Raw genomic sequence first — 72089 nt, forward strand, 5'->3', positions numbered from 1 at the left:
AATGAATGATATATGACCATTGATTCTTAAAGAACATCATTTATAAATACCCCATGAGCTTAGTTCAACTGTCAGAACACAAAATAGAAGCTTGTTTTACTCCAATGTTTGTAAACAATGTAAATGTAAACAAACAGTGTATCGCCTCAAAACACGGTTCAAACTATAGTGTTGATATCATGGATGGTCAGTCCTTGTATCCATAGCTATGTCTATGCGTTTGAGAGTGGTTACATTTCTCCAGCCCCGTCCCTTAGCTTTTTAGCGAAACAAGGGCGGGGAGTTCACTTTGTTATTGTTTCAATTAAGGATTCTAGCTTTAAGCTAAACTTAACAATATTATATACACCAAGTAGAATGTACAACAAGAATAAACAACTGGACAAGGAGCGAGGGAGCATGACGTTTCAGTCCATAGAACTCAGCATGACATTTCAGTCCATAGAACTCAGCATGACGTTTCAGTCCATAGAACTCAGCATGACGTTTCAGTCCATAGAACTCAGCATGACATTTCAGTCCATAGAACTCAGCATGACATTTCAGTCCATAGAACTCTCATACCTCACAACCAAAACGCACATGCCAATATTTGTATACAATGAGCCACAATTAGGGCAGTGTGCCTTTGCCATTTCGTGTAAAAGCTGAATTATCAATAGTCAACCAGAGGTTGGTCCTCCTGTGTATCACACTGTGTTGGGAAGTAACTGATTACATGTAATCTGATTTTAAAAAATAATTGTAACTGTAATCAGATTACAGATACTTTTGAAAAACTAGATTACTTCTTGGATTACTTTTCAGAATGGATGTTTACAAAAACTAGAATCCTCAATGACATTCAATTCAGAATTTAACAAAGGCGCAAATTTAAGTTTGTTCCACCTGAGTGAGTCTGACCACCAATCAGAGACCACTATGATGACCACCAATCAGAGACCACTATGATGACCACCAATCAGAGACCACTATGATGACCACCAGTCAGAGACCACTATGATGACACACCAAATGATGACCACCAATCAGAGACCACTATGATGACACACAAAATGATGACCACCAATCAGAGACCACTATGATGACACACCAAATGATGACCACCAATCAGAGACCACTATGATGACACACCAAATGATGACCACCAATCAGAGACCACTATGATGACCACCAATCAGAGACCACTATGATGACACACCAAATGATGACCACCAATCAGAGACCACTATGATGACACACCAAATTATGACCACCAATCAGAGACCACTATGATGACACACCAATCAGAGACCACTATGATGACACACCAAATGCGTTTGATGGAACCTTTTTGTCTTCTTCTAATGCCTCTTAAGGGGAAAGTATTCCAAAAGTAATCAGATTACGTTACTTAGTTTGGGTAATCCAAAAGTTACGCTACTGATTACAGTTTTGGACAGGTGACTAGTAACGGATTACAATTAGAAAGTAACCTACCCAACCCCGCCTGTGACTGAGCAGCGGGGAGCAGTTGGCCCGGGGCGTTGGTTTCACAGAAGTTTCAATACCTCCTCTCAGTCGCAGTTAGTGACAGAGAGAGAGGGGTGTGTGTGTCAAGAGGATCTCCATTGAAATGGAGTGCTTCAGTGTTTTTGTTCAGTTGATGTTGGTAAGCGTTGCCTCTGCTGGGATAAATGGAATACATTGGACATATACAGGTACGTATTTATTCATTTGACTTTTAGTTATCTATAGTTTTTGTTTTTGTTTTTTGGACACCAAATCCCAGAAAGACCACAAAGTCTTAAACTCATTAAAACAAATTTTCTTAATTTCAATGAATTATTAATTTATTAAAGATGATTAACTTTACTTTAAATGATGAAGAGAAAGAGTTTGAGAACTGAAGTTTGCAATGTGTTATTGCTGTTTAAATCAGTGCTCATGATGACAAACAAGAACCAAACATGATGACCAGGCACTGTATGTGATTATAGCTGTGGAAAATAGTAGGTCATTATCATATTGTGTCATGTCTGAGCTCTTCTGCCTGTCATTTGGTTTGTGATGCAGAGTTTACTGTACTGCCTCTCTTACAAACCACCAGTCAGACATTTGTGTTTAGAGGTTTTGTGATTACACCAAGGTGCTGTGAAGGCATGCCTACAAGGTGAACAGAGGCACTTTATGCAGTAGCAGTCAGTGTACTTTTTGTCCCCCTCTTCCCGAACTGTCTGCTTGGACTATAGCCGGAGGCGTGGGCAGCCAGTGAAAACGTTGGGCCAAGTTTACGTTGTTGCACTGTTCATTATCTTCATTTATCATCCACCTGCGGCGTTCTGTTTCTCCCTGCGTCAGAAGGGGCCCTGGACCAGGTGCACTGGGCAGAGCAGTATCCTGCGTGCGGCGGCCGGAGACAGTCCCCGATTGACATCCAGAGGCAGAGCGTGCGACACAACCCCCGCATGCTGAAGCTCGAGCTCACCGGATATGATGCTCAGAGGGGCAACTTCCTCATGAAAAACAACGGACACTCAGGTAAAAAGTAGCGTGGGGTGATGTCTGAAATAACAAAACAAAAACAAAATTTTTTCCCACTTCATATTCCCAGTGTAACTTTATTTTTAATCACATTTTAGTCTATACTGTTTTATTATATTGAATGAACAGTCTATACGTTTTGAAACATTTTTGGCAACAGTAACATCTTAAAAAGTTTATCTAAATTAGTTAGGATTGTTACCTTTAGCATAATCTCAATGGGACTACTCAAAATGTCTTCCTGTGTGGTTCGGTTGGTAGAGCAGGGTCCTTGCAAAAGCAAGAAATGTGGGTTTGATTCCCGCTGGGGCCACCCGCATGTATGCACGCTCGACTTGCTTTTGGATAAAAGCTGTCCACTAAATGACTTACGTTATAATTATTAAAATGCCTTCTTGTGTGTTGGGCAGTTGAAATCGTCCTCCCTCCCAGCATGGTGATCACCAAGGGTCTCCCTGGGCGCTACACGGCCGTCCAGATGCACCTCCACTGGGGCGGCTGGGACCTGGAGGAGAGCGGGGCAGAACACACCCTGGATGGCATCAGATACATGGCAGAGGTGGGGGGGCTAGTGCTACACATACGCTACGCCATAAAACCTTCAGGTTTCTGAATGATTTAAAACAGCACAGCAAATAGAAGGTGGGCTTCACTATAGTGGGCCTTAACAGCAGCCTTTGTGCCATCATAATAATATAATAATAATATAATAATAATAATAATAATATTGCCATCATGACACAAGGAGTTGACCTGATAGCACAAACAGATCTGGGACCAGGCTACCGCGACCTCAACAGTGCATCTCAGTAATACTGATCTGGGACCAGGCTACCGCGACCTCAACAGTGTATCTCAGTAATACTGATCTGGGACCAGGCTACCGCGACCTCAACAGTGCATCTCAGTAATACTGATCTGGGACCAGGCTACCGCGACCTCAACAGTGCATCTCAGTAATACTGATCTGGGACCAGGCTACCGCGACCTCAACAGTGCATCTCAGTAATACTGATCTGGGACCAGGCTACCGCGACCTCAACAGTGCATCTCAGTAATACTGATCTGGGACCAGGCTACCGCGACCTCAACAGTGTATCTCAGTAATACTGATCTGGGACCAGGCTACCGCGACCTCAACAGTGCATCTCAGTAATACTGATCTGGGACCAGGCTACCGCGACCTCAACAGTGCATCTCAGTAATACTGATCTGGGACCAGGCTACCGCGACCTCAACAGTGTATCTCAGTACTACTGATCTGGGCATAGTTGTTTAAGGATTTTAATACTGTATTCGTTATATCCATACAACAGTCACAAGTCCAGCATAGCAAATATATTCAATTTATTTGGTTTTCATGTTCTTGGTGGAACATAGGGCCAGTACTTAAGTTATCCTCTTGGTTCCTGGAGGAACATAGGGCCTGTACTTAAGTTATCCTCTTGGTTCCTGGAGGAAAATAGGGACTGTATTTAAATTATCCTCTTGGTTCCTGGAGGAACATAGGGCCAGTACTAAAGTTATCCTCTTGGTTCCTGGAGGAACATAGGGACTGTACTAAAGTTATCCTCTTGGTTCCTGGAGGAACAAAGGGCCAGTACTAAAGTTATCCTCTTGGTTCCTGGAGGAACATAGGGCCAGTACTTAAGTTATCCTCTTGGTTCCTGGAGGAAAATAGGGACTGTATTTAAGTTATCCTCTTGGTTCCTGGAGGAATATAGGGACTGTACTAAAGTTTTCGAACGGTGACGGTCTTGGGCTGATTTCTCACCCTCTAGCCATGACAAGCGGATCTTCTTGAGTTGTTGTATGGATAAAGTATAGATCAGTTTGAATCAGATGTACACTCGGATTTTCACAAACTGAATTATTGCTGCATATATATTGTATATGGTGGTTTCCCTTCCAACAGGTTTGTCAACTGGAGCAACTTGCAGCTTACAATTATGATAAACAATGAGGGGTGGACTGGCCATAGGGCAGTTTGGGCAAACACCAGATTAGCTGGTCCATTTGTAGCCTATTGGGCCTGTCTAAACTGGGTTTTTTAGTGCAAAATGATCATTATTTAGCTAATAATGTGGGCCTCGAGGGAAAAAATGGGCCTGTGTGTTAGAAATGTCTGGGCAGATTTCTGGTCCCAGTTCGTCCCTGTGAACAATAACCTCCCGAGTGGCGCTGTGGTCTAAGGCACTGCATGGCAGTGCTAGCTGTGCCACTAGAGATCCTGGTTCGAATCCAAGCTCTGTTGTAGCTGGCCACGACCGGGAGACACATGGGGCAGCATGCAATTGGCCCAGGGTAGGGGAGGCAATGGCGCCAGGGTTGTGGGTTCGATTCCCACGGGGGGCCAGTATGAAAAATAAAAAAATAATGTATGCACTCACTAACTGTAAGTCGCTCTGGATAAGAGCGTCTACTAAAATGTAAATGTCCTCTGTGTTTCAGCTCCACGTTGTTCATTATAACTCTGATAAGTACAAGAGCTTTCAAGAGGCCAGCGACAAGCCTGATGGACTGGCAGTTCTAGCCTTCTTCTACGAGGTGAGATCTGGTTCTCCATCTTCTTCTGTTACTTATCATTATTATTTTGGTCCCACTTTAAATGGCATTCAGCTTTATAAAGGCTTCACAAAGCCTTCATAATACCTTCATAATGCCTTCATAAGCACTACATACATGTGTTACAAAGCATCTATAACCGTGTGTCATGCTTTATAAAGGGTTCATAAATGTGGCATAACTGTGTGACATAATCACCAATGTCAAATGTGTCATAACCCACTGTCGAATATGATATAAACCTGTGCTTTATAAAGGATAACATGTTGTGGCGCAGTGGTCTAAGGCACTGCATCGCAGTGCTAGCTGTGCCACTAGAGATCCTGGTTCGAATCCAGGCTGTCTGTCGTAGCCGGCCGCGACCGGGAGATGCATGGGGCGGCGCACAATTGGCCCAGCGTCGTCCAGGGTAGGGTAGGGAATGGCCAGCAGGCTCATTTGGTAGAGCATGGCGTTTGCAACGCCAGGGTTGAGGGTTTGATTCCCACGGGGGTATGAAAAAATTAATAATAATAATAATAATAATAATATTAATAATAAGTATGCACTCACTAACTGTAAGTCGCTCTGGATAAGAGCGTCTGCTAAATGACTAAAATGTAAAAATGTAAAAAATATAGTGAAATCATGTTAGTCACACCAAACCTAATGTCATTCCCAGACACTTCCACCCAAATGCGCTGAAGGTCTGGTGGACCAACTCATCAAACTTGGGCTTCATTGGTTAGGGTTTGGTTTAAAATCACATTTTAATAAGATAAATTGTGCAAATAGAATGGGCGGGGTTTAGCCATAATTACATTAATGACTTTGTGGCTGTGTTAACTACATGTACATTTTAGTCATTTAGCATACGCTCTTATCCAGAGCGACTTACAGTTAGTGAGTGCATACATTATTTTTTTAATGATTTATTTTTTCATACTGGCCCCCCCGTGGGAAACGAACCCACAACCCTGGCGTTGCAAACGCCATGCTCTACCAACTGAGCTACATCCGGGGGAATGACGACCAGGGGAATATTTTTGCTAGCAAAGAACATAGCCTGATGACAAATACTTTATTCAGTAAGGTCACAGTAAGGTCACTCTCATAGAATCAGGTTGGTCTACTCCAAATCATCTTGGTTCTGACACACATACAAAAACGCAAGCTTTGCAGGTCCATCAACCCATTTAAATACCTCTCACGCCCTACAGTAACCTGTGGACCATGAGAGAACCGTCATAAATCAGCAGAACGTTAATAACCTGTTTATTGACACTTCGTGTCGTGTCCTGTAACACTTAGTTTGAAGTGAGACACCTTTGGTCATTCATAACACAGACATAAAGGCTTAATGATGTAAACACAAATGTATTAACGTTTAGGGAATTTTCACTAACTGTTAAAACAAATAAACATTAAAGACATGTTTTAACCATACATTTCCTTTGATTTTGACATTTTTAAAACAATACAAATACATCCAGCAATGTAATTACATTGAACATCACACAGGGCTGTGAATAGTGGGGGGTCCTAGCTGGCTAGCTAGCAATTGCTGTGAAGTCCAAAAACTTATTTGAAATAACGATTGAGGTAGCTATGTAATCCAGCTATGTAATCCAGCTCAACACGTAACTAGATTAATTGAAATTACAATAAATAAAAGTTAATTTACTATTTTTTTTTGCTGTTCAGTGGCACCACAGTGGGCATTTGACACTTGTGGGGGTCGTAGAGCAAAACAGATAACACCATCATGTTTGTGAGGGTCTCCCCTTTCCATAGCGTGGTCATAATAGTTCAAACCGTTCGGATGCTACAGACATTACATGAGAAGACCAATTTTCGAGATGTCTCATGGTCTGTTTATCTCTCCTGTGGCCATGTTGCCAGTCTGTTTATCTCTCCTGTAGTCATGTTGACAGTCTGTTTATCTCTCCTGTAGTCATGTTGACAGTCTGTTTATCTCTCCTGTGGCCATGTTGACAGTCTGTTTATCTCTCCTGTGGCCATGTTGCCAGTCTGTTTATCTCTCCTGTGGCCATGTTGACAGTCTGTTTATCTCTCCTGTAGTCATGTTGACAGTCTGTTTATCTCTCCTGTAGTCATGTTGACAGTCTGTTTATCTCTCCTGTGGCCATGTTGACAGTCTGTTTATCTCTCCTGTGGCCATGTTGCCAGTCTGTTTATCTCTCCTGTGGCCATGTTGACAGTCTGTTTATCTCTCCTGTAGTCATGTAGCCAGTCTGTTTATCTCTCCTGTAGTCATGTAGCCAGTCTGTTTATCTCTCCTGTGGCCATGTTGCCAGTCTGTTTATCTCTCCTGTGGCCATGTTGCCAGTCTGTTTATCTCTCCTGTGGCCATGTTGCCAGTCTGTTTATCTCTCCTGTAGTCATGTTGCCAGTCTGTTTATCTCTCCTGTAGCCATGTTGCCAGTCTGTTTATCTCTCCTGTGGCCATGTTGCCAGTCTGTTTATCTCTCCTGTAGTCATGTAGCCCGTCTGTTTATCTCTCCTGTAGCCATGTAGCCAGTCTGTTTATCTCTCCTGTAGTCATGTAGCCCGTCTGTTTATCTCTCCTGTAGTCATGTAGCCAGTCTGTTTATCTCTCATGTAGCCATGTTGCCAGTCTGTTTATCTCTCATGTAGCCATGTTGCCAGTCTGTTTATCTCTCCTGTAGTCATGTTGCCAGTCTGTTTATCTCTCCTGTAGCCATGTTGACAGTATGTGTATCTCTCCTGTGGCCATGTAGCCAGTCTGTTTATCTCTCCTGTGGCCATGTTGCCAGTCTGTTTATCTTTCCTGTGGCCATGTTGCCAGTCTGTTTATCTCTCCTGTGGCCATGTTGACAGTCTGTTTATCTCTCCTGTAGTCATGTTGCCAGTCTGTTTATCTCTCCTGTGGCCATGTTGCCAGTCTGTTTATCTTTCCTGTGGCCATGTTGACAGTCTGTTTATCTCTCCTGTAGCCATGTAGCCAGTCTGTTTATCTCTCCTGTAGCCATGTTGCCAGTCTGTTTATCTCTCCTGTAGTCATGTAGCCAGTCTGTTTATCTCTCCTGTAGTCATGTAGCCAGTCTGTTTATCTCTCCTGTAGCCATGTTGCCAGTCTGTTTATCTCTCCTGTGGCCATGTTGCCAGTCTGTTTATCTCTCCTGTAGTCATGTTGCCAGTCTGTTTATCTCTCCTGTAGCCATGTAGCCAGTCTGTTTATCTCTCCTGTAGCCATGTAGCCAGTCTGTTTATCTCTCCTGTAGTCATTTAGCCAGTCTGTTTATCTCTCCTGTGGCCATGTTGCCAGTCTGTTTATCTCTCCTGTGGCCATGTTGCCAGTCTGTTTATCTCTCCTGTAGTCATGTAGCCAGTCTGTTTATCTCTCCTGTAGTCATGTAGCCAGTCTGTTTATCTCTCCTGTAGCCATGTTGCCAGTCTGTTTATCTCTCCTGTAGTCATGTAGCCAGTCTGTTTATCTCTCCTGTAGTCATGTAGCCAGTCTGTTTATCTCTCCTGTAGCCATGTTGCCAGTCTGTTTATCTCTCCTGTGGCCATGTTGCCAGTCTGTTTATCTCTCCTGTAGTCATGTTGCCAGTCTGTTTATCTCTCCTGTAGCCATGTAGCCAGTCTGTTTATCTCTCCTGTAGCCATGTAGCCAGTCTGTTTATCTCTCCTGTAGTCATTTAGCCAGTCTGTTTATCTCTCCTGTGGCCATGTTGCCAGTCTGTTTATCTCTCCTGTGGCCATGTTGCCAGTCTGTTTATCTCTCCTGTAGTCATGTAGCCAGTCTGTTTATCTCTCCTGTAGTCATGTAGCCAGTCTGTTTATCTCTCCTGTAGTCATATAGCCAGTCTGTTTATCTCCCCTGTAGTCATGTTGCCAGTCTGTTTATCTCTCCTGTGGCCATGTAGCCAGTCTGTTTATCTCTCCTGTAGCCATGTAGCCAGTCTGTTTATCTCTCCTGTAGCCATGTAGCCAGTCTGTTTATCTCTCCTGTAGTCAAGTAGCCAGTCTGTTTATCTCTCCTGTAGCCATGTTGCCAGTCTGTTTATCTCTCCTGTAGCCATGTAGCCAGTCTGTTTATCTCTCCTGTAGCCATGTAGCCAGTCTGTTTATCTCTCCTGTAGTCATTTAGCCAGTCTGTTTATCTCTCCTGTGGCCATGTTGCCAGTCTGTTTATCTCTCCTGTGGCCATGTTGCCAGTCTGTTTATCTCTCCTGTAGCCATGTAGCCAGTCTGTTTATCTCTCCTGTAGTCATGTAGCCAGTCTGTTTATCTCTCCTGTAGTCATGTAGCCATCCTTCCTCTGCTTTAGCCAATATGTGGTTGTTTTCTAGTTCTGTTCTGCCAACAAATTTTGGCGATTTCATCGACAACCTAACTAATTCCAGTCAGGCCTGTTTCTGCTTTTTTAGCCAATGTGTGGTTGTTTTGCCTCATTTTGGCAAGGAGACCATGATGTATCCTAGGAATGCAGAATCCATCACATACCTGTTTGTGTGTTTGTGTTTTTTCCGTTATAGGACGGACATTTTGAGAACACCTACTACAGCGATTTCATCAACAACCTGGAAAAAGTCAAGTACGCAGGTGATTTGGGTTTTCTTTAGAATATTACTGAATCTATCTACATTAATAACAGTATTACTGAATCTATCTACATTAATAACAGTATTACTGAATCTATCTATGTTAATAACATTATTACTGAATCTATCTACATTATTAACAGTATTACTGAATCTCACTGATCTATTATTTACTTAACACTTTTTAAAAAATTTCTTATAAACTGCATTGTTGGTTAAGGGCTTGTAAGTAAGCATTTCACTGTAAGGTCTACACCTGTTGTATTTCCGGTGCATGTGGCAAATAAAATGTGATCTGATTTATCTACATTAATAACAGTATTACTGAATCTATCTACATTAATAACAGTATTAATGAAACTATCTCACATTGATAACAGTATTACTGAATCAAAATATATATCTATATTAAACACAGTATTACTGAATCTATCTACATTAATAACAGTATTACTGAATCTATCTACATTAATAACAGTATTACTGAATCTATCTACATTAATAACAGTATTACTGAATCTATCTACTATTAATAACAGTATTACTGAATCTATCTACATTAATAACAGTATTACTGAATCTATCTACATTATTAACAGTATTACTGAATCTATCTACATTGATAACAGTATTACTGAATCTATCTACATTATTAACAGTATTACTGAATCTATCTACATTAATAACAGTATTACTGAATCTATCTACATTATTAACAGTATTACTGAATCTATCTACATTGATAACAGTATTCACAGCTCATTTTCTCTCTTCACCTGTTGGGTTGTTGTACAGGCCAGTCCATGAACATATCTACCCTCAACGTGCGTTCCATGCTGCCCGAGAACCTGAACCATTTCTTCAGATACCAGGGCTCTCTCACCACCCCTCCATGTTACGAGAGCATCCTGTGGACCGTGTTCGACACGCCCATCACTCTCTCTCACAACCAGGTACTATACCCATCACCCTCTCTCACAACCAGGTAACCCTGCTCTCTCTCTCTCACAAACCTGCTGATGTGTGAAATTAACTTTTCAATTCTCCAAAACTGTGAAGTGAACTCTTACACTCTGCAGCAAGCCTCCATGAAAAGCATATAAACAGCCCTGTGAAAGATTAAATCATTAATTCATCCATTTATTCATCCATTCATTCATTCGATTGATTGAAGACAGCGGAAGACAGCGCCGGAAGAAGATGGCTGCCGTTTTACAGCCCTCTAACCAATTGTACTATTATGTGTGTTTTTCCGCGTTATTTGTAATTTATTTTGTACATAATGTTTCTGCCATCGTCTCTTATAACCAAAGAGAGCTTCTAGATATCAGGACAGCGATTACTCACCTGGTATTGGACGAAGACTTTTTCTTCAACGAGGCGTTCGCGAAGGATATTCTACAGACTCCCGACAAGGCCCAGATCCCCGTCATTCGCGTGAGGAAGAGACGGAGATATCGTGGACGCAGATCCGGGTGCCTTGTAAGGATCCGACGGCGAACGAGTAAACTGCCTCTCCCATCAATCCTATTAGCCAACGTTCAAGCTTTTGAGAATAAAATGGACGATTTAAGATTACGGTTATCCTACCAACGGGACATTAAAAACTGTAATATCTTATGTTTCACGGAGTCGTGGCTGAACGACAACAATGACAACATTCAGCTAGCAGGCTATAAGCTACATCGGCAGGACAGAACGGCAGACTCCGGTAAGACGAGGGGCGGCGGTCTGTGTATATTTGTAAACAACAGCTGGTGCACAAAATCAAATACTAAGGAAGTCTCAAGGTTTTGCTCGCCTGAGGTAGAGTATCTTATGATAAGCTGTAGACCACACTATTTACCAAGAGAGTTTTCATCTATATTTTTCATAGCTGTCTATTTACCACCACAAACCAATGCTGGCATTAAGATTGCACTGAATGAGTTGTACAAGGCCATTAATCAACAGGAAAACGCTCATCCAGATGCAGCGCTCCTAGTAGCCGGGGACTTTAATGCAGGGAAACTTAAATCCGTTCTACCTCATTTCTACCAGCATGTTAAATGTGCAACCAGAGGGGAAAAAACTCTAGACCACCTTTACTCCACACACAGAGACGCATACAAAGCTCTCCCTCGCCCTCCATTTGGCAAATCTGACCATAACTCTATCCTCCTGATTCCTGCTTATAAGCAAAAACTGAAGCAGGAAGCACCAGTGATTCGGCTAATAAAAAAGTGGTCAGATGACGCAGATGCTAAGCTACAGGACTGTTTTGCTAGCACAGACTGGAACATGTTCCGGGATTCTTCAGACAGCATTGAGGAGTACACCACATCAGTCACTGGCTTCATCAATAAGTGCATCGATGATGTCGTCCCCCACAGTGACCGTACGTACATACCCCAACCAGAAGCCATGGATTACAGGAAACATCCGCACTGAGCTAAAGGGTAGAGCTGCCGCTTTCAAGGAACGGGACTCTAACCCGGACGCTTATAAGAAATCCCGCTATGACCTCCGACGAACCATCAAACAGGCAAAGAGTCAATACAGGTCTAAGATTGAATCATACTACACTGGCTCTGACGCTCGTCGGATGTGGCAGGGCTTGAAAACTATTACAGACTACAAAGGGGAAGCACAGCCGCGAGCTGCCCAGTGACACAAGCCTACCAGACGAGCTAAACCACTTCTATGCTCGCTTCGAGGCAAGCAACACTGAAGCATGCATGAGAGCACCAGCTGTTCCGGACGACTATGTGATCACGCTCTCCGTAGCCGATGTGAGTAAGACTTTTAAGCAGGTCAACATTCACAAGGCCGCAGGGCCAGACGGATTACCAGGACGTGTACTCCGAGCATGTGCTGACCAACTGGCAAGTGTCTTCACTGACATTTTCAACATGTCCCTGACTGAGTCTGTAATACCAACATGTTTCAAGCAGACCACCATAGTCCCCGTGCCCAAGAACTCTAAGATAACCTGCCTAAATGACTACCGACCCGTAGCACTGACGTCTGTAGCCATGAAGTGCTTTGAAAGACTGGTCATGGCTCACATCAACAGCATAATCCCAGAAACCCTAGACCCACTCCAATTTGCATACCGCCCCAACAGATCCACAGATGATGCAATCTCTATCGCACTCCACACTGCCCTTTCCCACCTGGACAAGAGGAACACCTACGTGAGAATGCTATTCATTGACTACAGCTCAGCATTCAACACCATAGTGCCCTCTAAGCTCATCACTAAGCTAAGGATCCTGGGACTAAACACCTCCCTCTGCAACTGGATCCTGGACTTCCTGACGGGCCGCCCCCAGGTGGTAAGGGTAGGTAACAACACTTCTGCCACACTGATCCTCAACACGGGGGCCCCCTCAGGGGTGCGTGCTCAGTCCCCTCCTGTACTCTCTGTTCACCCATGACTGCATGGCCAGGCACGACTCCAACACCATCATTAAGTTTGCCGACGACACAACAGTGGTAGGCCTGATCACCGACAACGATGAGACAGCCTATAGGGAGGAGGTCAGAGATCTGGCCGTGTGGTGCCAGGACAACAACCTCTCCCTCAACGTGACCAAGACAAAGGAGATGATTGTGGACTACAGGAAAAAAAAGAGGACTGAGCACGCCCCCATTCTCATCGACGGGGCTGTAGTGGAACAGGTTGAGAGCTTCAAGTTCCTTGGTGTCCACATCACCAACAAACTATCATGGTCCAAACACACCAAGACAGTCGTGAAGAGGGCACGACAAAGCCTATTCCCCCTCAGGAGACTAAAAAGATTTGGCATGGGTCCTCAGATCCTCAAAAAAATTCTACAGCTGCACCATCGAGAGCATCCTGACTGGTTGCATCACCGCCTGGTATGGCAACTGCTTGGCCTCTGACCGCAAGGCACTACAGAGGGTAGTGCGTACGGCCCAGTACATCACTGGGGCAAAGCTCCCTGCCATCCAGGACCTCTATACCAGGCGGTGTCAGAGGAAGGCCCTCAAAATTGTCAAAGACTCCAGTCACCCTAGTCATAGACTGTTCTCTCTGCTACCGCACGGCAAGCGGTACCGGAGTGCCAAGTCTAGGTCCAAAAGACTTCTCAACAGCTTCTACCCCCAAGCCATAAGACTCCTGAACAGCTAATCATGGCTACCCGGACTATTTGCACTGCCCCCCCACCCCATCCTTTTTACGCTGCTGCTACTCTGTTAAGTATTTATGCATAGTCACTTTAACTCTACCCACATGTACATATTACCTCAACTACCTCAACTAGCCGGTGCCCCCCGCACATTGACTATGCAACGGTACCCCCTGTATATATAGCCTCCCTACTGTCACTTTATTTTATTGTATATATAGCCTCCCTACTGTCACTTTATTTTACTTCTGCTCTTTTTTTCTCAACACTTTTTTGTTGTTGTTTTATTCTTACTTTTTTGTTTAAAATAAATGCACTGTTGGTTAAGGGCTGTAAGTAAGCATTTCACTGTAATGTCTGCACCTGTTGTATTCGGCGCATGTGACCAATAAAATTTGATTTGATTTGATTTGATTTGATTTGATTCATTGATTCATTCTCGTCTCCTCTTCCACTCCTTCTCCTCTGCTCTGCTCTCCTCTCCCCCCTGTCCAGATCAGGAAGTTGGAAAGCACTCTGATGGACATGGACAATATGACCCTGTGGAATGATTACCGCATGGCCCAACCTCTCAACGACCGCGTGGTCGAGTCCTCCTTCTTGCCTGGCCTGGGGAAAGGCAGTATGTATACAGAACCTGCTCTTAGGGATTCAATAGATGAACTAAAACAGAGCAAATATGATCATATATCTATGTAGATACAGGTCCTGCTGTATATGATAGGAAATGGATCAACTGGTTGTCCTAATAATGCTGTAGCCTCCATTTGAAAAGGCAGTATGTACAAACTCCAAGCATTGATTATGCAAGAATGGGCTGCCATCAGTCAGGATGTGGCCCAGAAGTTAATTGACAGCACGCCAGGGCGGATTGCAGAGGTCTTGAAAAAGAAGGGTCAACACTGCAAATGTTGACTCTTTGGATAAACTTAATGTAATTGTCAATAAAATCCTTTGACACTTATGGAATGCTTGTAATTATACTTCGGTATACCATAGTAACATCTGACAAAAAATATCTAAAAACACTGAAGCAGCAAACTTTGTGAAGACCAATACTTGTGTCGTTCTCAAAACTTTTGACCAACGACTGTATCTTCAGTTGCTCCGTGTTCGTGCGCCGTGCTTTGAAAGCGAGGTAAACAGCATATTGGTCTCTTAAATGCCACATCTACGTATACAGGACCTGCTGCGTGTGCTAGGGAAAGGAATGGATACATTCTACTCTTAAGCAGGAATGCTGAGAGCTAGATAGCTCTGTGCATTAAAGCCAATGGTTGTAGATATATCTCATACTGATGCTCAACCATTGTATTTAATTAAAGTGGATTTCTAAGAACTGATTTAGATGATGCTCAATATGGAACCCATCAGAGAGGAATCAGGGACTTTCTCAGACCATCTTCACTTTCTTTCTCTCTCTCTCTCTCTCTCTCTCTCTCTCTCTCTCTCTCTCTCTCTCTCTCTCTCTCTCTCTCTCTCTCTCTCTCTCTCTCTCTCTCTCCACTCAGTGTTCTGTCGCCAAGATGAAATAGAATCAAAGCTTTTGAAGATTGAGGGTCTGATTACTTCTCTTGGAAAACACATACATTCAAGTAAGAGTTTTTCTCTTTTTACCTTTAAAAGTCATGAGTTGAAGGTTTAAGTGAACTGACTCTTGGAACTGTTTTTGTTAAAGAAGGTGGAATTGGGGACGTAAGGCCTTCCAAACATGGTGAGTAGTTAGGTAGGGAGAACCCCATCCGCTACGAGTTGCTCCTATATATTATGTGTAATAACAACACTGTGTTATTACAATGTAGTTACAGTAGTAGTTACAATAGTAGTTACAATAGTAGTTACAATAATAGTTACAATAGTAGTTACAATAGTAGTTACAATAGTACTTGCAATAGTAGTTACAATAATAGTTACAATAGTAGTTACAATAGTAGTTACAATAGTAGTTACAATAATAGTTACAATAATAGTTACAATAATAGTTACAATAGTACTTACAATAGTAGTTACAATAGTAGTTACAATAATAGTTACAATAGTAGTTACAATAATAGTTACAATAGCAGTTACAATAGCAGTTACAATAATAGTTACAGTAGCAGTTACAATAGTAGTTACAATAGCAGTTACAATAGTAGTTACAATAGTAGTTACAATAGTAGTTACAATAGTAGTTACAATAGTAGTTACAATAGTAGTTACAATAATAGTTACAATAGTAGTTACAATAGTAGTTACAATAATAGTTACAATAGTAGTTACAATAATAGTTACAATAGCAGTTACAATAGCAGTTACAATAGTAGTTACAATAATAGTTACAATAGTAGTTACAATAATAGTTACAATAGTAGTTACAATAGCAGTTACAATAGCAGTTACAATAGCAGTTACAATAATAGTTACAATAGCAGTTACAATAGCAGTTACAATAGTAGTTACAATAAGAGTTACAATAGTAGTTACAATAATAGTTACAATAGCAGTTACAATAGCAGTTACAATAGTAGTTACAATAATAGTTACAATAGTAGTTACAGTAGCAGTTACAATAGTAGTTACAATAGTAGTTACAATAGTAGTTACAATAGCAGTTACAATAGTAGTTACAATAGTAGTTACAATAGCAGTTACAATAATAGTTACAATAGTAGTTACAATAGTAGTTACAGTAGCAGTTACAATAGTAGTTACAATAGTAGTTACAATAGTAGTTACAATAGTAGTTACAATAGCAGTTACAATAATAGTTACAATAGTAGTTACAATAATAGTTACAATAGCAGTTACAATAGTAGTTACAATAGTAGTTACAATAATAGTTACAATAGCAGTTACAATAATAGTTACAATAGTAGTTACAATAATAGTTACAATAATAGTTACAATAGCAGTTACAATAATAGTTACAATAGTAGTTACAATAATAGTTACAATAGTAGTTACAATAGTAGTTACAATAATAGTTACAATAGCAGTTACAATAGTAGTTACAATAGTAGTTACAATAATAGTTACAATAGCAGTTACAATAATAGTTACAATAGTAGTTACAATAATAGTTACAATAATAGTTTACAATAGCAGTTACAATAATAGTTACAATAATAGTTACAATAGTAGTTACAATAGTAGTTACAATAGTAGTTACAATAGTAGTTACAATAGCAGTTACAATAATAGTTACAATAGTAGTTACAATAATAGTTACAATAGCAGTTACAATAGTAGTTACAATAGTAGTTACAATAATAGTTACAATAGCAGTTACAATAATAGTTACAATAGTAGTTACAATAATAGTTACAATAATAGTTTACAATAGCAGTTACAATAATAGTTACAATAGTAGTTACAATAATAGTTACAATAGCAGTTACAATAATAGTTACAATAGTAGTTACAATAGTAGTTACAGTAGCAGTTACAATAGTAGTTACAATAGTAGTTACAATAGTAGTTACAATAATAGTTACAATAATAGTTACAATAGTACTTACAATAGTAGTTACAATAGTAGTTACAATAATAGTTACAATAGTAGTTACAATAATAGTTACAATAGCAGTTACAATAGCAGTTTCAATAGCAGTTACAATAATAGTTACAATAGTAGTAACAATAGCAGGTACAATAGTAGTTACAATAGTAGTTACAATAGCAGTTACAATAATAGTTACAATAGTAGTTACAATAGTAGTTACAGTAGCAGTTACAATAGTAGTTACAATAGTAGTTACAATAGTAGTTACAATAGTAGTTACAATAGCAGTTACAATAATAGTTACAATAGTAGTTACAATAATAGTTACAATAGCAGTTACAATAGTAGTTACAATAGTAGTTACAATAATAGTTACAATAGCAGTTACAATAATAGTTACAATAGTAGTTACAATAATAGTTACAATAATAGTTACAATAGCAGTTACAATAATAGTTACAATAGTAGTTACAATAATAGTTACAATAGTAGTTACAATAGTAGTTACAATAATAGTTACAATAGCAGTTACAATAGTAGTTACAATAGTAGTTACAATAATAGTTACAATAGCAGTTACAATAATAGTTACAATAGTAGTTACAATAATAGTTACAATAATAGTTTACAATAGCAGTTACAATAATAGTTACAATAATAGTTACAATAGTAGTTACAATAGTAGTTACAATAGTAGTTACAATAGCAGTTACAATAATAGTTACAATAGTAGTTACAATAATAGTTACAATAGCAGTTACAATAATAGTTACAATAGTAGTTACAATAGTAGTTACAGTAGCAGTTACAATAGTAGTTACAATAGTAGTTACAATAGTAGTTACAATAGTAGTTACAATAGTAGTTACAATAGTAGTTACAATAGTAGTTACAATAATAGTTACAATAATAGTTACAATAGTACTTACAATAGTAGTTACAATAGTAGTTACAATAATAGTTACAATAGTAGTTACAATAATAGTTACAATAGCAGTTACAATAGCAGTTACAATAGTAGTTACAATAATAGTTACAATAGCAGTTACAATAGTAGTTACAATAGTAGTTACAATAGTAGTTACAATAATAGTTACAATAGTACTTACAATAGTAGTTACAATAGTAGTTACAATAATAGTTACAATAGTAGTTACAATAATAGTTACAATAGCAGTTACAATAGCAGTTACAATAGTAGTTACAATAATAGTTACAATAGCATTTACAATAGTAGTTACAATAGTAGTTACAATAATAGTTACAATAGTAGTTACAATAGTAGTTACAATAATAGTTACAATAGCAGTTACAATAGCAGTTACAATAGTAGTTACAATAGTAGTTACAATAGCAGTTACAATAGTAGTTACAATAGTAGTTACAATAGCAGTTACAATAATAGTTACAATAGCAGTTACAATAATAGTTACAATAGCAGTTACAATAGTAGTTACAATAGTAGTTACAATAATAGTTACAATAGCAGTTACAATAATAGTTACAATAGTAGTTACAATAATAGTTACAATAGTAGTTACAATAGTAGTTACAATAATAGTTGCAATAGTAGTTACAATAGTAGTTACAGTAGCAGTTACAATAGTAGTTACAATAGTAGTTACAATAGTAGTTACAATAGTAGTTACAATAATAGTTACAATAATAGTTACAATAGTACTTACAATAGTAGTTACAATAGTAGTTACAATAATAGTTACAATAGTAGTTACAATAATAGTTACAATAGCAGTTACAATAGCAGTTACAATAGTAGTTACAATAGCAGTTACAATAGTAGTTACAATAATAGTTACAATAATAGTTACAATAGCAGTTACAATAGTAGTTACAATAGTAGTTACAATAATAGTTACAATAATAGTTACAATAGTAGTTACAATAGTAGTTACAATAATAGTTACAATAGCAGTTACAATAGCAGTTACAATAGTAGTTACAATAGTAGTTACAATAGCAGTTACAATAGTAGTTACAATAGTAGTTACAATAGCAGTCACAATAATAGTTACAATAGTAGTTACAATAATAGTTACAATAGCAGTTACAATAGTAGTTACAATAGTAGTTACAATAATAGTTACAATAGCAGTTACAATAATAGTTACAATAGTAGTTACAATAATAGTTACAATAGTAGTTACAATAATAGTTACAATAGCAGTTACAATAGCAGTTACAATAGTAGTTACAATAATAGTTACAATAGTAGTTACAGTAGCAGTTACAATAGTAGTTACAATAGTAGTTACAATAGTAGTTACAATAGCAGTTACAATAGTAGTTACAATAGTAGTTACAATAGCAGTTACAATAGCAGTTACAATAATAGTTACAATAGTAGTTACAATAGTAGTTACAGTAGCAGTTACAATAGTAGTTACAATAGTAGTTACAATAGTAGTTACAATAATAGTTACAATAATAGTTACAATAGTACTTACAATAGTAGTTACAATAGTAGTTACAATAATAGTTACAATAGTAGTTACAATAATAGTTACAATAGCAGTTACAATAGCAGTTACAATAGTAGTTACAATAATAGTTACAATAGCAGTTACAATAGTAGTTACAATAATAGTTACAATAATAGTTACAATAGCAGTTACAATAGTAGTTACAATAGTAGTTACAATAATAGTTACAATAGCAGTTACAATAATAGTTACAATAGTAGTTACAATAGTAGTTACAATAATAGTTACAATAGCAGTTACAATAGCAGTTACAATAGTAGTTACAATAGTAGTTACAATAGCAGTTACAATAGTAGTTACAATAGTAGTTACAATAGTAGTTACAATAGCAGTTACAATAATAGTTACAATAGTAGTTACAATAATAGTTACAATAGCAGTTACAATAGTAGTTACAATAGTAGTTACAATAATAGTTACAATAGCAGTTACAATAATAGTTACAATAGTAGTTACAATAATAGTTACAATAATAGTTACAATAGCAGTTACAATAATAGTTACAATAGTAGTTACAATAATAGTTACAATAGCAGTTACAATAGTAGTTACAATAGTAGTTACAATAGTAGTTACAATAGTAGTTACAATAGCAGTTACAATAGTAGTTACAATAGCAGTTACAATAGCAGTTACACTAGTAGTTACAATAGTACTTACAATAGTAGTTACAATAGTAGTTACAATAGTAGTTACAATAATAGTTACAATAGTAGTTACAATAGTAGTTACAATAATAGTTACAATAGCAGTTACAATAGTAGTTACAATAGCAGTTACAATAGCAGTTACAATAGTAGTTACAATAGGAGTTACAATAGTAGTTACAATAGTAGTTACAATAGCAGTTACAATAGTACTTACAATAGGAGTTACAATAGTAGTTACAATAGTAGTTACAATAGCAGTTACAATAGTAGTTACAATAATAGTTACAATAGTAGTTACAATAGTAGTTACAATAGCAGTTACAATAGCAGTTACAATAGTAGTTACAGTAGCAGTTACAATAGTAGTTACAATAGTAGTTACAATAGTAGTTACAATAGCAGTTACAATAGTAGTTACAATAGTACTTACAATAGGAGTTACAATAGTAGTTACAATAGTAGTTACAATAGCAGTTACAATAGCAGTTACAATAATAGTTACAATAATAGTTACAATAGTAGTTACAATAGTAGTTACAATAATAGTTACAATAGCAGTTACAATAGCAGTTACAATAATAGTTACAATAATAGTTACAATAGTAGTTACAATAGCAGTTACAATAGTAGTTACAGTAGCAGTTCGAACATTACTACACAGGTCTGTGTAATGTATAGGGTAACACTTTACATTAAGTTGTTATTTTATTATTTCTATTTAGATTACTTATATTTAGAGAATGATTGTTTATTAGTTGTGTAGCATTCTGTCTTCTGTGTCGGATGTTAACCCTATCCCTCCTGTCCCCCTATAGAGCCCAGAGCGATGTCTCCCCTGGTGCTCCACTTCCCAGAGAGGAACTCAGAGAGTTATGCCCTGGCCCACCTAACTCACCCCATGGACCTGCACTCCTTCACCGCCTGCATGCACCTGAGGACGCGCTCTGGAGGGGTACACACTGTCCTGTCATACTCCAGCCAGGGCAACGACAACGAACTGATGATCACCATGGGATATGAGGTGGGTGGGGAGGAGGGATGAGGGAGGAAGGATGAGGGAGGAGGGAGGAGGGAGGAGAGAGGAGGGAGGAGGGAGGAGGGAGGAGGGAGGAGGGAGGAGGGAGGAGAGGGAGGAGGGAGGAGGGAGGAGGGAGGAGGGAGGAAGGAGGAGGGAGGAGGGATGAGGGAGGAGGGAGGAGGGAGGAGGGGTGAAGGAGGAGGGAGGAGGGAGGAGGGAAGAGGGAGGAGGGAGGAAGGAGGAGGGAAGAGGGAGGAGGGAGGAAGGATGAGGGATGAGGGAGGAGGGAGGAGGGAGGAAGGAGGAAGGAGGAAGGATGAGGGAGGAGGGAGGAGGGATGGAAGGAGGAGGGAGGAGGGAGGAGGGATGGAAGGAGGAGGGAGGAGGGAGGAGGGAGCAGGGATAGAAGGAGGAGGGAGGAGGGAGGAGGGAGGAGGGAGGAGGGAGGAGGGAGGAGGGAGGAGGGATGGAAGGAGGAGGGAGGAGGGAGGAGGGATGGAAGGAGGAGGGAGGAGGGAGGAGGGATGAGGGATGAGGGATGGAAGGAGGTGGGAGGAGGGAGGAGGGAGGAGGGAGGAGGGAGGAGGGATGGAAGGATGAGGGAGGAGGGAGGAGGGATGAGGGAGGATGGAAAAGTCATAAAGTCTTATTTATATTTGTCATGTGATCCATCCAGGTGGGTCTGTGGATCGGCAACGAGTTTGTCAACCTGCCCCACAACTTCCACTCCCATGACTGGGCCAACTACTGTGTCACCTGGTCGTCCCACTCCGGGGGGGCTGAGCTGTGGATCAACGGGCTGGTGGGGGAGGAGCAGTACCTCCGGGGGGGCTACACGATCAGCCCAGCAGGGGTCTTCATCCTGGGCAAGGAACAGGACGGCTTCCTGGGGATCTCTGACACGGGCGCCTTCGTGGGTCAGATGACGGATGTCAACGTGTGGGACTATGTTTTGAGCTCGGCTGAGATCCAGGAACAGATGTCCTGTGACACCACCTCTCCGAAGGGGAGCGTGTTCAGCTGGGGGGTCACTCATCTGAGTCTCTATGGAGGGGTGCAGCTGGAGACAGACTACAGGTGTCACTGAGGGGAGCAGACAGCTGCAGCACAGGGGGGCCTGGGTGGTGTTCAGTAGGGCACAACATAGCAAAACACGTTGTAACGGAAATAAAATATAAATAATCTCCAGTCAATATATCAAATCTATCCTTTACTGCTGCTGACTATTGAGTATGAAGAGTAACTCATCTATTTGAGACAAGGCTATCAGGTTCAGTATGACAATGTTTATTGTATAAGGGAAGGGAATCACGGAAGATCTCTGAATGTCCGTGTGGGCTCAGAGCATCAGCCATCTATCGTATTCATATCTTTTTTTTCTCAATAAAGTTCTATATTAAGCATCTTGTGTTTCTTTTATTAAATCTAACAGCCGTGTATCATTAGACACACTGCAAAGCCAGTGAACTACAGATTGCATCAACTGGTTCCAGACCAGTCTGTCACCTTTCAAACAGAAGAGACCGTTAATTAATACAGATTACATCAACTGGTTCCAGACCAGTCTGTCACCTTTCAAACAGAAGAGACCGTTAATAAATACAGATTACATCAACTGGTTCCAGACCAGTCTGTCACCTTATTTTTTTGTGACCTTGAATGCGTCATCTTCCCTGCTGTCTCCTGGTTCTGATTTGAGTGGAACGTCTCCCACTTGTATCTCTACCTGGTTCCTGTGAGCGAACATCTGACTGATCTCCAAGAAGGTGTTGGTCTACGGGACGACCAGCCAGATTTAGACCAGTGTAGAAGATGATGAAACTGCTGGGATCCAGGCCTCTCTGGAGGGCAGAGATAGATATATAATTATATATAGCATGTACTCTACTGTACTGATGATGAAACTGCTGGGGCCTAGGCCTCTCTGGACGGCAGAGATAGATATATAATTATATATAGTATTGATAGATTAATTATTAATGACTAATTATTACACCCTGAAACTGTGTGAAATGTGTTAGAAATGTGTGAGTGTAGGACCAGTAAAGACTATGGCATTGAACTACTATTTAGCAATGGGAGTAAGAGTTAGACCAGACAACAAAGGACAAGGAGAGCTGAGAAACCAAGATAAAGAGGCCCCTCCCAATTTAGGGAGGAGAGAAACTGTTAGGTTTTTTAAGGAGTATGAAACATGGTGCAGGATATTGTGAGGACGGCGATAACTAAGGAATGTATGTGTGTGTGTATGTATGTACAGTGGGGGAAAAAAGTATTTAGTCAGCCACCAATTGTGCAAGTTCTCCCACTTAAAAAGATGAGAGAGGCCTCTAATTTTCATCATAGGTACACGTCAACTATGACAGACAAATTGAGATTTTTTTTCTCCAGAAAATCACATTGTAGGATTTTTAATTAATTTATTTGCAAATTATGGTGGAAAATAAGTATTTGGTCACCTACAAACAAGCAAGATTTCTGGCTCTCACAGACCTGTAACTTCTTCTTTAAGAGGCTCCTCTGTCCTCCACTCATTACCTGTATTAATGGCACCTGTTTGAACTTGTTATCAGTATAAAAGACACCTGTCCACAACCTCAAACAGTCACACTCCAAACTCCACTATGGCCAAGACCAAAGAGCTGTCAAAGGACACCAGAAACAAAATTGTAGACCTGCACCAGGCTGGGAAGACTGAATCTGCAATAGGTAAGCAGCTTGGTTTGAAGAAATCAACTGTGGGAGCAATTATTAGGAAATGGAAGACATACAAGACCACTGATAATCTCCCTCGATCTGGGGCTCCACGCAAGATCTCACCCCGTGGGGTCAAAATGATCACAAGAACGGTGAGCAAAAATCCCAGAACTACACGGGGGGACCTAGTGAATGACCTGCAGAGAGCTGGGACCAAAGTAACAAAGCCTACCATCAGTAACACACTACGCCGCCAGGGACTCAAATCCTGCAGTGCCAGACGTGTCCCCCTGCTTAAGCCAGTACATGTCCAGGCCCGTCTGAAGTTTGCTAGAGTGCATTTGGATGATCCAGAAGAGGATTGGGAGAATGTCATATGGTCAGATGAAACCAAAATATAACTTTTTGGTAAAAACTCAACTCGTCATGTTTGGAGGACAAAGAATGCTGAGTTGCATCCAAAGAACACCATACCTACTGTGAAGCATGGGGGTGGAAACATCATGCTTTGGGGCTGTTTTTTCTGCAAAAGGGACCAGGACGACTGATCCGTGTAAAGGAAAGAATGAATGGGGCCATGTATCGTGAGATTTTGAGTGAAAACCTCCTTCCATCAGCAAGGGCATTGAAGATGAAACGTGGCTGGGTCTTTCAGCATGACAATGATCCCAAACACACCGCCCGGGCAACGAAGGAGTGGCTTCGTAAGAAGCATTTCAAGGTCCTGGAGTGGCCTAGCCAGTCTCCAGATCTCAACCCCATAGAAAATCTTTTGAGGGAGTTGAAAGTCCGTGTTGCCCAGCGACAGCCCCAAAACATCATTGCTCTAGAGGAGATCTGCATGGAGGAATGGGCCAAAATACCAGCAAGTGTGTGAAAACCTTGTGAAGACTTACAGAAAACGTTTGACCTGTGTCATTGCCAACAAAGGGTATATAACAAAGTATTGAGAAACTTTTGTTATTGACCAAATACTTATTTTCCACCATAATTTGCAAATAAATTCATTAAAAATCCTACAATGTGATTTTCATTTTCCTGTGCGTTCTAGCTGCCAACTTTACGTTATTTTCCTTTTTTCCATCGCAACTTTTTTCCCTTATTCAACTTTTTCACTCCGGACGCTTTATCTGGACATGGTTCATCAACATCTTCAACAGCCGAAGCTAAGTAGTAACATTAACATGATGTCTTCTAATTGCAGTCGCTGTACTCATAATATACAGGAGAATTCTCGCCTTACGGCGAGAATAGCTGTGCTACAAGCCCAGCTTCAGACGCAATCGTTAGGCAAGGGTAATATCAGTGTAGGAAAGGAAGAAACAGCGTCTGTGCCACCAGTAAGTACAGACAGTAACGTTAGTATAAATCCCCCGCACAGTCCCCGCAGCCGGACAACTTTCTCATGGCTTCTGGAGGGAAATACTGTTGGAATGCTCAACCGGTGTCGCTCATTCAGCCGACAGAAACCTTCAACCGGTTTTCCCCATTATGTAGCGAGTCGGAGTCTGAGTCTGAGTCTTCTCTAGTCTCTACTCCTCCCGTTACGGGGTCTGAGACTCCGAAGGCTCCCACCATTAGCTCTGACAAATTGAAAACCCTAGTCATTGGCGACTCCATTACCCGCAGTATTAGACTTAAAACGAATCACCCAGCGATCATACACTGTTTACCAGGGGGCAGGGCTACCGACGTTAAGGCTAATCTAAAGATGGTGCTGGCTAAAGCTAAAACTGGCGAGTGTAGAGAGTATAGAGATATTGTTATCCACGTCGGCACCAACGATGTTAGGATGAAACAGTCAGAGGTCACCAAGTGCAACATAGCTTCAGCGTGTAAATCAGCTAGAAAGATGTGTCGGCATCGAGTAATTGTCTCTGGCCCCCCTCCCAGTTAGGGGAAGTGATGAGCTCTACAGCAGAGTCTCAGCACTCAATCGCTGGTTGAAAACTGTTTTCTGCCCCTCCCAAAAGATAACATTTGTGGATAATTGGCCCTCTTTCTGGGACTCACCCACAAACAGGACCAAGCCTGACCTGCTGAGGAGTGACGGACTCCATCCTAGCCGGAGGGGTGCTCTCCTCTTATCTACCAACATAGATAGGGCTCTAACTCCTCTAGCCCCACAGTGAAATAGGGTGCAGGCCAGGCAGCAGGCTGTTAGCCAACCTGCCAGCTTAGTGGAGTCTGCCAATAGCATAGTCAGTGTAGTCAGCTCAGCCATACCCATTGAGACTGTGTCTGTGCCTCGACCTAGGTTGGGCAAAACTAAACATGGTGGTGTTCACCCTAGCAATCTTATTAGGATAAAGACCTCCTCCATTCCTGCCATTATTGAAAGAGATCGTGATACCTCACATCTCAAAATAGGGTTACTTAATGTTAGATCCCTCACTTCAAAGGCAGTCATAGTCAATGAACTAATCACTGATCATAATCTTGATGTGATTGGCCTGACTGAAACATGGCTTAAGCCTGATGAATTTGCTGTGTTAAATGAGGCCTCCCCTCCTGGTTACACTAGTGACCATATTCCCCGTGCATCCCGCAAAGGCGGAGGTGTTGCTAACATTTACGATAGCAAATTTCAATTTACAAAAAAAAAATGGCGTTTTCATCTTTTGAGCTTCTAGTCATGAAATCTATGCAGCCTACTCAATCACTTTTTATAGCTACTGTTTACAGGCCTCCTGGGCCATATACAGCGTTCCTCTCTGAGTTTCCTGAATTCCTATCAGACCTTGTAGTCATAGCAGATCATATTCTAATTTTTGGTGATTTTAATATTCACATGGAGAAGTCCACAGACCCACTCCAAAAAGTCTTTCGGAGCCATTATCGACTCAGTGGGTTTTGTCCAACATGTCTCTGGACCTACTCACTGCCACAGTCATACTCTGGACCTAGTTTTGTCCCATGGAATAAATGTTGTAGATCTTAATGTTTTTCCACAAAATCCTGGACTATCGGACCACCATTTTATTACGCTTTGCAATCGCAACAAATAATCTGCTCAGACCCCAACCAAGGAGCATCAAAAGTCGTGCTATAAATTCTCAGACAACACAAAAATTCATTGATGCCCTTCCAGACTCCTTCTGCCTACCCAAGGACGTCAGAGGACAAAAATCAGTTAACCACTTAACTGAGGAACTCAATTTAACCTTGCACAATACCCTAGATGCAGTTGCACCCCTAAAAACGAAAGACATTTGTCATAAGAAACTAGCTCCCTGGTATACAGAAAATACCCGAGCTTTGAAGCAAGCTTCCAGGAAATTGGAACGGAAATGGCGCCACACCAAACTGGAAGTCTTCCGACTAGCTTGGAAAGACAGTACCGTGCAGTACCGAAGAGCCCTCACTGCTGCTCGATCATCCTACTTTTCCAAATTAATCGAGGAAAATAAGAACAATCCAAAATTTCTTTTTGATACTGTTGCAAAGCTAACTAAAAAGCAGCATTCCCCAAGAGAGGATGGTTTTCACTTCAGCAGTGATAAATTCATGAACTTCTTTGAGGAAAAGATCATGACCATTAGAAAGCAAATTACGGACTCCTCTTTGAATCTGCGTATTCCTCCAGGGCTTAGCTGTCCTGGATCTGCACAGCTCTGCGAGGGCCTGGGATCGGGAGAGACACTTAAGTGTTTTAGTACTATATCTCTTGACACAATGATGAAAATAATCATGGCCTCTAAACCTTCAAGCTGCATACTGGATCCTATTCCTACTAAACTGCTGAAGGAGCTGCTTCCTGTGCTTGGCCCTCCTATGTTGAACATAATAAACAGCTCTCTATCCACCGGATGTGTACCAAACTCACTAAAAGTGGCAGTGATAAAGCCTCTCTTGAAAAAGCCAAACCTTGACCCGGAAAATATAAAAAACTATCGGCCTATATCGAATCTTCCATTCCTCTCAAAAATTTTAGAAAAAGCTGTTGCGCAGCAACTCACTGCCTTTCTGAAGACAAACAATGTATACGAAATGCTTCAGTCTGGTTTTAGACCCCATCATAGCACTGAGACTGCACTTGTGAAGGTGGTAAATGACCTTTTAATGGCGTCAGACCGAGGCTCTGCATCTGTCCTCGTGCTACTAGACCTTAGTGCTGCCTTTGACACCATCGATCACCACATTCTTTTGGAGAGACTGGAAACCCAAATTGGTCTACACGGACAAGTTCTGGCCTGGTTTAGATCCTACCTGTCGGAAAGATATCAGTTTGTCTCTGTGAATGGTCTGTCCTCCGACAAATCAACTGTACATTTCGGTGTTCCTCAAGGTTCCGTTTTAGGACCACTATTGTTTTCACTATATATTTTACCTCTTGGGGATGTTATTCGAAAACATAATGTTAACTTTCACTGCTATGCGGATGACACACAGCTGTACATTTCAATGAAGCATGGTGAAGCCCCAAAATTGCCCTCGCTAGAAGCCTGTGTTTCAGACATAAGGAAGTGGATGGCTGAAAAAAAAAAAAAAAAAAAAAAAAACTTTTTACTTTTAAACTCGGACAAAACAGAGATGCTTGTTCTAGGTCCCAAGAAACAAAGAGATCTTCTGTTAAATCTGACAATTCATCTTGATGGTTGTAAAGTCGTCTCAAATAAAACTGTGAAGGACCTAGGCGTTACTCTTGACCCTGATCTCTCTTTTGACGAACATATCAAGACTGTTTCAAGGACAGCTTTTTTCCATCTACGTAACATTGCAAAAATCAGAAATTTTCTGTCCAAAAATGATGCAGAAAAATTAATCCATGCATTTGTTACTTCTAGGTTAGACTACTGCAATGCTCTATTTTCCGGCTACCGGATAAAGCACTAAATAAACTTCAGTTAGTGCTAAATACGGCTGCTAGAATCCTGACTAGAACCAAGAAATTTGATCATATTACTCCAGTGCTAGCTTCCCTACACTGGCTTCCTGTTAAGGCAAGGGCTGATTTCAAGGTTTTACTGTTAACCTATAAAGCGTTACATGGGCTTGCTCCTACCTATCTTTCCGAGTTGGTCCTGCCGTACATACCAATACGTACGCTACGGTCACAAGACGCAGGCCTCCTAATTGTCCCTAGAATTTCTAAGCAAACAGCGGGAGGCAGGGCTTTCTCCTATAGATCTCCATTTTTATGGAACAGTCTGCCTACCCATGTGAGAGACGCAGACTCGGTCTCAACCTTTAAGTCTTTACTGAAGACTTATCTCTTCAGTAGGTCATATGATTGAGTGTAGTCTGGCCCAGGAGTGTGAAGGTGAACGGAAAGGCTGGAGCAACGAACAGCCCTTGCTGTCTCTGCCGGGCCGGTTCCCCTCTCCACTGGGGTTCTCTGCCTCTAACCCTGTTGCAGGGGCTGAGTCACTGGCCTGCTGGTGCTCTTTCATGCCGTCCCTGGGGGGTGCGTCACTTGAGTGGGTTGAGTTACTGACGTGATCTTCCTGTCTGGGTTGGCCCCCCCCCCCCCTTGGTTTGTGCTGTGGTGGAGACCTCTGTGGGCTATACTCGGCCTTGTCTCAGGATTGTAAGTTGGTGGTTGGGGATATCCCTCTAGTGGTGCGGGGCTGTGCTTTGGCGGAGTGGGTGGGGTTATATCCTTCCTGTTTGGCCCTGTCCGGGGTTTCTTCGGATGGGGCCACAGTGTCTCCGGACCGCTCCTGTCTCAGCCTCCAGTATTTATGCTGCAGTAGTTTATGTGTCGGGGGGCTGGGGTTAGTTGGTTATACCTGGAGTACTTCTCCTGTCTTATCCAGTGTCCTGTGTGAATTTAAGTATGCTCTCTCTAATTCTCTCGTTCTCTCTTTCTCTCTGAGAACCTGAGCCCTAGGACCATACGTCAGGACTACCGGGCATGATGACACCTTGCTGTCCCCAGTCCGCCTGGCCTTGCTGCTATTCCAGTTTCAACTGTTCTGCCTGCGGCTACGAAACCCCTACCTGTCCCAGACCTGCTGTTTTCAACTCTAAATGATCGGCTATGAAAAGCCAACTGAGAGACCTGAGCCCTAGGACCATACGTCGGGACTACCGGCCGTGGTGACTCCTTGCTGTCCCCAGTCCGCCTGGCCTTGCTGCTATTCCAGTTTAAACTGTTCTGCCTGCGGTTATGGAACCCCTACCTGTCCCAGACCTGCTGTTTTAAACTCTAATGATCGCCATGAAAAGCCAACTGAGATTTATTCCTGATTATTATTTGACCATGCTTGTCACTTATGAACATTTTTGAACATCTTGGCATGGTTCTGTTATAATCTCCACCCGGCACAGCCAGAAGAGGACTGGCCACCCCTCATAGCCTGGTTCCTCTCTAGGTTTCTTCCTAGGTTTTGCCTTTCTAGGGAGTTTTTCCTAGCCACCGTGCTTCTACACCTGCATTACTAGCTGTTTGGGGTTTTAGGCTGGGTTTCTGTACAGCACTTCGAGATATTAGCTGATGTAAGAAGGGCTATATAAAATAAAATTGATTGAAAAATTGATTGATTGATTGATTTTCTGGATTTCTTCCCCTCATTTTGTCTGTCATAGTTGACGTGTACCTATGATTAAAATTACAGGCCTCTCTCATCTTTTTAAGTGGGATAACTTGCACAATTGGTGGCTGACTAAATACTTTTTTTCCCCACTGTATGTGTGTATGCATGTGTGTGTGTGTGTGTGTGTATGTGTGTGTGTGTGTGATGTGTGTGTGTGTGTACTGATGGTCAGGAGAGCAGTTTTAAAGTGGAAAACTACAGCCCGCCTACTGAGAAGAGGGATGTTTGTATGACGTATGAGTATAAAAGATGGACTCTGAAATTGTGATGGCAGAACGTTCTCATGAATAAAGCCTGATGATTGTATGCTGGGCTGCTCGGTCTGATTATTAGAGATTTACAACCTCTGGGATACAGACTGAGTAATAAGTTTATTTTTGAAACATTGGTATAGAAATTCACGTAACAGCTTGGTCCTTCGAGTCGGATCTCAACACCCGTTGTCTGTCGTCCCAGGGAACACCGAAACCGTGCACGGGCGGATCTAGGATCCGTGGGATAAAGTCCTGACCTCTAAGATTGAGGGTTAATCCAGGCCGGTGGTGAACTGGTTCACGACAGGAACGGTGACGAGATCCAACCAAAATTGAGTCCCAGCTACAAGAATAAGGTCAGTAGTCTTTATTCATTGGATTTTGGAGGAAATTATCTGAACTTGCAAGAACTGTTGTAAATTCTTGTAAAGGACAGAGAATGATTACCAAAACCCTCAAGGAAGTCTTGCCATCGTGTTTTTAGTCACTTATCTAGAGAAAACCGTGCGTGAGTATTCTAAATAAGTAGGAAATACGACTGGTGTAGCAAAGGGGGGGTCCGAAATAGACTCCGGGTAGAGAGGCCATTACCGAACATAAACTAGCCTTGTGTTGAGACAATATGAAAGAGGGTTGTTGAAAGTACACCAGGAGGAATTAAAATAGCATGTGGGAGAAATAGAATATTATAAGTCACAAACAACTGTAGATTAGCAGTAACTCTATCCGTTCCATGAAACTGGAGCCGTAATTTGTCTAAGTACAAACTCCACGTTGCCGGTAGTGTTACCCAATAATCTTGCGTGAGACTTAATATTTGCTCAAAAGTCACATCTAAGAATAAATTCCAAAAACAGGGACCAAAATAGGTCGTGTGAGGAAGTAAGTGACTGGAACAAATTGCAAAAATCTCTGAAGCTGGAGACACTTATCTCCCTCACTAACTTTAAGCATCAGTTGTCAGAGCACCTTACCGATTACTGCACCTGTACACAGCCCATCTGAAATTAGCCCACCCAACTACCTCATCCCTATATTGTTATTTATTTTGCTCATTTGTACCCCAGTATCTCTATTTGCACATCATCTCTTGCACATCTATCATTCCAGTGTTAATACTAATTGTAATTATTTTGCACTATAGCCTATTTTATTGCCTTACCTCCATAACTTGCTAAATTTGCACACACTGTATATATATGTATTTCTGTTGTATTTTTTGACTTTGTTTTGTTTTACCCCATATGTAACTCTGTGTTGTTGTTTTTATCGCACTGCTTTGCTTTATCTTGGCCAGGTCGCAGTTGTAAATGAGAACTTGTTCTCAACTGGTTTACCTGGTTAAATAAAGGTTAAATAAAAAAATAATAAAAACAATTTTAAAAAAGTAATTATAATTGACTATTTTGAGGAACAAACATATAAGAAATTAATTAAAGATCGAATAAATCATTAAAAGCAAAATTGTAAAATTATTGAATACCTAACAACTCAGTTAAAGTGACAAAAACTATTATTAGAGAGTTAGAAGTAATCTAAATTCAAATAAAGGTGAGATTCAGGAATTTGGTAAAAGCCATAAAGTAATTATTCAAAGTTTTGGGTATAGGACGATCAAAGAGTCCTGCCAATATGGGAAGCAAACCCTCCAAGGAGGTCCCGGGGTCAACCGGAGATGAGAGATTTACGGAATCCAGGGATAGAAGAAATCTCCATTGTGTAACCAGGTGGAGGGAGAGGTATGGTTTTGAGGGACGTCTGGACGCAGACAAACTCGAACCCATGCTTAAACAGATACATAAGGTGTGTAAAGGAGAAGGCTCTGTCGCCGCCGGCCGCGACCGGGAGACTCATGGGCGGCGCACAATTGGCCCAGCGTCGTCCAGGGTAGGGGAGGGAATGGCCGGCAGGGATGTAGCTCAGTTGATAGAGCATGGCGTTTGCAACGCCAGGGTTGTGGGTTCGTTTCGACACAGACAAACTCGAACCCATGCTTAAACAGATACATAAGGTGTGTAAAGGAGAAAGAAGCAGTGAGAGAGAGAGAGTATGTACTCTACTGTACTAATGATGAAACTGCTGGGGCCCAGGTCTCTCTGTAGATGTACGTAAAGAGGTAGAGACATAGAGGGGGAGGACACAGTGAGGAATATGTCCACAACCTGTTTGCTTTAATAGTCCCAAAAACCACTGCTGAGACTCTTATATACATCTAAATGTCTTCTTTCACAGTGAGGGATATGTCCAGAACCTTCTCTCTGTTGATCTGGCCATTATTCAGACTTATAGACATCTAAATGTCTTCTTTCACAGTGAGGAATATGTCCAGAACCTTCTCTCTGTTGATCTGGCCATTATTCAGACTTATAGACATCTAAATGTCTTCTTTCCTGCTGGGAGAGCTGACCTCCATGAAGGGGAACAACAATACCACGGTGAAGTTGGACAGCCAGTGGACCGACCCTGCCACCATGAAGGCTGCTGATCTGAGCGACTGGCGGAAAATCTCTGGTCACCACGTAGGGAAAAGGAGGTCAGAGGTTAGTCTCCCTAGACATCCGGGTTGCCTCCAATGTTCCAGTTTAACACGTCTGTACGTAACAGAACATCAGTTTGGCACAGAGGAACTACGTCACGGCCTTGTCCACTTCTTGCCCACATCCCCCGGACACAAAATAGTAGCTAGCAAGATGGAGATCAAGGAGGTTATTTTTAATGAGTGCATTTAGAAAGTGGCTAGTTTGCATCAACTACCTTAACTAAAACCACTGCAAAGGTTTTGCCTGCAAACTTTGGTTTCGAATCACAACGTTCTGACGGGCGGCAGGTAGCTTAGTGGGTAAGAGCGTCGTGCCAGTAACCGAAAGGTCGCTGGTTCTAATCCCCGAGCCGACTAGGTGAAAAATCTGTCGATGTGCCCTTAAGCAAGGCACTTAACCCTAGTCGCTCTGGATAAGAGCGTCTACTAAAATGACAAAAAAATGTACGCCTCGTGTTTTTTTTGTGGGGGAGAGTTTATTTTTTAATCGAAGTTACCAAAAGAGTCCTTCAATTATCCCAGACCGTAGTCTCTGCTGTTGCCTAGGGTTTCTGAGATTAGTGAGAGGTCTACGTTAGAACATCAACATAATCTCTGTAGTCACTGGGAATATGTCCAGAACCTTCTCTCTGTTGATCTGGCCCATTATTCAACATCATCTCTGTAGTCACTGGGAATATGTGAGGAATATGTCCAGAACCTTCTCTCTGTTGATCTGGCCATTATTCAACATAATCTCTGTAGTCACTGGGAATATGTGAGGAATATGTCCAGAACCTTCTCTCTGTTGATCTGGCCATTATTCAACATAATCTCTGTAGTCACTGGGAATATGTGAGGGATATGTCCAGAACCTTCTCTCTGTTGATCTGGCCCATTATTCAACATAATCTCTGTAGTCACTGGGAATATGTGAGGAATATGTCCAGAACCTTCTCTCTGTTGATCTGGCCATTATTCAACATAATCTCTGTAGTCACTGGGAATATGTCCAGAACCTTCTCTCTGTTGATCTGGCCATTATTCAACATAATCTCTGTAGTCACTGGGAATATGTGAGGAATATGTCCAGAACCTTCTCTCTGTTGATCTGGCCATTATTCAACATAATCTCTGTAGTCACTGGGAATATGTGAGGAATATGTCCAGAACCTTCTCTCTGTTGATCTGGCCATTATTCAACATAATCTCTGTAGTCACTGGGAATATGTGAGGAATATGTCCAGAACCTTCTCTCTGTTGATCTGGCCCATTATTCAACATAATCTCTGTAGTCACTGGGAATATGTGAGGAATATGTCCAGAACCTTCTCTCTGTTGATCTGGCCATTATTCAACATAATCTCTGTAGTCACTGGGAATATTTTACATTTTACGTCATTTAGCAGACGCTCTTATCCAGAGCGACTTACAGTTAGTGCATACATTATTCTTTTTTAAATTTTCATACCCCATGGGAATCGAACCCACAACCCTGGCGTTGCAAACGCCATGCTCTACCAACTGAGCTACCTCCCTGCCGGCCATTCCCTCCCCTACCCTGGATGACGCTGGGCCAATTGTGCACCGCCCCATTGGTCTCCCGTTTGCGGCCGGCTACAGCAGAGCCTGGATTCGAACCAGGATCTCTAGTGGCACAGCTAGCACTGCGATGCAGTGCCTTAGACCACTGCGCCACTCAGGAGACAAGAGGAATATGTGAGGAATATGTCCAGAACCTTCTCTCTGTTGATCTGGCCCATTATTCAACATAATCTCTGTAGTCACTGGGAATAGTACCCATAGGAACAGACTCGTGGTCTATGACTAATGCTATACGGTATGTATTCTATATGCACCAGAACCTGCCATTATATAATTACATGTTTTTTCTTTACATGTAATTATCCTGCATATCTAAAAAGGCATTAGAATACTCAAACCATTACAGTGTCAGACCACAGGTGAGGTTGACTTACTGGGTCCGATTGGCGTGTCCGATAACATAGACGATGACACAGGCGATGCTGACGGAGGGCATCCACTCCATACTGTCCTGTATGTCAACACAACAGCTGGAGTTGTTATCATAGACCGGCTGTGTTTACGATTCGACCACTCCATACTGTCCTGTATGTCAACACAACAGCTGGAGTTGTTATCATAAACCGTCTGTGTTTACGACTCTCTCTCTCTCTCTCTCAATTCAATTCAAAGGGCTTTATCGGCATGGGAAACATAGGTTTCCATTACCAAAGCAAGTGAAATAAACAAACAAAAGTGAGAAGGATCAAAAACAACATCAACAAACATCTATTAGACATGTTCTCTCTCTCTCTCTCTCTCTCTCTCTCTCTCTCTCTCTCTCTCTCTCTCTCTCTCTCTCTCTCTCTCGCTCTCTCTCTCTCTCTCTCTCTCTCTCTCTCTCTCTCTCTCTCTCTCTCACACATTTCAAATGTCATATTATGTATATATACAGTGAGTGTTGTAACAATGTGCAAATAGTTAAAGTACAAAAGGTAAAATAAATCAACATAAATATGTGTTGTATTTACAATGGTGTTTGTTCTTCACTGGTTGCCCTTTTCTTGTGGCGACAGGTCACAAATCTTGCTGCTGTGATGGCACACTGTGATATTTCACCCAAAAGATATGGGAGTTGATCAAAATTGGATTTGTTTTCAAATTCTTTGTGGATCTGTGTAATCAGAAGGAAATATGTGTCTCTAATGTGGTCATACATTTGGCAGGAGGTTAGGAAGTGCAGCTCGGTTTCCACCTCATTTTGTAGGCAGTGTGCACATATGCTCACTGAGTCTGTACATAGTCAAAGCTTTCCTTAAGTTTGGGCCAGTCACGGTGGTCAGGTATTCTGCAACTGTGTACTCTCTGTTTAGTGCCAAATAGCATTTTAGTTTGCTCCGTTTTTCTTGTTAATTCTTTCCAATGTGTCAAGTAATTATTTGTTTTCTCATGCTTTAATTGTGTTGCTGTCCTGGGGCTCTGTGGGGTCTGTTTGTGTTTGTGAACAGAGGCCCAGGACCAGCTTGCTTAAGGGGCTCTTCTCCAGGTTCATCTCTCTGTAGGTGATGGCTTTGTTATGGAAGGTTTGGGAATCGCTTCCTTTTAGGTGGTTGTAGAATTTAACGGCTCTTTTCTGGATTTTGATCATTAGCGGGCATCGGCCTAATTCTCTCTCTCTCTCTCTCTCTCTCTCTCTCTCTCTCTCTCTCTCTCTCTCTCTCTCTCTCTCTCTCTCTCTCTCTCTCTCTCTCTCTCTCTCTCTCTCTCTCTCTCTCTCTCTCTCTCTCTCTCTCTCTCTCTCTCTCTCTCTCTCTCAGAGGAGTTCCAGCTGTTGTAGTACATCTCAAATGACACCCTATTTACACAGCAGACCTACATGGAAGGTGAGCACAGGACACACAGCAGATCCCAAACCCAACGAGGAGGAGCAGCCTCCTGCCTGTTAAACAACAGTCACACAAAGGAAAGGTCGAAGGTGACTCCTGAAAACTGGAAGCATCTACTTGTGTTTCTATGGCTGCGTTAAAAAATGATATTTTTTTCCACTAATTGGTCTTTTGGCCAATCAGATCAGCTCTATTGCCCAAAAATTGGGCAAAAGATCAGAATTGGGCTGCCTGTGTAAATCCAGCCTATGTTTCTACAGTCCTTAAAATGTGTGTTCAATTGAACTGAGCCCTTCAGTACAGTGTTGGAGACCGGAGAGATGGTACTTCGTACTGCAGCGATGGTCATGAAGACGTTGATAGCCCCAGTTCCCCTGTGACGTATTATATGTCACTCTCCTTGACTCCCACTGAGCCATAGTTGCTGTCAGCATAGTATTAGAGGAGAGGAGAGGAGAGGAGAGGAGAGGAGAGGAGAGGAGAGGAGAGGAGAGGAGAGGAGAGGAGAGGAGAGGAGAGGAGAGGAGAGGAGAGGAGAGGAGAGGAGAGACAGGGTCTGGCTTCAGATAAGGATTCCTGGCTTATTCCCTCCCGATTCAGGGAATCTTCCATCCAGGATATGTGGAAAACCTGGGAAATTTGGGAAAGTTACCGAAATGTTGCAACCCTAGCCAAAATGAAGGATTTCTCCCACTAGAGGGCCATCCGATCTGTCATAGCCGGCCGCGACCGGGAGACCCATGGGGCGGCGCGCAATTGGCCCAGCGTCGTCCAGGGTAGGGGAGGGAATGGCCGGCAGGGATGTAGCTCAGTTGATAGAGCATTGTGTTTGCAACGCCAGGGTTGTGGGTTCGATTCCCACAGGGGGTATGAAAAAAAATAATGTATGCACTAACTGTAAGTCGCTCTGGATAAGAGCGTCTGCTAAATGACGAAAATTTAATATTCAGTGTGGAATCAAGATTATTGCATCTGTAACAGAGTTGGTTCAGGGGACCAAGCTTGTGTGATGAATAACCTTGTCTGATACCTGAAGCTCCCTGAGCCATTGCCTTGGCTTTAGCAAAGCCGTATAACACTGTCTAGTGGTTCGAATCCCGGACGGTTACATCCATAGAGATGTACAGAGATTGCAATGTTGTATCTGTCCCATTGGGGCATCTGTGAGCGCACGAGCAGTGCCATTGAGGCCATCTCAATTTTTTTATGAGTTGGTAATGATAGAGGACTCCATAGAGCATGATAGAGCACTCCATATAGCATGATAGAGCACTCCATAGAGCATGATAGAGCACTCCATAGAGCATGATAGAGCACTCCATAGAGCATGATAGAGCACTCCATAGAGCATGATAGAGGACTCCATAGAGCATGATAGAGCACTCCATAGAGCATGATAGAGTACTCCATAGAGCATGATAGAGTACTCCATAGAGCATGATAGAGTACTCCATAGAGCAGGGGTGTCAAATGTACGGCCCGCGGGCCGGATCAGGCCCGCAAACGGGTTTAATCCGGCCCGCGAGATGATTTTGAAAAAAAAAAACATGTGCTGCAATTTTTCAATAAAATAAACTGCTGTTCCAATTGCGTCCACTGGATGGCGCAATAGCAATTGTGTTAAGCAAGCAATCTGTTTATACCGGGGCAGAGCAAGTAGGTCAAGCACGTGCAGCCAATGAGCTACTTTGTTTTGCCCGCGATATTTATTACGGCTTCTACTTTTAACATTATGTGCTTTGGCACCCTCATTGCCCCAATATGTCTCTGTCAAAAAAGAGAAAAGTGGACACAGAGTGCAGAGTGTTCCAAGAAAAATGGTCATCCTATTTAATCACGGAATTGAATGGGAAAGCTGTATGTTTGGTGTGTTCAGAGCATGTTGCAGTGCTGAAAGAATATAACCTTCGCCGCCACTATGTGAGTCTTCATGCCGACAAATATGACAACTTTCAAGGACAGCGGAGATGAGAGAAGGTGAATGAACTGTTGGCGGGTCTGAAGAAACAGCAGTCTGTGTTTACTCACAGCCGAGACATCAGTGACGCTGCAGTGAAAGCTAGCTACCTCATTGCTAATGAAATCGCAGTGGCTTCAAAACCATTTAGTGAGGGTGAATTTGTAAAAACATGCATGATGAAGGCAGCGGAGATTGTGTGCCCTGAAAAGCGGCAGGCTTTTGCAAATATCAGCCTGACAAGAAACACAGTTGCAGACAGGATTTCCGATCTTTCAGTGGATTTGGAAAGCCAGTTGAAGCAAAAAGTAAAGTCATTTATTGCATTTTCGGTTGCAATTGATGAAAGCACGGACATTACAGATGTTGCACAACTGGCCATTTTTTCATCCGCGGAGTTGATGACACATTGACCGTCACCGAGGAGTTCGTGGAGTTGGTGCCGATGACAGATACAACGACAGCAGCTGATATTTTTACCGCACTCGTCGGCGCGCTGGACAGGGTCGGAGTGGACTGGTCCCGCACTGTCAGCCTGGCTACAGATGGTGCGCCCTCAATGATCAGGAAAAAAGCAGGCGTTGTGACAAAGTTCAGAGAGAAAGTGCAATCTGCAAATGGAGGACGTGATTTTTTGACTTTTCACTATATTTTGCACCAGGAGGCTTTGTGTTGCAAGTCATTAAAGATGGATAACGTCATGAAGGTGGTCATCCAATCCGATCCAGAAGCCTGAATCACCGTCAGTTTGACAGCCTTCTCAGAGAGAAAGACCACATCTATGGCCTGCCATACCACACTGAGGTAAGATGGTTAAGCCGAGGTGCTGTGCTGAGGCGTTCCTTTGATTTACGAGAAGAAATTGAACAGTTCATGGAAGAAAAGGGCAAACCAGTGTTAGAATTTCATTCCGCAGAATGGATGCCGGACCTTGCATTTATGGTGGATGTTACAGAGCACCTGAATAACTTGAACAAACAGCTGCAAGGGCGCAACAAATTTGTCACGCAGTATTATGACAGCATACGTTCTTTCAAGTTGAAGCTGTCATTGTGGGAGACGCAACTTGCCGGTGGTGATGCAGCTCACTTCCCCTGTCTGAAAAATGTGTGCGCGACCCAACATGTGGCAGACATGAAGCGGTTCAAAGATAAAATAACTGGACTGTTACGGGAGTTTGAGCAACGCTTTCAGATTTATGTTTATATGTTTTTATGTTGATGTGCTATTGTTTTTAATTGATTTTATTTTATTTGTATATTTAACCTATTCTTGACTCTGTGGTTCTTGCACTTGTTTGGGGAACAGGATTTCATTATTTTTATCTACATTTCTGCCTGAGAAATGACACCCTGATATAGTTCTGTGATCTGTGAAACAGTTCTGTTAATCACTGAGGCATTGTGTGTTTGTGTGTTCTTTTTCTTTAGAATTTTCAAATAAACTTGACGTGTTTTATGATTAATAGTGATGTTGTGCTTGTACTATTTTGGACACACTGTCCTCAGGCTCCAGCTTTATGTTGTATGTTGATCGTATTAAAACAAAGAAAACAATCTGAAGTTGTTGTTTTTAAGTTATATATACCATGATTTTTCCGGTCCGGCCCACTTGGGAATAGATTTTCCTCCATGTGGCCCCTGAGCTAAAATGAGTTTGACACCCCTGCCATAGAGCATGTGTTATGAGAATTTCTATCCCAATGAACCAAATCTTATTTAACGAGGAAAAGTATAAAAACCACTGTTGTGGTCATCACTATCCTCTTGCAATAGGACCAGCTGGATGGCAAAAACAGTGCTAATAGTACCTCAAAAGTAATATTAATCAAAAAATAACTATTGACCATGCCAAAAGAGTTGAAAAGGAAAGTTTGAGTGAGGAAAAGAAGGGTTCAATTCTGGCTTTACTGGCAGAGGGATACAGTGAGCGTCAGGTTGCTTCCATCCTTAAAATTTCAAAGACGGCGGTTCATAAGAACAAGGTCAAGCAGCACACATTGGGGACAACAAAGCTACAGACCGGCAGAGGGTGAAAACGACTCTCTACTGACCAGGATGACCGCCAACTCATTTGAATGTCACTCAACAACCATAGGATGACATCAAGTGACCTACAAAAAGAATGGCAAACGGCAGCTGGGGTGAAGTGCACGGCGAGGACAGTTCGAAACAGGCTCCTAGGGGCAGGGCTGAAGTTGTGCAAAGCTAGAAAAAAGCCCTTCATCAATGAGAAGCAAAGAAGAGCCAGGCTGAGGTTTGCAAAAGACCATTGGGATTGGACCGTAGAGGACTGGAGTAAGGTAATCTTCTCTGATGAGTCCAATTTTCAGCTTTGCCCAACACCTGGTCGTCTAATGGTTAGACGGAGACCTGGAGAGGCCTACAAGCCACAGAGTCTCGCACCCACTGTGAAATTTGGTGGAGGATCGGTGATGATCTGGGGGTGCTTCCTTTGTGAAGGACCCATGAATCAAGCCACGTACAAGGTTGTCCTGGAAGAAAACTTGCTTCCTTTTGCTCTGACATTGTTCCCCAACTCTGAGGATTGTTTTTTCCAGCAGGACAATGTGCCATGCCACACAGCCAGATCAATCAAGGTGTGGATGGAGGACCACCAGATCAAGACCCTGTCATGGCCAGCCCAATCTCCAGACCTGAACCCCATTGAAAACTTCTGGAATGTGATCACGAGGAAGATGGATGGTCACAAGCCATCAAACAAAGCAGAGCTGCTTAAAATTTTGCGCCAGGAGTGGCATGAAGTCATCCAACATCATTGTGAAAGACTGGTGGAGAGCATGCCAAGACGCATGAAAGCTGTGATTGAAAATCAGGGTTATTCCACCAAATATTGATTTCTGAACCCTTCCTTAGTTAAAACTTTAGTATTGTGTTGTTTAAAAATGAACATTAACTTATTTTCTTTGCATTATTCGAGGTCTGACAACACTGCATATTTTTTGTTATTTTGACCAGTTGTCATTTTCTGCAAATAAATTCTCTAAATGACAATATTTTTATTTGGAATTTGGGAGAAATGTTGTCAGTAGTTTATAGAATAAAACAAAAATGTTAATTTCACCCAAACACATACCTATAAATAGTAAAACCAGAGAAACTTATATTTTTTCAGTGGTCTCTTAATTATTTCCAGAGCTGTATATATACAGTATATATTTATATATCTATATATATATATATATATATATATATATATATATACACACACACACACACACACACACACACTACCGTATAAAAGTTTGGGGTCACTTATTTCTGGTCCATTAAAATAACATCAAATTGATCAGAAATACAGTGTAGACATTGTTAATGTTGTAAATGGCTATTGTAGCTGGAAACGGCTGATTTTTACTGGAATATCTACATAGGCGTACAGAGGCCCATTATCAGCAACCATCAGTCCTGTGTTCCAATGGCACGTTGTGTTTGCTAATCCAAGTTTATCATTTTAAAAGGCTAATTGATCAGGCTAATTGATCAAAACCCTTTTGCAATTATGTTAGCACAGCTGAAAACTGTTGTGCTGATTAAAGAAGCAATAAAACTGGCTTTCTTGAGACTAGTTGAGTATCTGGAGCATCAGCAATTGTGGGTTCGATTACAGGCTCAAAATGGCCAGAACAAATAACTTTCTTCTGAAACTCGTCAGTCTATTCTTGTTCTGAGAAATGAAGACTATTCCATGCGAGAAATTGGCAAGAAACTGAAGATCTCGTACAACGCTGTGTACTACTCCCTTCACAGAACAGCGCAAACTGGCTCTAACCAGAATAGAAAGAGGAGGCGGAGGCCCCGGTGCACAACTGAGCAAGAGGACAAATACATTAAAGTGTCTAGTTTTAGAAACAGACGCCTCACAGGTTCTCAATTGGCAGCTTCATTAAATAGTACCCGCAAAACACCAGTCTCAACGTCAACAGTGAAGAGGCGACACCGGGATGCTGACCTTCTAGGCAGAGTTGCAAAGAAAAAGCCATATCTCAGACTGGCCAATAAAAATAAAAGATTAAGATGGGCAGAAGAACACAGGCACTGGACAGAGGAAGATTGGAAAAAAGTGTTATGGACAGACGAATCGAAGTTTGAGGTGTTCGGATCACAAAGAAGAACATTTGTGAGATGCAGACCAAATGAAAATATGCTGGAGGAGTGCTTGATGCCATCTGTCAAGCATGGTGGAGGCAATGTGATGGTCTGGGGGTGCTTTGGTGGTGGTAAAGTGGGAGATTTGTACAGGGTAAAAGGGATCTTGAAGAAGGAAGGCTATCACTCCATTTTGCAACGCCATACCCTGTGGACGGCGCTTGATTGGAGCCAATTTCCTCCTACAACAGGACAATGACCCAAAGCACAGCTCCAAACTATGCAGTAACGATTTAGGGAAGAAGCAGTCAGCTGGTCTATAATGGAGTGGCCAGCACAGTCACCAGATCTCAACCCTATTGAGCTATTGCGGGAGCAGCTTGACCGTACGGTACGTAAGAAGTGCCCATCAAGCCAATCCAACTTGTGGGAGGTGCCTCAGGAAGCATGGGGTGAAATCTCTTCAGATTAACTCAACAAATTGACAACTAGAATGCCAAAGGTCTGCAAGGCTGTAATTGCTGCAAATGGGGATTCTTTGACGAAAGCAAAGTTTGAAGGACACAATTATTATTTCTATTAAAAATCATAATTTCTAACCATGTCAATGACTACATTTCCTATGCATTTTGCTATTTTCCTATTCAAACTCATTTAATGTATGTTTTCATGGAAAACAAGGAAATGTCTAAGTGACCCCAAACTTTTGAACGGTAGTGTACGTACATATAAATACATACACATACATACATATACACATATCCTTAAAAAATATATATTTCCCTTTATTACTTTCCAACCCCACCATATAACCCCACGAGTATAATTAATTGGCTGATCCATCCTGGTGACCTGGATGGAATTATGTGATCCTTCCTTAACCCACAGGTTGACTACTTAAAAATGGTGAAAGTCCTCAATGGCGCTTCCCATGTAAAAAAAAAAAAAAGGCGTTTGGGCACTAGAGACCTTCAGAAAGTGTTCATACCCCTTGAGTTATTCCACATTTTGTTGTGTTACAGCCTGAATTCAAAATGGATGAAAAAAATAAATAATAATCTCACCCATCTACACACAATCCCCCATAATGACAGTGAAAACAAATGTTAAAAATGTTTAGCAAATTTATTGAAAATGAAATACAGAAATATCTCATTCATATACGTCAATGCATGTTAGAATCAACTTTGGCACCGATTACAGCTGTGAGTCGAAAGTCTCGAAGAGCTTTGAACACCTGGATTGCACAATATTTGCACATTATTCTTTTTTAAATTCTTCAAACTCTGTCAAGTTGGTTGTTGATAATTGCTAGACAGCCATTTTCAAGTCTTGACATAGATTATCAAGTCGATTTAAGTCGATACTGTAACTAGGCCACTCAGGAGCATTCAATGTCGTCTTGGTAAGCAACTCCAGTGTATATTTTGGCCTTGTGTTTTAGGTAATTGTCCTGTTGAAAGGTGAATTAGTCTCCCAGTGTCTGTTGGAAAGCAGACTGAACCACGTTTTCCTCTAGGATTCTGTCTGTACTTAGCTCTATTCTGTTTCTTTTTATCCTAAAAAACGTCCTTGCTGATGACAAGCATACCCATAACATGATGCAACCACCACGCTTAGAAATATGAGGGGTGGTACTCAGTGATGTGTTGTGTTGGATTTGCCCCAAACATAACGCTTTTATATCCTGAGATTGTAGATTGTAGATTTTTAACAAGGGGGGCATTGAGTTTTCAATATTAGTCAGGTATGTCAGGAGATCGTAGGCAAATAAGTTTATATTCATGTTTATCAATACTGATACCTGTTACACTTGGGTCCCGTCTAATTCTTTCTGCAAGCAGTTCAATTGCAAACAGGAGGGGGCAGAGGGGACATCCCAGTCTTGTGCCGCTTTCTAAAGCAATTTCATCAGATAATGTATTATTTGTATATATTTTAGCTTTAGGATATTTACATAATATTTTTTACAACATGTATTATTTCAGCTGGAAAGTTAAATGCTTCCAAAGTTTTGAATAAAAAAGGCCACTCAAGGCGGTCGAAAACCTTTTCGGGCATCAACAGCCATTATAGATAAATCTACATCTTGTTGTTTTTGCGTATTGTATTATACTAAAATATGTTCTTAGATTTGTTTGTAAGTGTCTATTTTTAATGAACCTTGTTTGATTAATAAGTATCAAGTCCATTAAGACTTTTGCCATTCTGTTGCTTATGAGCTTTGTTATTATTTTATTGTTACAATTTATTACATTTATGGGTCTGTAATCTGCAGGGGACTCTCCAGATTTTGACTGGTTTTAATATAACTCAAATAACTGTTTGATATATGGAACCAGGAAGTACAGACGTGTGTGTTGCCATTTGTATAAATAGGGGCGCTACTTTTACAGATGCACAATTGAGAGCATCCTGTCGGGCTGTGTCACCGCCTGGTGTGGCAACTGCACCGGCCACAACCGCAGGGCTCTCCAGAGGGTGGTGCGGTCTGCCGAACGCATTACCGGGGGGCAAGCTACCCGCCCTCCAAGACACATACAGCACCCGATGTCACAGGAAGGCCAAAAAGATCATCAAGGACATCAACCACCCGAGCCACTGCCTGTTCACCCCGCTATCATCCAGAAGGCGAGGTCAGTACAGGTGCATCAAAGCTGGGACCGAGAGAATGAATAACAGCTTCTATCTCAAGGCCATCAGACTGTTAAATAGCCATCACTAGCACATTAGAGGCTGCTGCTGCCTATTGAAATCACTGGCCACTTTAAGAAATGGAGCACTTGTCACTTTAATAACGTTTACATATCTTGCACTACTCATCTCATATGTATGTACTGCATTCTATTCTATAATATTTTACTGTATCTTAGTCCATGCTTGTCCATATATGTATATATTCTTAAATTCCATTCCTTACTAGTTTTGTGTGTATTGTTAGATATTACTCGTTAGATATTACTCGTTAGATATTACTGCACTGTCGGCGCTAGAAGCACAAGCATTTCGCTACACCCGCTATAACATTTGCTAAACACGTGTATGTGACAAATAACATTTGATTTGATTTTGATTTGATTTGAATATCAAATACATCTATCCCTGGTGCTTTTCTCTGCGCGAATGTTTTAACAGTGTCTAATATTTCTTTGAGTGATTTCCATTTTTTCTGATTCTTTTTTTATCTGCTGATAGTTGCTTCAGGGTTATTGAGTGTAAGAAGGCTGTAGGTCCAACTATTATTTCATTCTGATTGACATAGATTTTCATAGAAGCTTTTAAAATTGTAATTAATTGCGTTGTTGTTTCTAATTAAAGCGTTTGTATCCTTGTCTTTTAAAATGATAACTGGTTGTTTGCCAGGTTTATTTGCCATTAAATAATATGCTTTATTTGAATTTAAACAGTAGTGGCTGGCTCTCTCAAAAGTAAAATATAATATTCCTGCTTAAGTTCAGACATTTTATTTTCTTCTTTACCTTGTGAAGATTTTTTTATGGGCTGAGATAGTGATTTATTTAAAATATTTTATTTAAAAGATTTTCCTTGACCCCCCGCAAAGCTTGTCACAACCTCCCATCCTTGCCCACCCAAGCATACCCTATACACCCGTTCCCGCCATCCTACACATATTCATCCTCCTTCACACTCCCAGCCATATGCACAAACACCCACATCCATTACAGCACACGCAGTGGCGACCCGTCATTCAGGGCACATTTTATTAGCTACGCTTGCCTGTTATTTTGGCATTAATACGTGTCACATATCAGTTTGTAAACAATGTAAAATAATAAATAAAAAATTAATAATAATTGAGCGTTATGATGTCTTGTCATGGTGTTGTGGGAAGAAGGTTAAAGCTATTAGAAAGGTGACTCTTGGTGCCGCAGAGTCTGAATAACAAGGATTCCAGTATGTCGAGGGAGATTACTGGTGATTCACTTAGAATGATTGATAGATGTAATATACTGACTTGGGCGCAGTGGTCTAAGGCACTGCATCGCAGTGCTAGCTGTGCCACTAGAGATCCTGGTTCGAATCCAGTCGTTGCCGGCCGCGACCAGGAGACCCATTGGGCGGCGCACAAGTCGTCCAGGGTAGGGGAGGGAATGGCCGGCAGGGATGTGCTCAGTTGGTAGAGCATGGCGTTTGCAACGCCAGGATTGTGGGTTTCGATTCCCATGGGGGGCCAGTATAAAACAAATTATAATAATGTATGTACTCACTAACTGTAAGTTGCTCTGGATAAGAGTGTCTGCTAAATGACTAAAATGTAAATGTAATACCATCAAAGAAGGGAGTGCCAACTGATGGTTAACAGATGTTGATGTTGCAATATGTAACAGGGACTATAAGAAGAGTTTTTATTTTCTTTGTCTAGTAGTTGGAATGACAAGAGGCAAAGCATGTGCCGTTTGTTAGACTAACCACGGTACCGTGTCTATTAAATATTTGTATGAACTCTCCATTTAATTGTAAGTATATTCTTGCATCCTGAATTACTTGATACCCAAGAAACTCATCATAACAGATTGCCGTCTGAACGAACAGGATGCAGTTTACAGCCGAACTAACAGGTAAGCAGACTTTCATTTTTTTGGATTATGTCAAATTCTGCTTATCTGTGGTAAAGCTGAGCTGTAAAGAATGTTTAAAATTCATTATTTTTAAAGGGGGACGATGAGTGGTGTTGAGTTGTGTAGATGTAAGGAGAAATATCAAATTAGACAATGACATGGTGCTATGATTCTACACAGGGTTTGTTCAGGGCAATGAGTAGAACACAACAGAGGAGAAGGAGAGTGGGTTTAACAAGATTGGGTGTAGGGTCTTTTAATGGGTATGACATTATAAAATAGGTCAGATGTTCGAGTCCTAAAATATGACGAGATTATAAGGTGTATGACATTATAACATATGATAAGATAGGTTCGAGTCCTAAGTAAGAGAGATACATTTTTCAGAGGTTATTTGATTGTGTACGACATTATAAGTATATTCTTGCATCCTGAATTACTTGATACCCGAGAAACTCATCATAACATTGAATTAATAAAAGGCGCATACAAACATGTTCTCTTTTTTGCTTTCTTGAGTAAGGCAGCTCCAAAATGCAGGTGTTTCAGCCTAGCTCAGTGCTTTCTGTGGTGGTGGGGCAGCCAGCTGAAAATACGGAGCTTAGGGGTTGGTAATATTCTCTAGTTGCGCCGTGATTGGCTCAGTGTTCTGTCACTCATGGCGACACTAAGTCACTGGCTAAATCTACAGGTAGAGCTCGAAACTTCAAGCCCCTTGGGTGCTGCCATATAGTTACATTAGAAGTGCCCATCCAAGAAGGCTCAAGGTCATTGGCCACAGATAAAATGACGTCAAATCATGTTTTATCCACAGTAGCTTTGATTGGACTGATCATGTCAACATCATACTTTCAAAATCTTAACTAGCAGTCATCATCATGAATCAAGTCGATAATCTACTGGCAAATCCTTTTTAACCCTTGTCATATGAATATAAATAATTTAGAGAAATTATAGATAAAACGTGTCGGTGCTCATCGGCCATTGGACATAAACATTACACAACAAGTTGGAAATCGCAAATTCAACAATGAGTGGTTTGGAAGGAATCAGTGGCTAACTGCAAGCATTGCAAAGCAATCACTAGCCTGCTATTCAGTGGAGTGGCTGTGTGGTCCCAAGTCTGGCCTCTTTCTAGAGCTCCGACCTGAAGATCACTGATGTCATCATGATTCGACCTTGTTTTTTTTGTTTTTTTTCAGAGTTCCCAGTTGTCTTGAAAGCACCATAAATCCAGAGAATGCCAGACTTTGATGATAAAGTTTGATGACAAAATCTGCCCACGAAGGACCGCTGCGCCACCTTCCTGTTCAAGTGAGCACAGCACAACAAGGTGAGTCCAAAACTGTCTTGTATGCCGCTGCATAAATGATGTAATATGCCAGGGAGATATGTATACTGTAGCTAAGAAAGTAATACTATATGTATGTTGTGTAGTAAGCTGTTGGTCCATGTGCCTCACCCTAATCATTTGGTCTTTTTTCCCCTCTTAATTTCGCCAACTGTTCTGACTTGGTGGTGCACATGTAGCTTATAACCTGTTTTAGAGAAATGTAGTCATTTAATATCGTAAGAGCTTTCATTGTCTGCTTACATGCCCCCATTATTTATCCTACAGTTCTGACTTGGTTTACAGGGAGAACACTGTAAGAATGGCCCATGTTCTGAATTCTGTCGTTGTACATTTCAAAAGTGCTGAACAAATAGTTATATTGACTACGTCCGTCCTAGCTTGCTCATCAATGTCTTAATCGAAATTACGGATTGCCTCTTATCCGCTTGTTGTCCCCTTATGCCATAGTTTGTACATCTCAATTGTCAGTAGAAACCACATTTGTTTAAGCAAGTCAGCCATATCAGCTATACTTTTTTCTTTACATAGTTGAATGTGCTGACAACAAAATCACACAAAATGTATCAATGGAAATCAAATTTATCAACCCATGGAGGTCTGGATTTGGAGTCACCCTCAAAATTAAAGTGGAAAACCACACTACAGGCTGATCCAACTTTGATGTAATGTCCTTAAAACAAGTCAAAATGAGGCTCAGTAGTGTTTGTGGCCTCCACGTGCCTGTATGACCTCCCTACAACGCCTGGGCATGCTCCTGATGAGGTGGCGGATGGTCTCCTGAGGGATCACCTCCCAGACCAGGACTAAAGCATCCGCCAACTCCTGGACAGTCTGTGGTGCAACGTGGCGTTGGTGGATGGAGCGAGACATGATGTCCCAGATGTGCTCAATTGGATTCAGGTCTGGGGAACGGGCGAGCCAGTCCATAGCATCAATGCCTTCCTCTTGCAGGAACTGCTGACACACTCCAGCCACATGAGGTCTATCATTGTCTTGCATTAGGAGGAACCCAGGGCCAACCGCACCAGCATATGGTCTCACAAGGGGTCTGAGGATCTCATCTCGGTACCTAATGGCAGTCAGGCTACCTCTGGCGAGCACATGGAGGGCTGTGCGGCCCCCCAAATAAATGCCACCCCACACCATGACTGACCCACCGCCAAACCGGTCATGCTGGGGGATGTTGCAGGCAGCAGAACGTTCTCCATGGCGTCTCCAGACACTGTCACGTCTGTCACATGTGCTCAGTGTGAACCTGCTTTCATCTGTGAAGAGCACAGGGCGCCAGTGGCGAATTTGCCAATCTTGGTGTTCTCTGGCAAATGCCAAACGTCCTGCACGGTGTTGGGCTGTAAGCACAACCCCCACCTGTGGACGTCGGGCCCTCATACCACCTTCATGGAGTCTGTTGCTGACCATTTGAGCAGACACATGCACATTTGTGGCCTGCTGGAGGTCATTTTGCAGGGCTCTGGCAGTGCTCCTCCTAATCCTCCTTGCACAAAGGCGGGGGTAGCAGTCCTGCTGCTGGGTTGTTGCCCTCCTACGGTCTCCTCTACGTCTCCTGATGTACTGGCCTGTCTCCTGGTAGCGCCTCCATGCTCTGGACACTACGCTGACAGACACAGCAAACCTTCTTGCCACAGCTCGCATTGATGTGCCATCCTGGATGAGCTGCACTACCTGAGCCACTTGTGTGGGTTGTAGACTCCATCTCATGCTACCACTAGAGTGAAAGCACCGCCAGCATTCAAAAGCGACCAAAATATCAGCCAGGAAGCATAGGAACTGAGAAGTGGTCTGTGGTCACCACCTGCAAAACCAGTCCTTTATTGGGGGTGTCTTGCTAATTGCCTATAATTTCCACATGTTGTCTATTCCATTTGCACAACAGCATGTGACATTTATTGTCAATCAGTGTTGCTTCCTAAGTGGACAGTTTGATTTCACAGAAGTGTGATTGACTTGGAGTTACATTGTGTTGTTTAAGTGTTCCCTTTATTTTTTTGAGCAGTGTATAAAATGTATATAGTATGTGTAAGCTGGAAGTAGAGGCCTAAGCGTTGTTGTTCACTAGTTTACTCCAATTAGGGAAGGGGTGGTGGGGTTGGAAAGTAATAAAGGGAAATATATATTTTTTTAAAGGATATGTATATACAGTGGGGAAAAAAAATATTTAGTCAGCCACCAATTGTGCAAGTTCTCCCACTTAAAAAGATGAGAGAGGCCTGTAATTCTCATCATAGGTACACGTCAACTATGACAGACAAATTGAGAAAAAAAATCCAGAAAATCACATTGTAGGTTTTTTATGAATTTATTTGCAAATTATGGTGGAAAATAAGTATTTGGTCACCTACAAACAAGCAAGATTTCTGGCTCTCACAGACCTGTAACAACTTCTTTAAGAGGCTCCTCTGTCCTCCACTCGTTACCTGTATTAATGGCACCTGTTTGAACTTGTTATCAGTATAAAAGACACCTGTCCACAACCTCAAACAGTCACACTCCAAACTCCACTATGGCCAAGACCAAAGAGCTGTCAAAGGACACTAGAAACAAAATTGTAGACCTGCACCAGGCTGGGAAGACTGAATCTGCAATAGGTAAGCAGCTTGGTTTGAAGAAATCAACTGTGGGAGCAATTATTAGGAAATGGAAGACATACAAGACCACTGATAATCTCCCTCGATCTGGGGCTCCACGCAAGATCTCACCCCGTGGGGTCAAAATGATCACAAGAACGGTGAGCAAAAATCCCAGAACCACACGGGGGGACCTAGTGAATGACCTGCAGAGAGCTGGGACCAAAGTAACAAAGCCTACCATCAGTAACACACTACGCCGCCAGGGACTCAAATCCTGCAGTGCCAGACGTGTCCTCCTGCTTAAGCCGGTACATGTCCAGGCCCGTCTGAAGTTTGCTAGAGTGCATTTGGATGATCCAGAAGAGGATTGGGACTATGTCATATGGTCAGATGAAACCAAAATAGAACTTTTTGGTAAAAACTCAACTCGTCGTGTTTGGAGGACAAAGAATGCTGAGTTGCATCCAAAGAACACCATACTTACTGTGAAGCATGGGGGTGGAAACATCATGCTTTGGGGCTGTTTTTCTGCAAAGGGACCAGGACGACTGATCCGTGTAAAGGAAAGAATGAATGGGGCCATGTATCGTGAGATTTTGAGTGAAAACCTCCTTCCATCAGCAAGGGCATTGAAGATGAAACGTGGCTGGGTCTTTCAGCATGACAATGATCCCAAACACACCGCCCGGGCAACGAAGGAGTGGCTTCGTAAGAAGCATTTCAAGGTCCTGGAGTGGCCTAGCCAGTCTCCAGATCTCAACCCCATAGAAAATCTTTGGAGGGAGTTGAAAGTCCGTGTTGCCCAGCGACAGCCCCAAAACATCACTGCTCTAGAGGAGATCTGCATGGAGGAATGGGCCAAAATACCAGCAACAGTGTGTGAAAACCTTGTGAAGACATACAGAAAACGTTTGACCTGTGTCATTGCCAACAAAGGGTATATAACAAAGTATTGAGAAACTTTTGTTATTGACCTGTCACGATCGTTAACGGATAAGATGGACCAAGGCGCAGCGTGATAAGGGTACATATTTATTAAAGTACTTAACACGAACAAAACAACAAACAAACGATACGTGAAGTCCAAGGTAGACTAATAACATACCTTTACGGAACAAGATCCCACACAGACTGGTGCCAAACGGCTGCCTAAGTATGGTCCCCAATCAGAGACAACGAACTACAGCTGCCTCTGATTGGGAACCACCCTGGCCAACATAGATCTACACGATCTAGAAACTCAAACATAGAAAACTAAATATAGAAAACTACACACCGTGGCTCAACATTTAAGAGTCCCCAGAGCCAGGGCGTGACATGACCAAATACTTATTTTCCACCATAATTTGCAAATAAATTCATTAAAAATCCTACAATGTGATTTTCTGGAAAGAAAATTCTCATTTTGTCTGTCATAGTTGACGTGTACCTATGATGAAAATTACAGGCCTCTCTCATCTTTTTAAGTGGGAGAACTTGCACAATTGGTGGCTGACTAAATACTTTTTTTCCCCACTGTATATATATATATATATACACACATACACATACATACACACACATATATATACATACATATATAAATACAGTGAGGGAAAAAAGTATTTGATCCCCTGCTGATTTTGTACGTTTGCCCACTGACAAAGAAATGATCAGTCTATAATTTTAATGGTAGGTTTATTTGAACAGTGAGAGACAGAATAACAACAAAAAAATCCAGAAAAACGCTTGTCAAAAATGTTATAAATTAATTTGCATTGTAATGAGGGAAATAAGTATTTGACCCCCTCTCAATCAGAAAGATTTCTGGCTCCCAGGTGTCTTTTATACAGGTAACGAGCTGAGATTAGGAGCACACTCTTAAAGGGAGTGCTCCTAATCTCAGCTTGTTACCTGTATAAAAGACACCTGTCCACAGAAGCAATCAATCAATCAGATTCCAAACTCTCCACCATGGCTAAGACCAAAGAACTCTCCAAGGATGTCAGGGACAAGATTGTAGACCTACACAAGGCCTGGGGCTCCATGCATGATCTCACCTCGTGGAGTTGCAATGATCATGAGAATGGTGAGGAATCAGCCCAGAACTACACGGGAGGATCTTGTCAATGATCTCAAGGCAGCTGGGACCATAGTCACCAAGAAAACAATTGGTAACACACTACGCCGTGAAGGACTGAAATCCTGAAGCATCCACAAGGTCCCCCTGCTCAAGAAAGCACATATACAGCGCCATCTGAAGTTTGCCAATGAACATCTGAATGATTCAGAGGAGAACTGGGTGAAAGTGTTGTGGTCAGATGAGACCAAAATCGAGCTCTTTGCCATCAACTCAACTCGCCGTGTTTGGAGGAGGAGGAATGCTGCCTATGACTCCAAGAACACCATCCCTACCGTCAAACATGGAGGTGGAAACATTATGCTTTGGGGGTGTTTTTCTGCTAAGGGGAGAGGACAACTTCACCGCATCAAAGGGACGATGGACGGGGCCATGTACCGTCAAATCTTGGGTGAGAACCTCCTTCTCTCAGCCAGGGCATTGAAAATGGGTAGTGGATGGGTATTCCAGCATGACAATGACCCAAAACACACGGCCAAGGCAACAAAGGAGTGGCTCAAGAAGAAGCACATTAAGGTCCTGGAGTGGCCTAGCCAGTCTCCAGACCTTAATCCCATAGAAAATCTGTGGAGGGAGCTGAAGGTTCGAGTTGCCTAACGTCAGCCTCGAAACCTTAATGACTTGGAGAAGATCTGCAAAGAGGAGTGGAACAAAATCCCTCCTGAGATGTGTGCAAACCTGGTGGCCAACTACAAGAAACGTCTGACCTCTGTGATTGCCAACAAGGGTTTTGCCACCAAGTACTAAGTCATGTTTTGCAGAGGGGTCAAATACTTATTTCCCTCATTAAAATGCAAATCAATTTATAACTTTTTTGACATGCGTTTTTCTGGATTTATTTGTTGTTATTCTGTCTCTCACTGTTCAAATAAACCTACCATTAAAATTATAGACTGATCATGTCTTTGTCAGTGGGCAAACTTACAAAATCAGCAGGGAATCAAATACTTTTTTCCCTCCATATCCTTTTTAAAATTATATTTCCTTTCATTATTTTTCAACCCCACCACCCCTTCCCCAATTGGAGTAAACTAGTGAACAACAACGCTTAGGCCTCTACTTCCAGCCCATACAAACTGTATACATTTTGTGGGGATCTATTTTCTTATAACTAGATGTGATGCCTAGCTTAATGATTAAACATAATAGGTTTGTGCTGTACTGATATAAATTGTTTAACATAACAAGCTGTGATTCATGTAAGGAATGTTAGGGAGTAGGGTGAGACAGACTTGTGATTCTCAAAGACACATACCTCTTTGTTAAACCGCACTCAAGGACGTGTACTGCAAAAAGGTGCTGACTCTACAAGTTGTGATGATAACAACTTATGCCTGGCAACAGTGAAGCGCCAAGGGTCTGGGACCAGCCTGTGCGCCAACGATAGGCTGAGTAAGTCTAAACCACGCTCAGTCTCTACTCTGATAGGCCAGCAGGGAGCGGGAACTATCTCTGTCAGAGTATTTAGGGAAGAACTTATAACAATGGATCAGTTCTCTGTCTGCCCTGCGTGGTGTTTCAGTGGACCCGTATATACGAACATCATATTTACCATTGAAGGTTTTGCATTAATTAAAATACTAGTGTCACGATCGTCGTTAAGAGAGGAGGACCAAGGCGCAGCGTGATGAACGAACATGTTTATTTATCATTAGCGATAAACACGGACAGTAAACAAAAACAACAAACGACTCGTAACGTCCTAGGTAACATAGACCAACACGGAACAAGAACCCACAAACACAAAGGGAAAAACAGACAGTTTAAATATGGCTCCCAATCAGAGACAACCAGCCACAGCTGACACTCGTTGCCTCTGATTGGGAGTCACTCAGGCCAACATAGAAATAAACAAACTAGAACTCCCAACATAGAAATACACCACATAGAAAGAACACACCCTGGCTCAACATATAGAGTCCCAGAGCCAGGGTGTTACAACTAGTCTATTTTAGAAGTCGTGTTGACCTCTTTTGTTCCTATACCAGATTTGAATTGACGCAACTTAACAATTTATGGACACAGTCAAATTCTACAATCATTATATTTTGTTTGTTTTTACTTCTGAACTTCCTCCGATCATTTTCATGATGTCCATCTGGTTTGCTTCTATATGCCATATTTTTCTAACTGTGCTCTTTCACAAAAGCTCTCAACCTATCTCTTCGCAGCAGAATCTGCAGAGCTGGGAAGATTGTATCCCCCATATAAATAACATTCAATTGGTAGCAAGAATTTTATATAATAATTTAAATTGAACAATTCTAAGTTTTGAATCCAGCGTCGTTTTGCGTATCAATTCATAAACACTGTGCCATGGAATCGGTATGTCAAAAATCTCTTCCCAACTATTTTGCAATCTATATGTGATAGATTAATTATTAATGACTAATTATTACACCCTGAAACTGTGTGAAATGTGTTAGAATGTGTGAGTGTAGGACCAGTAAAGACTATGACACTAAACTACTATTTAGCAATGTGAGTAAGAGTTAGGCCAGACAACAAAGGACAAGGAGAGCTGGCTACAGACAACTGAGAAACCAAGATAAAGAGGCCCCTCCCAGTTTAGGGAGGAGAGAAACTGTTAGGCTTTTTAAAGAGTATGAAATATGGTGCAGGATATTGGGAGGACGGCGATAAGTAAGGAATGCATGTGTGTGTGTATGTATGTATGTGTGTATGCATGTGTGTGTGTGTGTGTGTGTGTGTGTGTGTGTGTGTGTGTGTGTATGTGTGTGTGTATGTATGTGTGTGTATGTGTGTGTGTGTGTGTGTGTGTGAACTGATGGTCAGGAGAGCAGTTTTAAAGTGGAAAACTACAGAGGGGAGGGATTTTTTGTATGACGTATGAGTATAAAAGATGGACTCTGAAATTGTGATGGCAGAATTCTCAATGAATAAATCTCTGACTATGCAGACCGGGACTCTGTCTGTTACTTAAATCCCAAAAGACTTACAACCTTTTGGGAGACGCACAGAGACACTGAAATAGTTTGTTAAATAATTCACGTAACAATATGGGACGGCTGTCAATCCTTTGGTCTTAAATTAAACTGGTATACTTTTTTATTTATCACAATTTTCTTTCACCAATTATATTCTTTAATGCAAGACCGACAGACAAGTTCCTTCCTTTTTCTCCCTTCCACTTTCCTTTTCCATTTTTGCGGTAATGCTGCAATTATTTGGTTGTATTTTTGGGTTGAGCAGACATTTCCATATGTTTTTGCTAGCTGCATGTGCGACATAACTCCACCAGTCCTACCGATGATATCATTTATGAAGATTCTACCTTTTTTAAACATTTTGTCCAAAAAAATAAAAAATAATCGATTAGTATATTTGAGTTTAACCATAATATTTGTTGCATTATTTGTTCTGTCGTTTCTGGAGGATTAAATTGAAATTGCAACCAACTTTCTATGGCTTGTTTTAGAAATAGTGATATTTGGGGGATTATTTCCTTTTCAAATAACTTAAAGTGAGAGGTTGTAATCTGAATAAAGGGGAAAAGGCCATTCTTGAACATTGGGTGAGACAATCTTACTAATTTGCTAGAGAACCAGTTCGGATTTAAGTATAAATGTTTGTATGACTGAAGCTTTTAGTGATAGGTCTAATGCCTTAATATTTAATCATTTCTGTCCTCCGAATTCATATTCATTATATAAATAGGCCCTTTAATTTTGTCCTTGCATTTTTTTCTCAGCCTCGCATACAGGTCCTGGACTAATCGAATGGACTGGCCGTGGATTTTGATCTCCTTTCCCCTATATAACTTTAGAATGTTGACTTTGGTCTGATAGTTCCACAGTTTGAGGATTACCATGCGAGGGTATTTAGCATTCTTCTGTTTCGCATCGTTCCAGATCCTCTGGTGATATACCCACGTCAAGCTCCTCTATCAGTTTGACCACGTAGCTGGAACGGTCTCCTTCTTCCTCCTCTTCCTGTAAGGACAGTACTCATGTTGTTTCGTCTCATTCTGTTTTCTTGCTGGTCCAATTAATCTTCTAAAGTTTTCAACTTTGTTTCCAGAAGGTTGCTTTTGTTGTTTTGTTCGTTCATGCGCACACCTTGTATGTGCATGTCTGGGACGAGATACTGCTTTTATTTATTTTTTTAGTTAATCTACTTCAACAAAATATTGTAGCAGTTTGCTTGTTTTGGTGAGCAGTGAGAGCATTTTAGCTATGTTTTCCTGGATAGCCTTTAGCTCTTCATTACTCTGGTTTGCCTCCAAGTTGCTCCTTGTCTTTTCCATGGCTTGTTGGATTCGTGTCGCCGTGCTGCTTTACCAACGGATTGATTCGCTGGGATATGTTGATAAGTTGGGATATATTGATCTATACATTTTAAACTTTGTTGTCTGGCTTCTACATATAACCACAGTTTTGTAGGTACAAAATGTCTGCTTTTTAATTTTTTACCCATCTACCAATAGGTGCCCTTCTTTGCGAGGCATTGGGAAACCTGCCTGGTCTTTGTGGTTGAATCCATGTGTGAAATTCACTGCTCGACTGAGGGACCTTACAGATAATTGTATGTGTGGGATACAGAGATGAGGTAGTCATCAAAAATATAATGTTAAACACTATTAATGCACACAGAGTGAGTCCATGCAACTTATTATGTGACTTGTTAAGCACATTTTTACTCCTGAATTTATTTAGGCTTGCCATAGCAAAGGGGTTGAAAACGTATTGACTCAAGACATTTCAGATGTAAATGTTTTATTCGTTTGTAAAAACAAATCTAAAAACATAACATTATGAGGTATTGCGTGTAGGCCAGTGACAAAATCCCAATTTAAAGACGCACTATGTAGAAATTGCTACGCCATTTCCTGGTTGCTAAAATTTGAATAGTTTGCCTAATTGCAGTTCATGTGACAAAACAAGCAGTCATTGTGTAGAGAATCATTGTACCATCTAAACCGCTGTGAAATATATTTTCCATAACCAAAAATATAGTATATTCAGCTGTTTGAAGCTGGTGTACAAAACCGAAAAATAAAAAATATGCAAAAATAAAAATTCTGAATGGGAAGCATAGAAATAACAGATTTCTTCTTAAACTTGCTTTCAATGAAATTAATGGATCTATAACTCACATTTCTATGTGAATTTGGTCGGGTCGCCCAAAAGGTTACATGTTGTGGCTTTAATCCATTTTGAATTCAGGCTGTTAGGCAACAAAATGTGGAAAACGTCAAAGGGTTTGAATACTTTCTGAATGTACTGTACATCTCTAAGGTTACAACTTCCCGTGTTGACCCTAGACAGCTTCTTTCCCATGTTAATACCCATTTGATTGTGTTAATTCGCTGAGATAAAGCCTAGCCATTAGCTCGGGAAGCTAACGCAAGTCTTCAGGTATCACACGTATGCCTTACCGCGTTGACCCCAGACAGCTGTTGTCCAATGTTCATGTCTATGATGGAGACGAGCTGCCAGCACAGGGAGCGGAGGGACGGGAGGTTGAGGACAGACAGACGGCCCTCGGCTCGTTCTGATTGGTGCTCCAGCCTCATCACACTCCAGCTCCCCGTCCACATCCTCCCAGCTTTGCAGACACGGCAGCGCTGGAGGAGAGGAACACAACGTTCTTGTCTCTCTCTCTCTTTTCTTCTCTTCTGTCACACCCTGATCTGTTTCACCTGTCTTTGTGATTGTCTCCACCCCCCCCTCCAGGTGTCACCCATCTTCCCCATTATCCTCAGTGTATTCATACCTCTGTGTTCTCTGTTTGTCTGTTGCCAGTTTGTTTTGTTTCGTCAAGCCTACCAGCAGGTTTCCCCTTGTTCCTGACTTTTTCAAGTTCCTGTTTTCCCGGTTTTGACCTCTCTGCCTGCCCTGAGCCTGCCTGCCAATCTGTACCTTGTCACACCACAATGGATTATTGACCTCTGACCCTGACCCTGAGACTGCCTGCTGTTCTGTACCTTTTGGACTCTGATCTGGATTACTGACCTCTGCCTGCCCGTGACCTGTCGTTTGACTGTTTTTGTAATAAACTTTTGTTACTTCATCTTCTCCTGAAATGTGATATATTTTCCCTCTTCTCTCTCTCTCTCTCTCAAAATGACACAGGTCCAAAAACTGAAATGTCAGGTTGGTTACCTCTCCAGGCGATCGTCTCCTCTCTGGATCAGCATGGAGCTCTCTGGGAAGAAGGGCAGCAGCAACAGCTCTCTCAGGGCAGCGATAACCGTTAGACCCAGCATGAAAGGCCAGCCTGGAGAGTGGACAGGACAAACACACATTATTGAGAGAAAAACAAACTCTGCGGCTACAGGTCAACCTTTCTAACCTCTAGGCCGGTGGTTCCCAAACTTTAGGTTGGGGGGTGTTTGGTAGGCCTGTGTGACAAAAAAAGTGACTTTTCAATTAGTCGGGGTCCCCAGAATTCTCTGTCAATTTGGGGTTGAGTACCAGAATAATCTGTGAACCTCTGCTTAAGGCTGCCCTACCTGTGTTGTTTCCCAGAATGCTCCTGATGCCTAACACCTGTGCTCTGAGGATCCCGATGGTGATGAAGAGCTGAGGCACGATGCCGATCGCTTCCCTCAGGTTCATAGGAGAGAGTTCACCCAAGTACATGGGAACCAAGTTGGACGACAAGCCTTGAGCGGTGATTGATGAATACGGTATTTTAAGAACATTACTAGGGCTGCCACCTTGGACTGTAAGCTAGGTTCAGGACAGTTACTGCCACCTTGGACTGTAAGATAGGTTCAGGACTGTTGCTGCCACCTTGGACTGTAAGCTAGGTTCAGGACTGTTGCTGCCACCATGGACTGTAAGCTATGTTCAGGACTGTTTCTGCCATCATGGACTATAAGCTGCCATCATGGACTGTAAGCTATGTTCAGGACTGTTGCTACCACCATGGACTGTAAGCTAGGTTCAGGACTGTTGCTGCCACCATGGACTGTAAGCTAGGTTCAGGACTGTTGCTGCCATCATGGACTGTAAGCTATATTCAGGACTGTTGCTGCCATGAAGGACTGTAAGCTAGGTTCAGGACTGTTGCTGCCATTATGGACTGTAAGCTAGGTTCAGGACTGTTGCTGCCACCTTGGACTGTAAGCTAGGTTCAGGAATGTTGCTGCCACCATGGACCGTAAGCTAGGTTCAGGACTGTTGCTACCACCATGGACTGTAAGCTAGGTTCAGGTCTGTTGCTGCCACCATGACTGTAAGCTAGGTTCAGGACTGTTGCTGCCACCATGAATGTGAGCTAGGTTGAGGATTGTTGCTGCCATTATAGACTGTAAGCTAAGTTCAAGACTGTTACTGCCACCATGGACTGTAAGCTAGGTTCAGAATTGTTGCTACCACAATGTACTGGAAGCTAAGTTCAGGACAGTTGCTGCCACCATGGACAGTAAGCTAGGTTCAGGACTGTTGCTGCCACCATGACTGTAAGCTAGGTTCAGGACTGTTGCTGCCACCATGGACTGTAATCTAGGTTCAGGACAGTTGCTGCAACCATGAACAGTAAGCTAGGTTCAGGATTGTTGCTACCACAATAGACTGTAAGCTGGGTTCAGGACAGTAGCTGCCACCATGGACTGTAAGCTAGGTTCAGGACTGTTTCGCCCACCATGACTGTAAGCTAAGTTCAGGACTGATGCTGCCATTATGGTCTGTAAGCTAGATTCAGGACTGTTGCTGCCACCTTGGACTGTAAGCTAGTTTCAGGACTATTGCTGCCACCATGGACCGTAAGCTAGGTTCAAGACTGTTGCTGCCACCATGGACTGTAAACTAGGTTGAGGATTGTTGCTGCCACCATGGACTGTAAGCTAGGTTCAGGACTGTTGCTACCACCATGGACTGTAAGCTAGGTTCAGGACTGTTGCTGCCACCATGACTGTTATCTAGGTTCAGGACTGTTGCTGCCAACTGTAAGCTAGGTTCAGGACTGTTGCTGCCATCATGGACTGTAGGTTAGGTTCAGGAATGTTAATGCCACCTTGGACTGTAAGCTAGGTTCAGGACTGTTGCTGCCACCATGACTGTTATCTAGGTTCAGGACTGTTGCTGCCAACTGTAAGCTAGGTTCAGGACTGTTGCTGCCATCATGGACTGTAGGTTAGGTTCAGGAATGTTAATGCCACCTTGGACTGTAAGCTAGGTTCAGGAATGTTGCTGCCACCATGGACTGTAAGCTAGGTTCAGGACTGTTGCTGCCACCATGGACCGTAAGCTAGGTTCAGGACTGTTGCTGTCATAATGGACTATAAGCTAGGATCAGGACTGATGCTGCCATTATGGACTGTAAGCTAGATTCAGGACTGTTGCTGCCACCTTGGACTGTAAGCTAGGTTCAGGACTGTTGCTGTCATAATGGACTATAAGCTAGGTTCAGGACTGATGCTGCCATTATGGACTGTAAGCTAGGTTCAGGACTGTTGCTGCCACCATGGACCGTAAGCTAGGTTCAGGACTGTTGCTGTCATAATGGACTATAAGCTAGGTTCAGGACTGATGCTGCCATTATGGACTGTAAGCTAGGTTCAGGACTATTGCTGCCACCATGGACTGTAAGCTAGGTTCAAGACTGTTGATGCCACCATGGACTGTAAACTAGGTTGAGGATTGTTGCTGCCACCATGACTGTAAGCTAGGTTCAAGACTGTTGCTACCACCATGGACTGTAAGCTAGGTTCAGGACAGTTGCTGCCACCATGACTGTTATCTAGGTTCAGGACTGTTGCTGCCAACATGGACTGTAAGCTAGGTTTAAGGACTGTTGCTGCCACCATGGACTGTAAGCTAGGTTCAGGACTGTTGCTGCCACCATAACTTTAAGCTAGGTTCAGGACTGTTGCTGCCACCATGGACTGTAAGCTAAGTTCAGGATTGTTGGTTCCACCATGACTGTAAGCTATGTTCAGGATTGTTGCTGCCACCATGGACTGTAGGCTAGGTTCAGGACTGTTGCTGCCACCTTGGATTGTATGCTAGTTTCAGGACTGTTGCTGCCACCATGACTGTAAGCTAGGTTCAGGACTGTTGCTGCCACCATGACTGTAAGCTAGGTTTAGCTCTGTTGCTGCCATCATGGACTGTAAACCAGGTTCAGGATTGTTGCTGCCACCATGACTCTAAGCTAGGTTCAGGACTGTTGCTACCAACATGGACTGTAAGCTAGGTTCAGGCCTGTTGCTGCCACCATGGACTAAAAGCTAGATTCAGGACAGTTGCTGCCATCATGTACTGTAAGCTAGGTTCAGGACTGTTGCTGCCACCATGACTGTAAGCTAGGTTCAGGACTGTTGCTGCCACCATGGACCGTAAGCTAGGTTCAGGACTGTTGCTGCCACCATGACTGTAAGCTAGGTTCAGGACTGTTGCTGCCACTATGGACTGTAAGCTAGATTCAGGACTGTTGCTGCCACCATGACTGTAAGCTAGGTTTAGCTCTGTTGCTGCCATCATGGACTGTAAGCTAGGTTCAGGACTGTTGCTGCCACCATGACTCTAAGCTAGGTTCAGGACTGTTGCTACCAACATGGACTGTAAGCTAGGTTCAGGCCTGTTGCTGCCACCATGGACTAAAAGCTAGGTTCAGGACAGTTGCTGCCATCATGTACTGTAAGCTAGGTTCAGGACTGTTGCTGCCACCATGACTGTAAGCTAGGTTCAGGACTGTTGCTGCCACCATGGACTGTAAGTTAGGTTCAGGACTGTTGCTGCCACCATGACTGTAAGCTAGGTTCAGGACTGTTGCTGCCACCATGACTGTAAGGTAGGTTCAGGACAGTTGCTGCCAACATGGACTGTAAGCTAGGTTTAAGGACTGTTGCTGCCACCATGGACTGTAAGCTAGGTTCAGGACTGTTGCTGCCACCATAACTTTAAACTAGGTTCAGGAATGTTGCGCCCACCATGACTCTAAGCTAGGTTCAGGACTGTTGCTGCCACCATGGACTGTAAGCTAAGTTCAGGACTGTTGGTTCCACCATGACTGTAAGCTATGTTCAGGATTGTTGCTGCCAATATGGACTGTAGGCTAGGTTCAGGACTGTTGCTGCCACCTTTGACTGTAAGCTAGTTTCAGGACTGTTGCTGCCACCTTGGACTGTAAGCTAGGTTCAGGACTGTTGCGCCCATCATGATTGTAAGCTAGGTTCAGGACTGTTGCTGCCATCATGGACTGTAAGCTAGGTTAAGGACAGTTGCTGCCACCATGGACTGTAAGCTATGTTCAGGACTGTTGCTGCCACCTTTGACTGTAAGCTAGGTTCAGGACTGTTGCTGCCACCTTGGACTGTAAGCTAGGTTCAGGACAGTAACTGCCACCATGGACTGTAAGCTAGGTTCAGGACTGTTGATGCCATCATGGACTGTTAGCTAGGTTCAGGACTGTTGCTGCCACCATGGACTGTAAGCTAGGTTCAGGACTGTTGCTGCCACCATGACATTTAAGCTTGGTTCAGGACTGTTGCTGCCACCATGACTGTAAGCTAGGTTCAGGACTGTTGCTGCCACCATGACTATAAGCTAGGTTCAGGACTGTTGCTGACATCATGGACTATAAGCTAGGTTCAGGACTGTTGCTGCCACTATGGACTGTAAGCTAGGTCAGGACTATTGCTGCCACCATGACCGTAAGCTAGGTTCAGGTCTGTTGCTGCCATCATGGACTGTAAACTAGGTTCAGGATTGTTGCTGCCACCATGACTGTAAGCTAGGTTCAAGACTGTTGCTACCACCATGGACTGTAAGCTAGGTTCAGGACAGTTGCTGCCACCATGACTGTTATCTAGGTTCAGGACTGTTGCTGCCAACATGGACTGTAAGCTAGGTTTAAGGACTGTTGCTGCCACCATGGACTGTAAGCTAGGTTCAGGACTGTTGCTGCCACCATAACTTTAAGCTAGGTTCAGGACTGTTGCTGCCACCATGGACTGTAAGCTAAGTTCAGGATTGTTGGTTCCACCATGACTGTAAGCTATGTTCAGGATTGTTGCTGCCACCATGGACTGTAGGCTAGGTTCAGGACTGTTGCTGCCACCTTGGATTGTATGCTAGTTTCAGGACTGTTGCTGCCACCATGACTGTAAGCTAGGTTCAGGACTGTTGCTGCCACCATGACTGTAAGCTAGGTTTAGCTCTGTTGCTGCCATCATGGACTGTAAACCAGGTTCAGGATTGTTGCTGCCACCATGACTCTAAGCTAGGTTCAGGACTGTTGCTACCAACATGGACTGTAAGCTAGGTTCAGGCCTGTTGCTGCCACCATGGACTAAAAGCTAGGTTCAGGACTGTTGCTGCCATCATTTACTGTAAGCTAGGTTCAGGACTGTTGCTGCCACCATGACTGTAAGCTAGGTTCAGGACTGTTGCTGCCACCATGGACTGTAAGTTAGGTTCAGGACTGTTGCTGCCACCATGACTGTAAGCTAGGTTCAGGACTGTTGCTGCCACCATGGACTGTAAGCTAGGTTCAGGACTGTTGCTGCCACCATGACTGTAAGCTAGGTTTAGCTCTGTTGCTGCCATCATGGACTGTAAACCAGGTTCAGGATTGTTGCTGCCACCATGACTCTAAGCTAGGTTCAGGACTGTTGCTACCAACATGGACTGTAAGCTAGGTTCAGGCCTGTTGCTGCCACCATGGACTAAAAGCTAGGTTCAGGACAGTTGCTGCCATCATGTACTGTAAGCTAGGTTCAGGACTGTTGCTGCCACCATGACTGTAAGCTAGGTTCAGGACTGTTGCTGCCACCATGGACTGTAAGTTAGGTTCAGGACTGTTGCTGCCACCATGACTGTAAGCTAGGTTCAGGACTGTTGCTCCCACCATGACTGTAAGGTAGGTTCAGGACAGTTGCTGCCAACATGGACTGTAAGCTAGGTTTAAGGACTGTTGCTGCCACCATGGACTGTAAGCTAGGTTCAGGACTGTTGCTGCCACCATAACTTTAAACTAGGTTCAGGAATGTTGCGCCCACCATGACTCTAAGCTAGGTTCAGGACTGTTGCTGCCACCATGGACTGTAAGCTAAGTTCAGGACTGTTGGTTCCACCATGACTGTAAGCTATGTTCAGGATTGTTGCTGCCAATATGGACTGTAGGCTAGGTTCAGGACTGTTGCTGCCACCTTTGACTGTAAGCTAGTTTCAGGACTGTTGCTGCCACCTTGGACTGTAAGCTAGGTTCAGGACTGTTGCGCCCATCATGATTGTAAGCTAGGTTCAGGACTGTTGCTGCCATCATGGACTGTAAGCTAGGTTAAGGACAGTTGCTGCCACCATGGACTGTAAGCTATGTTCAGGACTGTTGCTGCCACCTTTGACTGTAAGCTAGGTTCAGGACTGTTGCTGCCACCTTGGACTGTAAGCTAGGTTCAGGACAGTAACTGCCACCATGGACTGTAAGCTAGGTTCAGGACTGTTGATGCCATCATGGACTGTTAGCTAGGTTCAGGACTGTTGCTGCCATCATGGACTGTAAGCTAGGTTCAGGACTGTTGCTGCCACCATGACATTTAAGCTTGGTTCAGGACTGTTGCTGCCACCATGACTGTAAGCTAGGTTCAGGACTGTTGCTGCCACCATGACTATAAGCTAGGTTCAGGATTGTTGCTGACATCATGGATTGTAAGCTAGGTTCAGGACTGTTGCTACCACCATGGACTGTAAGCTAGGTCAGGACTGTTGCTGCCACCATGACTGTAAGCTAGGTTTAGGTCTGTTGCTGCCATCATGGACTGTAAACTAGGTTCAGGATTGTTGCTGCCACCATGACTCTAAGCTAGGTTCAGGACTGTTGCTACCAACATGGACTGTAAGCTAGGTTCAGGCCTGTTGCTGCCACCATGGACTAAAAGCTAGGTTCAGGACAGTTGCTGCCATCATGTACTGTAAGCTAGGTTCAGGACTGTTGCTGCCACCATGACTGTAAGCTAGGTTCAGGACTGTTGCTTTCACCATGGACTGTAAACTAGGTTCAGGACTGTTGCTGCAATCATGGACTGTAAGCTAGGTTCATAACTTTTGCTGCCACCATGACTGTAAGCTAGGTTCAGGACTGTTGCTGCCATCATGTACTGTAAGCTAGGTTCAGGACAGTTGCTGCCACCATGGACTGTAAGCTAGGTTCAGGACTGTTGCTGCCACCATGGACTGTAAGCTAGGTTCAGCACTGTTGCTGCCACCATGGACTGTAAGCTAGGTTCAGGACTGTTGCTGCCACCATGACTGTAAACTAGGTTCAGGACTGTTGCTGCAATCATGGACTGTAAGCTAGGTTCAGGACTGTTGCTGCCATTATGGACTGTAAGCTAGGTTCAGGACAGTTGCTGCCACCATGGACTGTAAGCTAGGTTCAGGACTGTTGCTGCCACCATGTCTGTAAGCTAGGTTCAGGACTGATTCTGCCACTGTTACGAACCCCGTGGCTCTAAACGTCTAGGGTGGATGGACATGAGACCCGTAACATAAATTATGCAAATTAGGAGTGTGGCATGGAGCAGTGAGAACAAATGTGACACAACAACCATGAACTACCGTCAAACACAAATGTTTTATTTCAGAACACACGGTAAGGGTTTGGGAAAAAGGGCTGAGCAGGACCCAAGAAATGAAACAATAGTGTAAAACCCCCTAAACTGATCTAGCCTGCCTGAAGAACCGCTAGGCTACTGCTAGTCATACAAAAGTACAGTGGGTGGTCCGCTCAGGTCTAACTAGTGTTTTTAGACAGATTTCTTCCTACGGGTAATGTACGCCCAAGGGCAACTAGCTTAAACTCCCCTTTTCCCAGAAACACACAAAGCTACCAAACAGGGTAATCAGCAATTAAGTAGTACACAATACACAGGACACAACAGTATCCGTGCTCACATAACAAAACAGTAGTCTAACAGAATTACCAATCATAATAAACAGCAACTTAGTGAGTAACCAAAAACAGGACACCACCGTGTCCATACTCACATACGGAAAATATTCTCTCTCTCTCTCAACAAACACAAGACTGGTTTTTATACAATGGGATGTGTGATTGAACAAACGAGTAACAGGTGGTGCAATGCACAGGAATGTTCACTGATTGGTCCAATCAGCAGACACCTCAACGACCACCAATCAGGAACATACAGGACACCTGTGATTAGGGCAGAAGGAGAGAAACACACAAAAACACAGGATACCTGTATCCGTAACACTCCCACCCTTAAAAGAGCAAACCACAATGGTTTGCGACACACATACTATCACAACACCCAAATTCACAAATCATCCTGCTGGGATAACAACAAAAAAAACCTAGATCATTACACACGAGACAAAGCATCTGCCAACACATTATCCAACCCCTTTTTGTGGCGGATCTCCAAATTATAATTTTGCACGACAAGTGCCCAACGCATAAGGCGTTGGTTCTGGTTGTACATCCGGTGGAGAAAAACTAAGGGGTTATGGTCAGTATACACTATCACTGGTAATGCACTGGAACCAACATAAACTTCAAAGTACTGCAGAGCTAACAACAAAGCTAGAGCTTCTTGTTCAATGGTGGAATAGTTTGTCTGACATTTGTTAAATTTCCGTGAAAAATAACAGACAGGATGGTCCACTCCACTCTGGTCTTGCTGCAGTAGAACAGCACCAGCACCTCTGGCACTTGCATCTACCTCCAGTTTAAACGGCCGTTCAAAATCTGGCGCAGCAAGAACAGGAGTACTACACAAGAGTGCTTTAGCAGTGTTGAAAGCAGTACAACAATCTTCAGACCATACAAGTTTTCTCGCCGGACTGAGCAAATCCGTTAATGGAGCAACTACAGCAGAGAAATTTTTACAGAAACTATGGGAGTAGCCAACCATCCCTAAAAAACGGCGTAGCTCTCTTCTGGTGGTAGGTGCGGGAAATGCGTTTATAGCTGAGACCTTGGCATCTACAGGGCGCACCTGACCATGGCCGACCTGTTTACCAAGATAAGTAACAGTGGCCTTCCCAAACTCGCACTTTGCTAAGTTCAGGGTTAGAGAAGCGGTTGCTAGACGTTCACACACTACCCTTAGAGTTTTAACATGATCAGACCACTCAGTTGAATAAATTACCAGATCATCAAGGTAAGCACTACAATTAGGAACTCCAGCCAATACTGTGTTAACCAGGCGTTGGAAAGTGGCTGGTGCGTTCCGCATCCCAAATGCCATAACAGCATATTGTAGGAAGTGATCTGGGGTCACAAAGGCAGAGATGTCGGAGGCACGTGGGGTTAACGGCACCTGCCAGTAACCTTTTAGAAGATCTAGTTTGGTTACATAAGTAGCAGCACCAACAGTATCAATACAGTCATCCAGTCTGAGTAACGGGAACGAGTCGGGCACTGTGACAGCATTGACCTTCCGATAGTCCGTACATAATCTGGAGGTCCCATCAGGTTTAGGAACCAGAATGCACGGAGAACTCCAAGGACTTGAACTTGGCATAGCCAGGTTATTCTCCAGCAAATAACCGACCTCACCCCTCATTATCTTTCTCTTAGAGATGTTGACACGATAAGGATGTTGCTTGATAGGTGCAGCGTTTCCAACATTAATGTCATGTTCTAACACATTTGTACATGTAGGAACATCATTAAAAAGACATGGAAAGCTGTGTAATAGTCTCACAATATCATCTGACTGTCTGTCCGTTAAATGAATCAGGCTTGACGGGGAGAGACAGCAGCATCTCTGAATTGGGCAATCTAGCACACTGCTGCTGAGTATTGCGCAACTCCAAACCATCTCCGTCCACATCATTAACATGACCTCCCACTACAGCCGTAGCAGCAATAGAGACAGCCGACTCGGCCAGTTTCTCTGGACTGTCTACCTGAGTGACGGGTCTGGTGTGGTATGTCTTCAACATGTTAACGTGGCACACACGAGATTGGCGTTTTCTATCAGGAGTCTGTATCACATAGTCAGTTTCAGTTAGTTTCTTTTCAATGACATAAGGACCAGAGAAACGTGCTGACAATGACGCTCCTGGCACAGGCAACAACACAAGAACTCGGTCACCTGGCTGCAGTGAACGAGAAACAGCCTGTGTGTCATAGTGTCGTTTCATCCGTTTCTGTGAGGAAGACAGTGCTTCCTTTGCTAGAGCACAGGCAGCATGTAGGCGCTCACGAAAGCGACTAACGTAGTCCAACACATTTTCTTTCACACACAACTCTTGTGACAAAAACTGATCCTTAAGGACTTTCATAGGTCCTCTCATGGTGTGTCCAAACACCAGTTCAGCTGGGCTGAACCCTAGGGATTCCTGTACTGTCTCACGGACAGCAAACAAAACTAGAGGAACTCCCTCATCCCAATCTTTCTCAGATTCCAAACAATATTTACGGAGCATAGACTTCAGGGTCTGATGCCAACGTTCAAGCGCACCCTGAGACTCTGGGTGATATGCGCTTGACACACGGTGTGTAACTGACAAGGATTTTAACACTTGTTTGAAAAGTTTAGAAAGGAAATTCGTACCCTGATCAGTTTGTATCACCTTAGGTAATCCAAAAGTTGAGAAGAATTTGATCAACGCTTTACTCACCACCGGAGCAGTAATCCTTCGCAGAGGAATGGCCTCTGGGTACCTGGTGGCCACACACATAATTGTCAACATAAACTGGTTACCAGATTTTGTTTTTGGTAATGGTCCAACACAATCAACCATCACATGTTCGAATGGTTCACCTATGGCCGGTATGGGACAAAGAGGCGCGGGGGAAATAACCTGGTTCGGTTTCCCAACTACTTGACAGGTGTGGCAAGTCCGACAGAACCGAGCCACATCTTGTTTTAAGCCAGGCCAAAAGAAATGTCGCAAAACACGATCATAAGTCTTGGTGACTCCCAGATGTCCGGACCACTGGTGATCATGAGCGAGGGATAAAACATTTTGTCGAAAGGCTGTAGGAATCACTATTTGGTAAACAGCATTCCAATCTTCGCCAGCGTCAACATGGGATGTCCATTTACGCATGAGGAGATTACCATCAATGAAATATGCCATGTTTTTCTTCTTTAGCTCGTCCTCTGAGACAACACTAGAAAAACATTTAGCCAGGCTAATGTCAACCTGTTGGTTAGCGATCAGCTGCTCACGAGTAACTGGTAACTGTATTGCCTCAGCAACAAGTTCCACATCCTTCTTCCTTTCTCTGGGCTGTTGGTCAGACTGCACCAGCTTACCAGAGGTAGCACCCGAACTATCCTCTGGGTCACACTCTCTGAATAGAATCGTGTCTGACAAATCTATCACTTCACCCACTTGTCGTGCTTGAGCACGTGTGACAGCACAAGCGGGGAACACATCTGGATAACCCTGTGCCAGCTCCTCGGAGAGAGACTGGTCACTTTTATCCAATACCTCCAATATGGGTATTACCTTTCCTCCGGCAATATCGTTGCCCATTATAAATGTCACACCTTTTACTGGCAACATAGGACGTACGCCAACTCTGAACAATCCACTGACTAACTCAGAGTGTACGTTCACAAAGTGCAATGGCACTGGGACGAAACCCATTTCAATTCCTTGTACTAACACACTGGAACCACAATATGTATTATTAGACAAGGGCAACACATCAGATAGTATGAACGACTGCGCCGCACCAGTATCTCTGAGGATTCTAACTGGACGCTGAGACGCTTCGTCATCTGATATAGAAACAAACCCCTCAAAAATGAACGGTTCATAACTGTGATCTGGGACAGGGACTTTCAAACCACATTCACTATGAGGCCTCTGTCTTGATTCCGGCCTTACAACCGTACGAATCAGCCCAACACCCGTTGGCGGCCTGGCGTGCTGAGGCATCCCCGGTTTGCGTTTCAGCAGAAAGCAATCATTAACCATATGTCCCACCTTATGACAATAGAAACAGTGACGCACATCTTTTGGGCGTGCTGGATGTACTGCTGGTCGACTAGGATTAAAAGTTAGCAACTCCGCAGCCCTGCTCTCCGTACGAGCCGAAAACACGCTCTTATGCGTCAACACAAACTCGTCTGCCAATACAGACGCTTCCGACAGTGAGGATACTTTCTGTTCGTTCAGATAAACTACAATGCGTTCGGGTAAGCAATTTTTAAACTCTTCTAACAAGATTAACTCCCGTAGAGAGTTAAAATCAGTTACTTTACTAGCACTGTGCCATTTGTCAAACAGATTTCCTTTGTCTCTAGCAAACTCCACATAAGTCTGAGTAGGAGACTTTTTATGAGACCTAAATCTCTGTCGATATGCCTCAGGAACAAGCTCATAGGCACGAAGAACAGTAGCTTTGACCACTTCATAATTCAAACTGTCTTCAAGAGGTAGCGCTGCCAGAACCTCTTGGGCTTTACCTGTTAGTTTACACTGAAGTAATAGGCACCATACCTCTTCGGGCCATTTCAATGCTACCGCTATACGTTCAAACACACTGAAATAGGAATCAACCTCTGACTCCCTGAACACAGGTACCAAGGTGATCTGCCTACTAATATCAAACGTA

At 42.5% G+C, this 72089-nt stretch overlaps 1 protein-coding gene and 1 pseudogene across 1 annotated transcript; one reads left to right on the forward strand and one right to left on the reverse strand.

The window, feature by feature from the left end:
- The first annotated feature begins 2940 nt into the window (after positions 1-2940).
- LOC121546585 (neuronal pentraxin-1-like) lies at positions 2941-22751 on the forward strand. Its single transcript, XM_045209331.1, has 8 exons — positions 2941-3082; positions 4975-5070; positions 9594-9660; positions 10455-10612; positions 14291-14417; positions 15307-15390; positions 21246-21451; positions 22125-22751. Exons 1-8 carry the CDS (start codon positions 2957-2959, stop codon positions 22533-22535), a joined length of 1275 nt encoding a protein of 424 aa, XP_045065266.1. The 5' UTR covers positions 2941-2956; the 3' UTR covers positions 22536-22751.
- Positions 22752-22927: 176 nt separating this feature from the next.
- Positions 22928-60196, reverse strand: LOC121546587 (annotated as a pseudogene).
- Positions 60197-72089: the final 11893 nt, after the last annotated feature.

Source organism: Coregonus clupeaformis, chromosome 30 (genome assembly GCF_020615455.1).
Source record: "Coregonus clupeaformis isolate EN_2021a chromosome 30, ASM2061545v1, whole genome shotgun sequence".
In the NCBI taxonomy this organism is placed as follows: domain Eukaryota; kingdom Metazoa; phylum Chordata; class Actinopteri; order Salmoniformes; family Salmonidae; genus Coregonus; species Coregonus clupeaformis.

Coding starts and splice junctions, on each gene's coding strand:
- LOC121546585 (XM_045209331.1), top strand. CDS start 2,957: ATGGTGATCACCAAGGGTCTCCCTGGGCGCTACACGGCCGTCCAGATG. Junction 14,418..15,306: donor GCCTGGCCTGGGGAAAGGCA/GTATGTATACAG, acceptor CTCTCCACTCAG/TGTTCTGTCGCCAAGATGAA. Junction 21,452..22,124: donor TGATCACCATGGGATATGAG/GTGGGTGGGGAG, acceptor TGATCCATCCAG/GTGGGTCTGTGGATCGGCAA.